Source organism: Argentina silus (assembly GCF_951799395.1).
Source record: "Argentina silus genome assembly, chromosome: 4".
Lineage (NCBI taxonomy): Eukaryota > Metazoa > Chordata > Actinopteri > Argentiniformes > Argentinidae > Argentina > Argentina silus.
The window spans coordinates 7,998,216-8,055,715 of NC_139658.1; the positions used below are offsets into that span (position 1 = coordinate 7,998,216).

A 57,500-nucleotide genomic window follows, 5' to 3' on the forward strand; every position below is an offset into this window, starting at 1 on the left:
AGAGAGAGAGAGAGAGAGAGAGAGAGAGAGAGAGAGAGAGAGAGAGAGAGAGAGAGAGAGAGAGAGAGAGAGAGAGAGAGAGAGAGAGAGTTTGATTCTCGTATTTATTGTCAAATACCAGTCAGTTTGACAACAGTGATGAGTTAATACTCGGATGGGTACAACTTTGCTTTATCAGACAGTATTCCTTCTGATGAAAAAACCTTCGATAATCTGACGTACATATGAAAGTGACATTAATCCTCAATCCCTGATATTGGAAGGAGTTCGAAATCAAATAGTCGCATGTGGATTTCAACTTTAGAGAAAGATACCGGTTACATGTCACAGGTAGGAGCTATGAATTTTCCGTACATTTCTGTTTTCAAAATTGTATTTGGTAAATGGGACACAGTATAGTAGCCTTTGTTTATTTGGCGATGTTGTAGGCTAGTCCTATAATTGTTTAGCTATGGAAAAAAAAATCTTATTCAGTTGTCTTATTCATTGCCTTTCCGACAAGAAATATATGTATTCATCTTGTACAATTTGTGTTTTCATGTTGTATCTGAACAGTTGTTAATATGATTCTTTGCATCACGCTATTAACTAGATTATGAGTTTGTCCTACTTTTACAATTACATTTACTTGTCTTCGCGAACCACCTGAATTGCCCATGGATGGGAAATGTTATACGAGGAATATGGAATACAAAAATCAGTTAATGAACTGCCTTGTATGAACCATGCATTGATACTACAGGTGTAAATAGAAAATTTGATTAGAAAGCAGGTTTTCCAGAAAACTATAACCAGCTGTAATTTCTGCGGGCAGTCGCACCATCAGCAGCCCTCAGGAAATGGATGTGATAACAACATTAGCGCTCTCGATCTCTCTCTCTCTCTCTCTCTCTCTCTCTCTCTCTCTCTCTCTCTCTCTCTCTCTCTCTCTCTCTCTCTCTCTCTCTCTCTCTCTCTCTCCCTTCCCTCTCTCTATATCTCTCTCCCTCCCCTCTCTCTGTCTCCCCCTCAATCTCTGTCTCATTCTCTCGATCAATCACCCCCCATCCCCCACACCTTCTTCCCCTCCAATTGCACTAATTGATTATTTCTTAAATGTGCTAATTGGTGCTTCTAAGCTTTTCTTAAGTCGCTATTTTCTCTTCTCAAACAATTAATTAGCAATCATCATTTCAAGACTGTAGCTCATCTGTTATAGGGAGACAGACAGCCCACCCCACTTGATAGACATTGCAATGCCCTCTGCCCGTACATTTGCCTTATCTCAGACTGACAGGAAGAATAATCACCGGGGAGGGGGACTGGAACCATAACTAGTCCGCAGTGGCCTGGAATTGAAATTCTGGTCTGTATGTGAATAAAAGGCAAGTGGTATGTTGTATACGACATGGGAAGAAAGGACACTTCTGATCGTATTATGGATAAAGGAACAAGGAATGGCTTGAATGTCGTTTTTTTTTTCTCTTCATCTTCCAGAAACTCGTTCAATCAAAAACCTATGCACTTTTACTGATCAAAAGTTTGGATAAGAAGTCAAACACAACACATTTGAAACCGGTCACACACACACACTGAGCTAGAATAACATGAGATGCACTTGGTGGCAACTTGGTATCGGATTAGATGAACACGTCTATCCTCCTGTCTTCATCCATTGGATTCTAGCTACGAGTTTGTTTTTCACCCCCTCTGGTCCAGAACTCCTCCAGCTGTGTGCGTACACACACAGGCAGGATGGATGTTTTTGGCCGTAATAGTGTGGCAGGCCTATTCCACTATTGATCTCTCTGTCTCTAATGTCCTTCGCTTCAATAAATACATAGAGATTTGTCTCCTCCGGAATATGATTAAAGATGATTACATTACGGGGGGGGGGGGGGGGGGGGGGGGGGGTGAATGAGTTAGAGATTAATGTAATGTAATTTTTGTCAAACGTCAAATGTTGAGAGGTTTAGACAGAGTCTGTGCTAGGTGCATGGAGGCAGGCGTAGATTGTGGCTGCTAAAATATTGTCATCGTCTGTGATGGGGGGGGGGGGGGGGGGGGGTTTCATCCTTAATACATGATTTTTACTGCATTATCTATTCCTTGTATGATTTATGAGGGGTCAACAGTTGGGCAGTAGCTGCAGGATTTCCCCTGGCCTTGACACACATACAGTATCCAACAACCTCTTTTATTCACTTCCAACAATAATATAGCCTTTAGTACTGTGTATAAACTACAGTATATCTTCTTGACAGAGTTAATTTCATCAGTCACAAAAACACATTCTAACATAAGATTAATTGAATATACAGTATTACTGTGTATACATGTGTACCAATATCTACTTTGGGCCATTTGACACCTTCGCAGCACTGATGAATGTTTCTGTGATTATCCCATACTTACTGTTTCACCCATTCAGTAGTAATCAGTCCCTACACTGACACCATTTTCACACTTCTGTTTTAGCTGTACAGTGTGACCTTGCTCCATGGAGTGACACTGAGGATTTCTAAGACAAACAGGCATAACCTTGTTTTATTTCCACCGGCGTTACCCACCGACCTTTTTGTTCCGTAAACCATAATTTCTCTCCTTGCTGTCAGTGATAATCCTGTACAGTAGGTCTGTTTGTGTGTCTGTCTGCTGCGTCAGTCTCACTGATTCTCTCCCACTCTGAAAAGTCTCCTGTCTCCCTAATCCTCCAGGCTCCCCTAGCTCCATCTCCCCCCAGACCTGGTGTGTGTTGGGGGATATGGTGAAGCGATGTGTGCTGGTTGGAGGACTGGATGCTGTGGGGGTGGAGGCAGAGGGAGTGGGAGAGGACCGGAGGGCTGGCTGGGGAGTAGAGGGACGTCAGGCTGGCTGCGAGGCTGGTTGTCGACCCTGGTGCTCCTGGGGGTGTGGGGAGTCCAGGCGTCCTCCCAGTGCCCAGACAGCTGCCAGTGTACCTGGGAGACGGGGACAGTACTATGCACGGACGCAGGGCTGCGGGAGATCCCAGAGGGTCTGCCTCCAGACACCATCTCCCTCCACCTGGAACGCAACTACATCCGCTTCATCCCCGAGGGCGCCTTCAGAGACCTGCTCCACCTGCGGGACCTCTATCTGTCCCACAACCGCATAGACTCCCTGTCCTCCGGAGCCTTGAGACACCTGAGCCCGGAGCTACGCCTCCTGGACCTGTCCCACAACCAGCTGAGACAGGCCAACAGGGAGGAGTTTGGCTCCACCCGCGCCAAGACACGCCTCTATTACAACCCCTGGCACTGCGACTGCGCCTTACAGGAGCTTATGGAGACGCTTAACCTGGAGCCGGAGACGGTGAACGGGATTGTGTGTGAGAGCTCGGTGCGGGGGGTCGGGGAGGGGAGCAGGTGGGAGGATCCTGGGGGGGCAGGGGAGCACGCTGGACAAGCCCTGGTCAAGCTGCTTGACTCAGGGGTCAACTTTTGCAGCCTGCAGAGGAAGACGACAGACGTAGCCATGCTGGTGACCATGTTTGTGTGGTTCTTCATGGTCATTGTTTACGTGGTCTACTACGTCAGGCAGAACCAAGCCGAGGCTCGGCGCCACATGGAGTACCTGAAGAGTTTGCCGAGCCCGCGCAAAACCCCCACGGAAACGGATACCTTAAGTACTGGTTTTTGAGCTCACAGGATAAAACCATAGAGTTAGAGGAACATGATCTTTATGGATGAAACATTGAATTGCAACAATGGGGATCTGCAGGGGATCTGTATTCAAAGTAATGAATAGATGTCAAGCTTTGTTCTTTTGTTTGTGTAGCTTTATTAGCACTCCGACCTGACTGGTATTGATTGCAATAGTTTCTTTTGTTTGGTAAGTGCTGTGATGTGTGTGTTTTTGTTGATAATTTTCCAATCTTTGAAATACTGTCACGAGAGAAAAACATCATTTTTAAAAAATATTCATCAACATGTCGGCATGCCAACAACACGAACACTGTTGATTTCTAGAGATAGAAACTGAGAAATGGCAAGCATTAATCGATTAGACCACCTCTCATGTTACCTTGCACATTCATCATTGTCAATATCTAAGTACCTTTCATCTTCCAATGTGCACTGAATACAACGCAAGACCCATTGACCCCTAACAGACTGAAGGCAGTGTCAAATAAAACCATCGCAAAAAAACGCCTCTAATCAAGACGAGTGTCTCTGTTAACCAGGTGAATGAGTGGTGTTGATTTGTGTCGTTAGGATTGTTCGTTTCTTCTCGAGTCCTGCCTGTGATGAAGGAAACAACCTCAACTCACGAGCAAAGCTCATTAAATATTTAATGCATTTGCAGCAGAAGTCAAGAGTAATTATTACTGATCAGTGGATGCTGCCCTAAGATCTCCTCCTACAAGGTCACTAAGCCAGTCCTCACCAGCCAGACTGGCTCTGAGCTATATTTAGGCTGTTCTCTCAGGGTGAGGGGTGCAACGAGTAGATAGAGGTGCAGCTTTTCATCAAGTGCAGTCAGTACAGTGGCAATCATCTTTAAATTGTCTGAGTGGAGGGTTGGACAGCATACAGCTGTCTCTGGTGTAGAGAAATTAAGACCAGATTTAGAACAGGGGGTTTAATAATTAACATGCTCTTTGTTAAAAAATGAGATGAATGTGTCTTTCCAGAATGACTGTGTGTGTGGATGTTCATTCATCTCTTTAGTACTGTCTGTTTTAAACAGTTCTTCTTCTCCGACTTCTCTGAACAAACGGTTCTCAATTCTCCTCTCACAGGCTTTCTACTGACTTTGTTAACAACGCAAATTGAATTTTAGTATCCATTAAGCAGATAGACAGACACTAGATTAATGGAAGTCATAATAATGTACATTGAGTGCCTGGAGTCGAATATTACATATGCCATATTCAACACTTACAACAAAGCTGAAAGGGGATTTGAGTGACAGCTCGCTCCCCTCCATTGATGTTATCCACATAAAAATAACATTGCCGTGGAAACATAATGACTATCATTGAATGTAATTGTGTGGTATCTGACATGAATGGAAATGGCCAGTTTTATGTAAATGAGCCAATGACAAAAAAGGCTTTTGCACTCCTGTGTTCTCTATTCGATAGGTGATGCGGAATGTTGCACTTATTACAACTTTACAACGTTCCATTTGAAGTGTGACATTGACAGTGTGAGTGAGAACACTCTCCTCTTTCTACTCTTATTCACAGTAACTAGGAACAAAATGGATGTGAATCACATTGAAACGAATCATCCTAAAATGTCTGTTAATCTGACAGTTTTTGGCCACTCTAATAGACAGTTGCACAACTCTGAATTCTTGATGTATTCATGTAGCATTAATTGTGTGGTGTCAGTCAGAATTGTCTGTTACAGTATGTGTTTGTTGTTTCATGATCAAACCGAGAATGTGTACATGTTATGTGTTACAAGTGTTTGTGAATATAGAGAGGATATCTCTGTGTACCATTTTCTTCAGAGGTAGAGAGAAGCGATTATGGCGAGCCTGAAATGACTTGTGTCTACTATGTGTGTGTGTTGTTGTTGTTGTTGTCTCAGTAATAGTACAGGTTGTGGTTCAGTATTCTGCAGGGTCCAGACAAACTGAAAATTATTTGAAATCAAGTAAAAACTATCAATATACTATAGATATTGATATTGTGAAACCGGATCAAATGGAAAACCAAATTTGTTTTGAACGCAATGAGATCAGCTGCTAAAATGAATGGGTGTGTATCCGCGTTGGGATACATTCCATTTTGATTCAATCAATTAAGGTGGTGAATTCATATTACAGGTTTAGCATTGAAAAAAGTGCCGTTAGATGAGAGTGTTTCAATTATTTGACTGGAATTTCAATTCACTTCCCTGAATTTGAAATGGAATTGAGCCCAACTCTGCTGCATATTGTCCTGTAGCAGACTATTCAACTATTTGATTATCTTGATCAAGATATTACTGTTTCTTTGAATGTGACTGTTAACTGTTGTGTGTCATGTTATGCATTTAGAGCACAAACTCAGCGAAATGTTGTGGAGATGCCAATAACTCACCTTATGGTGATTAACATTCAAACAAACAAGAAACAAGCATGCCCCCTTCTGTGTTGTTTTTATACATTTTTTTTATTTGTGATGTATTTTTTTTATTCCTGATGATTTGTTTTGTCTCCTGTTGTTTATGTCAATAATTATTCTAACAAGGATTACACATCATAGATTTGGAAACCAATACATTAAATATGAAATGAACTTTCAAAACGGATCTTGGAAAACAAAATATAAAAAATAAAAGAAACGTGGCTCTGTGTTTTGTTTATAGAAATGCTTCTACCTTTTATTGCTAAAGGTGAAAGGTCAGGAAAGAAAATGAAAATAAAAAAGTACAGGATGACATAATCAATTCACAAATGACTTGTTAATCATGGTTGGCAATGTTTCCCGTTCCTAATCTACCATGCTTTAAAACTATCTGAAATATTGAAAAACTATCTTACATAAACAAAATAGTACATGATACGAACGTTCCACCTCCTCTTCCTACTTATTTTTGTTTTATTTAGCCTACTTCTTCCAACAAATAAACTAAAATGGCCCACCATCATCCATCTCTCTGCTGTCTCTCCTTGTGTGTTCTAACTGCATCCACCCCCTTGTAAATATATTTACCCACAAACTCCAACTCACACACAAACAAAAACAGGGCACAGGAAGTTTGGGTATTAGTCTTCTTTTTCTGGGAATAGACTACTATACTATGCCAACAGAAAAAGTGAAACATTGGGGTACAGAACAAAATAACCAACTGTCCCAGATATTTCATGCACACTCTTCACCGGAGCTGGGGAAGAAAATAACAGAAAGAAATAAAACCCAAACCAAAATAAAATAAATAAAATAAAAACCGACTTCAGGCTGTTACTTGTTTTTTCTTTTATTTCCAATTTACATTAATCAAAACCGTAACAAAAACAAAATCATGATCATCATCATAATAATAATAATGCTATTATTATCAATAATAATATTATCATTAATAATAAAAAATATACACACCCTCTCAAATGAATGCACCCTCTGCCCTGGTCATTGGTGGCTTGCCTTTGTGAGGCCTTTGAGTGATGGATTGTCTAGTGACATCACTCTCTGGGTTGTGAACTCAGGGGCGAGTCAGGCAGCTCTGTCATGTCCCGGGTCACTTCCTGCCAGGGCAGCGGGTACTTCTTGTGTGAGGGGACAGATGGGGGCTTATGGGAGGATGTGGAGTGGGACAGGGTCAGGGGCCAAAGGTCACAGGGGAGGTGGCAGAGACTGACCTCTGGGAACCCACAACATGGGCCTTATCAAGATCAGCCCAAGCTGGGTTTGTAAACTCGGATTCAGGGTTTAAGGCCATACTTTGCTCTGTTGTTTCTTTTTAGTGTGAGGTAGCTTAAAATATTATAATTCAAAACAAAACTAAACAAAACAAAACAAAAAAGAAATTCGATCCAGGATTGATTCCAAATTGAACATGTCTCTGTTACAAAACTCATCACGGACATGCTTTATGTTTTGTGGGGCAGCAAAGCAGGAAGGGGCGGGGGGTGGGATGGTGGGGGACCAGGGACATTTACCACACTGAAATGAACATCCCAGAGTGAAATGTACTCTGAAAAAACTGTATATATATGTATACACACACATATACATATATATACATATATACATGTCACTATATATCAGTATCTGGTTGTTAAAAAATACAGACTTGTTTTACAACAATAGCACCATTTGATTTTATTATAATACACAGTAACTTTCTGATACACACTGTGGTGGTAAGGTAGGAACACCTGCACTTGTTACATTTACTCGATTTTTGGTTTTGACGAGAGATAGTATAGTATGTTTGGGTGGGTATGGGATAGGAGGAGAGAGAAAAGAAGGTTGGGGTGAGGGTGAGGAGGATTGGGGGAGGGGGGGGGGCTACTGATACATGTACGTATTCTGCTGTGAGTGGGGCCTTTTAACAGGGCAACACACACACACACACACAGTCCTACGGTAACACACCTGGGACCCACACCTAAACAATAAATAAATAACACCAACACTTCTCTCTCTTTTTTTTTCATTCACTGGCATGTTCCCTCGTTTTTCCTCGTCCTCTTTCCTTCTTGTTAGTGGGGAGGTACGCCCAGGGTGGGGAGAGGGGGTGGGGGGTAAGGGGGGTGAGGGGTGGGGGGAGGGTGGGTGGTTGGGAGTAGGTGGGGGCGGGTAGGGGCGCTGCGCCGGGGATCTGCAGGAGGTGATTTGACGGAGACCGGGAGGCAAAGCGTCGCTCGATGAATCACAGATGAAGATTGCTGGTGCCATTCAGTGCAGATATCCTAGGAGTACGACTTGGAAAAAAAGCACTTTTTACTTAGAAAAAAAGGTCCCATTTAAAAAAAGTGTCTTGATCTTTCTTTTCTCTCTTTCTTCCTTTTTGAAGTGTGTGTTCCTCTCTCTCATCTTTTGTCTGTTCTTTTCGCTTCTCCGTTTTGATCCCTCTTTACAAGAAGCAGACTGCGCCGACATCAACTCCGAACTCCTGGTCTGCTCCACCAATATCCATGGGGGCAATGTCCACGATGGGCAGACGGGAGGTCTTCTGTGATCTGTACTCAATGATTGTCTTGCCCCACTGGCCTGTGTGTTTCTGTGGAGAGAGCAGTGATACACATGATCAGTGGAAATCTCACAGACAAATCTCTCCAGGCCCCCCTGTGAATCACAGTAATTGTGTGAATGTGAGTGTGAAAAAGAGAGAGACACACACACAACGTTGGTTGTGTGTGTGTGTGTGTGTGTGTGTGTGTGTGTGTGTATTAGTGTGTGTGAGAACAGTGCAGTGCTACAGTGTATGTCAATCTCACCGTGCAGCCATCCTCCATTACGCTGTAGGTGAAGCGGCTGTTGCCCTCGGCTCTGATCTCAACGTCGTTAGACCCCTGCAGAAGGACAGACTTCTTCAGGTTGCCCGTGGCGGCGTCCATGTATGCCACGCTGTTGCGGCAGTGGTAGGTGAGGTTCTGAGAGGCCTCGGTGGACAGGAGTCTCAGGAAAGTCATCTGGATACTGGCGGTGTTGGGTGCCAGGCTGTCATCACCATAGCTAAACTACAGGGGGCAGAGGTGAGAGGAAAGGAGAGAGAGAGGGGGGGGGGGTTAAAAACTGTTCATGTGTGACATATGAAATCAACCACTTGACATATGAAATCAACCACTCTTTTTTTTTGGTTCTGTACGTGATAAAGTGAGGCTTTATATTCCACTATCTGCTATTTATGGTTTCTCATAGCACAGTAGAGCTCAAGTCTTTCTCCAGTCTCTACAGGTGGTCAATTTCCCACTACTGCAGAGTTTCATGATTACACTGTGACCCTAAGGGTTCAACAGACAAGAGGAATCCCTCCCACGAGACTGTGACAGAGCAATCACAGAAAGGGCTTGGGTTAGCGCAACTGAGCTTATCTGATTTCATCAACGAAGGGTAGAAGTCACTGAAGGACAAACTCACGTGGAATCCTCCGTTCATGGTCTCTCCGAACCAGATGTGTTTGCGGTCCTTGCTCTTGCTGCTCCACCAGTTCTTGCGTGGGATGCTAGCGGGTTTGGGGTAGACGCAGGACTCTCCAGACTCCATGTTACAGAACACCTTGATGGCGTCGATGGTGCAGCCCTGGTTAGGGTCGATCCAGTACTCACCTAGAAACCACAGAGGAGGAAGGAGGAGCGATACGTAATTGACTTGGTTCCATTTTATGCAGATCTTCTCCGGTTAAATATATGTGACTTCTCCGGTTAAATAAAGGATGAATACCAATATTTATTTTTTGTTGAACTTGTTCCCTTCCTCTTATACAAGTCATTGACAACCTTGAAATGATTCAGCAACCTACCGTTGAATTAAATATTTCTGTGTTTTTCAATAGATAGCACTGTTTATGGATATTTTCTTATTGTCTATACAGTACATACAATATAGACAATGAGAACATTTCATGGTTTGAGTTTGTATTGTCTGTCCAGAGTGAAGGGTTACATGGATTGATCCCACACCACACCACACCACACCACACCCACACCACACCACACCACACCACACCACACCCACACACCACACCACACCACACCACACCAAACCCACACCTCACCCACACCCAAACACCAGACCCACACACCACACCACACCACACCCACACACCACACCCACACCCACACCCACACCACCTCCACACCCACACCACACCACACCACACCCACACCCAAACACCAGACCCACACACCACACCACACCACACCACACCACACCACACCACACCCACACCACACCCACACACCACACCCACACCACATCCACACTACACCCACATCCACACCACACCACACCACACCACACCACACCACACCACACCACACCACACCACACCACACCACACCACACCACACCCACACCCACACATCCACCATAAACTATGACTGATACTGATTCTCCTGTCACTCACCGCTCTTCCAGTCGGGGTGGCAGAGTTTGAGGTCTCTGCAGGTACGGGCGGGGTTCTTCTTGGATCCCTCTGGGCTGCGGATGTTCTCGATCTGGTTGTTGAGGGACTTGAGGGTGGCGTCCACCTCAGCGTCGTGCTGGCGGAGGTTTCCGGAGGCCTGGTCGGCTCTCATGTACCTCATGGGATCGGGGGACTTCTCAGGCTGAGACAGGCCAGCGAACGCAGACATGTCAATGCCAGGGCCGGGAGGACCGGGGGGACCTGGGGGTCCGTTGTTACCAGGGGGACCCTGAGAGGAATCGCAGACACAGAGAAGGGGGTTAGATATGGCATGTTACAATCAAGGGGTGGTGAACCAGACACAGATTAAGACTACACCTGGACACAGATTAAGGCTAGTCCTAGATTAGAGAGCACTCACAATTCAATGGAGATCAATTGAACATGCTCTTTAGTCTAGGTCTAGGTTTAATTAATTAATTAAATTAAAGTGTTCATGTGGAAAATGCTAATATGACAGTTTCTCACACAGCTCTGTTGGCTAAAGGGACTCTCTGTTATGCTACTTCTGTTTGATACTGTGATGACAACGTGATCATGAGATAGTTGTTGGGTCAGATACTTACAGAAGGACCAGTCTCTCCAGAGCGACCACGGGGTCCAGGAGGTCCGATAGGACCAGGAATACCGTTGGAACCGTCCTTTCCACCTGGGCCAACCGGGCCGGGGGGTCCCTACAGACACAGACAGAGAGAGAGAGAGAGAGAGAGAGAGAGAGAGAGAGAGAGAGGGAGAGAGAGAGAGAGAGAGAGAGAGAGAGGGAGAGAGAGAGAGAGAGAGGGAGTTTAATATATTAGTGTGCTCGGCCATACTTGTAGTCATCTTACTGTACATTTCAAAACGTTGTGTCAGTGACATGTCGGATATGGATTTTTTTAGAACACCAAAAGATTGTGTACTCACTCTTGCTCCACTTGGTCCAGCAGGTCCAGATGCACCCTGGTCTCCAGCTTGACCCTATGGGGAGAGAGAGAGAGAGAGAGAGGGTGTTTATGGGAAATAAAGATAGGTGACAATTTATATTCACATACACCTTGTTACCGTATAAAAAATAACATATTCCCAACATCTGACATGGGTTTGATTCCCAGTCAGGATAGAAATTGTAACTCCCGATAGATTCAATTATTCTGGATCCACGGTCTGTGGGGGGGGGGGGGGGGGGGTGTTGGGGGACTTACGGGAGGTCCAGGCAGACCCTGCAGACCGGTGAAACCTCTGTGTCCCTTCTGTCCCCTCTCTCCACCCTCACCAGCCTCTCCCTTGTCACCGCGAGGTCCTTGGGGTCCCTGAGAGAGAGATGGCAACAACCTTAGAAACAAACACTAATGTTTCTGGACATTATTCTCCTGAGGCATCACTTCATTGGACGTGTGAACTATGACACTACAGCAGGGTGTGTGAATAGTGTGAACACATGTATAGTTGAAATGCAGTCTGCAGCAGATACATTTTTCATATGGTGTGTGTGTGTGTGTGTGTGTGTGTGTGTGTGTGTGTGTGTGTGTGTGTGTGTGTGTGGTGTTTGCGGGTTTAGTGTTATGTTTGTTCATGGTGTGTTAGTGGAGTGTATTCTGTGAGATACTTACAGCCATGCCTCTAGCTCCAGCTGGTCCTGAGGGTCCAGCAGGTCCTTGAGCACCCTACAGAACACACAGGATATACGGTGGTGAGGGGCTGATCAGGACACACACACACGCACGCACGCACACATGCACGCACGAATGCACGCACAGACGCACGCACGCACGCACACACTCTCTCTCTCTCTTTCTCTCTACACGGATAGAGCAATTATCTACCTGATACTAGATCACTCATGTCAATCCCTCACCACAGAGAAACAAAAACACAGCTCTACACAAAAACACACGCATTACATATTCTGGTCTGTGTCAACAATGCAGTACTCACAGACTCTCCTCTGTCTCCCTGTTTGCCAGTGGGGCCGACGGGGCCTGGAGCGCCATTGGCACCTGGGGCACCGGGAGCGCCAACTGGTCCAGTGTTACCACGGTCACCCTAAACGACAACACACATATCTGTCAGTCAACAGCAGTGGAGCGATAGAACTGGTTTATACTGGATTCAATGTGACAACAAGGTCTAGTGATATATCATGACTGTACGATACAGTGGAGATGCAGCTGGTTGTCCTCACCTTGATTCCAGTGGCACCATCTCTACCTGGGGGTCCATCAGATCCAGCATTGCCCTGTGAGAAAATAACACACAAAATGTCAGCACTTATACTTACAATCAGAAGACTGTTAACTGATATAAGATAATATAATGTCATCAGGAATGGTAATGATGGTGAACAATGATATAATAATAATAATAATAATAATATATGCCATTTAGCATTTACGCTTGTCTCCAAAGCGACTTACATTGCAGTGAGTGCATACATTTCAGTATATATACAGTATATATACATGAGAAGCCATAGTGATAGCTTACAGAAACATAAAGGAAGATGTCTGTCACTCACCTCTCTACCAGGCTCTCCACCAGGTCCAGTCAGCCCAGGGGGTCCTACGGGTCCGGGGGGTCCACGGTCTCCACCACCGCCGGGAGCTCCTTGCTTACCAGGCTCACCCTGCGTAGAGGGACAAGTGAGGACAGGTTAGGACAGGTGAGGACAGGTTAGGACAGGTGAGGACAGGTTAGGACAGGTTAGGACAGGTAAGGACAGACTGAGACAGGTTAGGACACGTTAGGACAGGCTAGGACACGTTCGGGCAGGTAAGGACAGGTTACAGAATGAGCAACAGAGGGCATGTGAAATATTCTACAATATTGCCTTGTTGAGAAGGGAGAATAGAATAATTTATTATCCACACAGGCAATTCTTTACCACAGATTAGTTTACATATAACAGCTAGCAAGAGGGTAATTACTCTGATATATAACACACACATTAGAGCCTTTGCTGTGTACATAAATCCACCAACAACACCCAGACATTGACATTTACTTACAGAGGGTCCAGGCAGGCCAGGGAAACCTCTCTCTCCACGCTGTCCAGGCAGACCCACAATACCACGCTGCCCAGCAAGACCCTGAGGACCTCCAGGACCATCGGGACCCTGGGAGGAGGAAGAGGAGGAGGAGGAGGAGGAGGAGGAGGAAGAAGTGTGTGTTAATATCAGTGGCGCTCACAATTATTCAATGATCATTACGCAGGTAATCAGGAACCACATTTTCATCATCTCTTAAACCGAAAATAAGTTTTTAGGTACAGTACATCTGCCAGTCTGCCAGGACTTTTTTTCCAACCTAAAACACACTTTCTTATGGGTCTGTTCTTCCCAATCGTGACAACACTGGTCAGCATCAAATACGGACACAAATAGCCTCTCTCTCTCTTTGTATCACTGTCTTAATCACTCTCTCTCTCTCTCTGCCTCTCTATCTCTCTCTTTCTCTCTCTCTCTCTCTGCCTCTCTTTCTCTCTCTGGTACTGTCCACTTGTTCTGGGACCACAGTCCATCCGTTCTGTCACTTGCCTCCCTGTGCAACAACTTCCCCATCATCCCCCTCTCTCTGTCTCCTAGGTGACCTGGACACCCTTCAATATGTGTTTACTATAAATATCTGAATCACACCTGAGACACCTGTTTGGTTCAGCCCAGAGAGGAACACTGTGTCTGTCTCTCTCTCTCTCTCTCTCTTTCTCTCTGTGCTCCATTGTCCAATTTTAGTAATACCCTACACTTGCAATACAATATTCTGTGAGTGCCACTGTACTCTGGTAGGCAGGTGTGTCTGTAAGTGCTACAGTAAAAGCCTCACGTTCCTGACTTCATGCTGTGTTGTGTATAGAGGTGAAAACTGAAAGTGCTATGTCTGTGTGTGTGTGTGTGTGTGTGTGTGTGTGTGTGTGTGTGTGTGTGTGTGTGTGTGTGTGTGTGTGTGTGTGTGTGTGTGTGTGTGCGTGCGTATAGATGGGGAGAATTGTTGGTGTGTCATGTGTCCATTACTGATAAAATTGCCCTTATTTTCTTCGGATTGGTGTTTGTGTGAGTGAGTTAAAAGCCAACTCAGGAAATACTTGTTCTCTTCTGATAAACCCATGTCCAACTTCATAGCTCTCAGGAAATGTTATGTGATGCATTTGGAAGGGTGGGGTGGAGGGGTCGTGTGCGAACGTTGCGTAAGCCAATGGGGACCTGGCTTGGAGGATGACTAGTAGTCGAAATAGAAATGTTACTTACAGGGGGACCATCCTCTCCAGCGTCACCCTTCTCTCCGGAGGTACCGGCAGGTCCACGCAGCCCAGCGTCTCCCTGTCTACCTGGGGGACCACCATCGCCTCGCACACCCTTGGGGCCATCTTTACCAGAGGGACCAGCCGGGCCAGCAGCACCAGGGTTGCCCTGAGAGAGACAGGAACACATCAATCAATCAATCAATCAACCAACCAACCAACCAACCAACCTGTCTATCTATCTATCTATCTATCTATCTATCTATCTATCTATCTATCTATCTATCTATCTATCTATCTATCTATCTATCTATCTATCATTCATCACTGTATTGTCCAAGTAGGGAAAGTGATTGTGCACACCACAAATACACATTATGTACACAACACACACTACACCCTAGCATGTGTGTTTGATACGGTACAATTCCTCATTCTATTCCATGGCTTTACACTGAGCCTGTGCAGCCTAGAGACCGGAGAATAGAGACACACTCAGATAACACCTACAGATGCACTAAATAATGGAGAGGGAAATAACAAAAACAGCAGGAGAAATAGTGGAGAGTGATATCTGTGAGTGTATACTGTATATGTATAACATATTTAAACAGGTTATCCTTCTGAATAATACAAATATAAAAAAACACACCTGCATGTCATTGAATAAACTAGTGCTGACAGAGAAGCTGACATAAAAGAATTGCTATGCTAATTAGCATTGTTAATTGTCAACACAGTTACACGCCCACACAAGAGCGATGGCTTCTCTATCCCAGTCAAATGTACCACTTCAGGTTACAATGGACAACTGCAGTAGGAGAGTTAGCAACACTGTGCCATTCAGTCCTTTACACCAATGCTCAGTTATCAGGAGTGTATAGTCAGGGTATTTGAGTTATTGTTGTTGTTGTTGTGTACAGGCTACTTTACTGATGATTGTACTTACATTGGGACCGGGAGGTCCAACTCTGCCAGCAGCACCGGGGAAACCAGTGGCACCCTGCCAGAGAGAGAGAGAGAGAGAGAAAGAGAGAGAGAGAGAGAGAGAGAGAGAGAGAGAGAGAGAGAGAGAGAGAAATAGGATGAGACACACATACAAAGATATTGTCAGCGGTAGTATCACCCTGACAAGTCAAAACAACATAGAAAAAGACTCTCAGTGTATTGTACATTAAGATTGTAATGGTGTATGTTTGAAGTTCAAGTATGACAGGAAATCCAACAGAGAGCGTGTACTTACAGGGGGTCCCTGAGCACCACGGGCTCCCTTAGGTCCAGAAACGCCAGTTGGTCCCTACAAAGAGAGGAAACATTGTTTACTGACTGAAATTGATTTCAAGTCAGTTGAAAATGTTTTAGACAGCTTCTGTTTTTTATTTGGATGTTGAAAGAGTTAGGTGGGCTGCAAAGCATTGATACATATCACAATGGTAAAACAAGACATTCTGATGAACTACAACCTATTGAAGAAGAGCACTAATACATCTTTAAATCCCTGAAAAAGACGAGTAAGTGTGAGAGAGTGAAACGTACTGAAGGTCCAGGAGCTCCGGAGGGTCCTTGGGGTCCAGGGGCACCAGCGTCTCCCTTCTGACCACCCTCTCCCTGCTCTCCCTTGAGTCCAGGCTGACCATCTGAACCCTGAGGGGAAGGACAAAAAAATGGGTCAATCATACGCTCAACGTCAGACAATCAGTTTAGGGTTGAGCATTTCAATGGATGAATTGAAATTGGCCAGTCTCTTGAAATTGCAATTTAATAGCAAAATCCATTGGAGTGGTTTCAAAGAAGCAATATGGATCCAAGAAAGACGAAGACTGTTCACAAGAATCAAATATGAGAGTTCATTATAAGTCCTCGGAAAACATAACACATGATTGTTGCTAGATAACTAAAATTGGCCATATGGGCTCATGAAAATAGAAGTTAATGATGGACATTGAAATACCAGCTAGCTGCTAAACTCTATCCAACTATATCTTTGTGATGGTAAAATGTCATAGTGTTGATTCAAAGGACTATATATTGTAGCTCAGTGAAACCACCCCTAACAGATTAAGCAATGTTTAACAGTTGCTCATCTTGACACAAATTCAATTTTCCATCACAATCTTATCGTAAGAATGAAACATTACTTTGACAAATAGTAGTGGCCTATTTTAGGAAAAGCACTGACGTGGAAGATCAAATCTTTTCCCTGACAACATCCATTTAAGATGTAGCTTATCAAAAAGGTTTATTTCATGTTTTCCCTATGCATGAACAGAATAATGGACAACATCAAGAGAGGCAGGACAACACTACTAAAAGGACTCCCATCTCTCTGCCCCTGAGTAGAATACACTGAAGCAACCAGACATGTTTTGCAGTACATTACAGAAACACAGAGGTAATGAGTTATTGTATAAGTTTGTTCTGGTAAAATAATGGGAGTGATGTCTGAAATAGTATGCTGTGTTTCTGAAAAGAAGGGTTATGTCTGACAGGAGCTGTTATCATCTTTATCATCTCTGTTCTCATCTCTGTTCATGTCTCTGTGGGAATGAGAGGATCTGCATGTGGAAGCTTTGCAAAAGATCTTTGTGTCCAAACGTATAAGCTTTTAAAAAAAGATTCTAGCCCCACGAGTTGAAAATAATATATCTTTTGTGGTCTATTTCTGGGGTGTTGCCCAAAGGATCTGTATGCTCGAATGAGCAAAACACTAACATTAAAGGCCCAGCGTTGCCAGTTTTGTTTCCTGGCATTTTTTGAAAAAACGACTCAAAGAAGGAATACATGGAGTGAAGACGTAAGAGCTATTGGGGAAAGTAACACCAGATATCGCCAGCAGCAATTCTTAATAAAATGTGTCAAAAGGTTGACTCAGTCACAGAACAGCCGGTGAAGGGGGTTCGGAGGGTTATATTTGACTCGGGGCACTAACTTTACAAACAGACTAGCCACGTCACACTTCAGATCTCTGTAGCTGTATGAAATGTCACACATACATCAACGTACACATGGGAAATCGTTTAAGGAAGTAGCTAATGAAATAGAACGAATCGCCCACATTGTGACCTACATTTTCTGACTTGAATCATTGACAATAACATTGTGCAGCACCAGAATGTCATATATCCGCGAAAGAAACATCCACATGACAAATGTATGTTACGTTATGAAACATGATGGAGAAGAGCAGATGAAGAGTTTCATTCCAAAACACTATGCTGTATATCCATTTGCAAAATGTTCGGTCATATTAATATTTATCATCAACAATCTAAATAACATAACATGGCTACCAGGGGAGGCTGGTGGAGGCAGATATCGGAGGACGGGCTCATTGTAATTCCATTCCATCCATTAAAATGAGCCTGTCAGATTTCTGCCTTCTGCCTCCACCAGCCTCCCCTGATGGCTACACAACATTGTTTCGTGTCACGACAGCAATCATTTTTTCGGAAAAAGAAAATACATTTTTGGAAATAGCGGATACAGCGTTTTGCAACAAAACACAACAAAACTCTTCAGATGTAGATGATACTTACAGGGGGGCCAGCGAAGCCAGCGGGTCCTGGGGGTCCAGTCTCACCCCTGTCACCCTGTCAAAGCAGAGGGCAGAGAGGTCATGGGTCAGACTTGGTTGGAGAGGGACGTTTTAACACAGCAAGCAACATTCAATGGAAGGGCACATAATTAGGAGGTGTGGAGTGGACAGATTATTAGTTAGTGCTCCAATATCTCTAGTACACTAAAAAGCTCTCTAGGATGGGTTGTGGGAGTGTGTGTGGAGTGCTCAGTGTGCTCAGTGTGTGAGTGCACGGGTCGTGTGTGTGTGTGTGTGTGTGTGTATGTGTGTTTGAGATACTTACGGGAGCACCACGGGCACCAGCAGCACCGGAAGGTCCTGAGGGTCCAGATTCTCCCTAAAGGAGGAGAGACAGGGGAAGAGAGAGAGTCAGAGGTCAGTCATATACACTACATAGATTTAAAATATATCAACACAGGCATAATACCAGTTAACAGAGTAATGAAGGAATGTTTACCTTCTCTCCGTTGGGACCAGCTGGGCCAGGGGGACCAATGGGACCAGTCAAACCCTACAGGAACAAGGAGGATGGAGGACAGTGTGAAGACAGGTGATTCTGAACCTCTTTCTTACCCTCCTTACTGGACATATCCATGCACTATCAAACATGTGTGAGAGGGGACATGGTATTGAATGTTCAGTTAGCTAGAATGATTGACGCAGGGCTGTGGGTCAAAATGGCGGACGGTGATCACTCACTCTTGAGCCGTCTTTGCCGGGAGCACCTTCAATTCCCTTCTCACCGTTGTCACCCTACAGGAGGACACAAAGACAGTTATCAGCCACGTACATGTCTGCTACCACGTCCTCACTGAGAACGTGTGTCTTCGTCAGCTTATTGTTCCTAGTAAAATAAAAGTCAACAAACAAATACGAGTGAACATTCAAACTCTAGCTATTGATTGTTATGCTCCTCTTGTTTGTGCATCACTCACTCTGTCTCCCTTAGGTCCGGGGATGCCGGAGGCACCTCTCTCTCCTGGCATGCCCTGCAGTCCGGGGGGGCCCTGGGCACCGGCAGAACCACCTGGTCCAATGGCTCCCTACAAGATGGCAAGATGAGACAAGGTCAGCAGCTGCAGACTTGGTAGTATGTGTGTGTGTGTGTGTGTGTGTGCGTATGTGTGTGCGTATGTGTGTGCGTATGTGTGTGTGTGTGTGTGTGTGTGTGTGTGTTTGTGTGTGTGTGTGTGTGTGTGTGTGTGTGTGTGTGTGTGTGTGTGAGTGTGTGTGTGTGTGTGTGTGTGTGTGTGTGTGTGCCTGTGTGTGCATAAGAGAAACGGGTGAATAAATATGCATTATATTGTTTTGAATACGATGAAAAGCACAGTTGTGCTTTCATCTTCTGGGTTCTCTTCCAGCATAACAACATATTCATCAACAACAATCAACAATCCCTTTATATCCCATGTCCTGTTGACAGCGCGTGGTTTGAAAGTATATCTGAGAATCCCGTTCGGCCGGCTGTTTGTGACTCACTGGAGAGTTAACACAGCATGACATGTCACATGGCGAGCACCTCGCTGGCTACAGCTGTTACCACCTTTACATTGAGTTCAGTGTCTGTTTTACCATCACTCTGACTTCATCATCACACTGTTCTACTCCCCGCCGATCCTCTAATTGTCTGCTGCCAGCTCCTCTCCCCTCTGCCAAACCCTCACGCTGACTTCTAGCTGAAGGGATAGATTTGTGTTTGTTGTCTCCTGCAAACAGTTCTGCCTCTTCAACCCCCCCCCCCCCACCCCCACCCTCCCCCTCTTATCTATTCAGCACGTTTAGTCTTCGCCTCTCTATCTGCCTGTCCTCCTTGTCTTCAGGGGTTCTGAACGGAGAAGGGGCTCCATATCAGCCAGACTCTAAATCAATGATAATGATTCCCCCCTCTGGTCTCCCCCCCCCACACACACACACAGTTTACTCCAGTCATTATTGGAAAGTTCATTGACTTATGCTGTTAATTTGGTGACAGGCTACAAAGATAGACGGTATACTTTAAACACTAACAGGTACAGAACAGGAGGGCAAAGGGTTTTGATGGGAATGGCCTCATAGATCATTAGACAACATTGTAAAGAAATGGCCTTCTCTGGGATGCCGTAGTTACTGCATTACTCATGGAACACTCCTACACGGCTACTAGTCCATAGAACTCCATATGAATCTCTCTCACTACTCTTACAGTGGAGGACATTCAGAGGGGGGAGTTCTATAGCCTTCGTCAAAAGACCTATGATGATCTTAGTGCTGCAGTACAACGTTTTCAGGAGACTCATCCCAGATCGTTTCCGGAGTTCTTGTGAAGGAGGCATTTGCTGATCCCTCAGCTCGACCTGCAGGGCTCCGGACAGTCTGTGGCGTACTAGAGTTTGGTGTAATGGTGGTCTCACCTTGGGTCCGTCAGTTCCGGGAGTTCCAGGCAGACCACGGGGTCCCTGCAGACCCTGAGGCCCAGCACCTCCTCTCTCTCCTGGGAAACCACGCTCGCCCTACACAGGAGGAGAGCCACAAGAAGCATGGTTACCATTAGCCAGATGCATAAAATGAGTTAAGATGTGTACTATAACGGTCTTATTGTTGCTTTTAGACAAGTCTGGTTTAATATAGATATATTGTACTGTACACCGTGTAACAGCATGCTAATACATTGTTACTAGAGTAATTATAAGAGTTAATACCAAGGTATATGGGCAACATCATGTAAAGTGAAACCCAATGGTATGACTGATTCAGAGCTAAGACTCCATTGGTGGGTGAATGAACCAATGAGAGGTGATATAAGAAGTGTAAACTCACTCTGGGCCCAGTAACACCATTTGCTCCACCCTCTCCGGGAACACCCTGGATGGAGAGAGAGAGAGAGAGAGAGAGAGAGAGAGAGAGAGAGAGAGAGAGAGAGAGAGAGAGAGAGAGAGAGAGAGAGAGAGAGGTGTTAGTGAGGTGTTGTCATAGTTACAGGTAAACCGTCGATACTGATCTAGCCAAACAGGCTTCATGATTAGATTTATCATCGATTTACAATATTGAAATCAGCCACGAGTGGAAAAAGATGATAATGTAACACACTGTATTTCAAATAGAGAATTGGGTGATGCACAAATCTGAATGTATGTGTCAGTAAAGGTATATGGTCTGGTCTTCTTCGACTGCAGTATGTGTCAGAGCTATTATAAGCTACATGTGTATCAGGGGAGGCTGGTGGAGGTAGAAATCAGAGGACGGGCTCATTATAATGCATGAAAATGGAATGAGGGATGGTATCACATGGTAATGTGTTTGATACCATTCCTAATTCCATTCCATGGAATTACAATGAGCCCATCCTCCGATTTCTACCTCCACCAGCCTCCCCTGGAAGACGCGTACAGTACAGTAGGTAATACTTAGTGTAATGTGTGATAGTCTATACAGTATTTGCCAGTGTAAGTTCTGATCCAGTGGGGTAACTGGCCCTGTCTGAGTCAGCAGTGACAGTTCTGTGATATCAAAGGGGTGAGGGGTCAGCAGGAGATCAGCACTCACCTGGTCACCGGGCTTGCCTCCCTCACCAGGGGGGCCTGGGGGTCCGGGCAGACCCTGTAGACAGGAAGAGAAAACAGAAACCATTTAGTCAACAACATAACATTTCATTGATGAGTCCCTGGATAAAGAAATGTATTTCCATGAAATTGGAATCAGTCAAGCCAATTAGCTAGCTGTTGTGGTCATTGCTGCTCCTTAAGTGTAGTCAATTTATGATGACACATTAAAAGGGTTGTCAATATCTGGTTGAATGCTTTGTATTTTGTATAGAAAACCAAACATAAAAAGACATTGCTGATCCAGGCTGTGAGATGAGATGGGATTGGAGCATCTCAATGAAGAAAGAGGTACACAGGTAAACAGACTCACCTGGAATCCAGATGGGCCAGGCTGTCCTTGCTCTCCTCTCTCTCCAGCGGGGCCCTGCGGGAAATGGTTAACAGAGACAGCGTGTCATGGTGGAACAGTCACATGACCATTAGACTGACCGGCTCCATCACAAACACAACACCAATACTACTATGCCTTTTACACACAGAATCACTTTCATCACTACATCAGGGGTGAGTTTCCTCTAACGCTTCACATCACCAACATCAGCTTAAGTCCAATGAACGCAACAGACAACAGATGATCTTTGTGCTAACACACAGCCTTCGGGGGAAACTCACCCCAAAATGCATTACCTTTCCAACAGGTATTCATCATTTCAACTGATTCACACCTGGAGCAAAAGGCCAAATGGCTGTCAGCTCTTATCTTGATAATTTATCTTCACAATTGTATCACACAAGCCACATTGAGACCCGAACCACAATGTCAGCTGTGTGAATGAGCAACGATAACACAGACCTTTATAGACGAGTTTATAGACACTACCAGGGGTGACGGTGTACTAATCAGGGTCTTTTCAGACAGCAAATGAGAAATATAAGATAAGATCTTATGAGAGAGCAGAGAGAGCAGGACTAGGGAGACTTAGAGACACTCACAGCGGGGCCAGGGGGTCCAGCAGCTCCAGTCTCACCATCTTTACCAGGAAGACCCTGTAGGGAGAGAGAGAGGGATGGATGGAGAGAGGGGAGGGGGGAGAGAGGATGAGGGAGAGGGAGAGGGAGAGGGATATCCACCATTAGATGCCATAGGCCATGGAATCCACTAGAAGACAGATATCAGTAATTACAACTGCCAATGCTCTGCTGGCATGATACTGTACCGTGTGTAAATAGTCTCCATCTGTATCACTGAGTGCCTGGGAAATTGAGTTATCCGGCATGTCATGGTACCATTGGAGGCTGGTGGAGGTCGACATCGGAGGACAGGCTTTTTACAATGAACCCGTCCTCTGATTTCTGCCTCCACCAGCCTCCCCTGGTTTCTATGTACAGTACAGTCCATAATAGAATGACAACTTACTCTCAGACCTGGGGCACCAAGCAGTCCCTTCTCTCCTCCCTTTCCAGGCTCACCCTGTTCAGAGGAAAACACACCACTCAGTCACTCACAATGCCGCGTCATCTGCACAATCAACCAACAAACACTTCGTAATGGTCTGTAATATCTATAGTCTATGGATGTCCAATTGAATGGAATTGTATTTCTAGTTGTATATTTGTAGTTGTACAGTATGTACCATATGTCAAGTTGTATGGAGGAAGTTCTGTGTGTTCAGCTGTATGTTAGTTATGTACAGTACTGTATGTATGTCCAGTTCTATATAGACGAACACAAGTCACCCAGTGAACAGGGTCCACAGCAGAGATATACAGTATCCAGGGACACTCACGTTGGCTCCCTTGGGTCCGGGGAAGCCCATCACGCCAGGCTGTCCACGGGCTCCCTGAGGGCCGGGGGGTCCTGGGCGACCATCCTCACCAGCAGCACCCTGGCAGAGGGGAAGAGAGGAGGGTTAGGAGACAACACACACACACACACACACACACACACACACACACACACACACACACACACACACACACACACACACACACCATCCCCATTAACCTCCATCGCTGTTGGACCAGTAATACACCATGACCCGACTCTGTCAACTCCATGGAAACATATTAGTATCTAACAATAGCGAAAGAGAAATTGCACACTTGAATGTTATTATATTTAAACCGTATTTACATTTACATACACAATACATACGTATTTACAGCTATGGATGAAGCTACCTAAATGACAACTGTGTCAGAATCAATGATAGTTGAGTAGGGCCTAGTAATTAATAGTTTCAATTTACTCAAGGCAAGAAGTGCATTGAAATTCAATTCATGAATCTAAAAATCCGCAAGGAAAACAACAGGTCATTGTCCATTTTTGAGTTTAATTTAAATATGCTTCTTGCATTTGTGTGAATTAAAATAAGACCTTGCCCAACCTGGCAACATAGCACCTGAGGGTTGTTATGCACTGCCAGAGTTCTCTGAGAATGCAAATTTACCTATTTTACAAAATGTCAGAAGGCGGTAGCCATATTATTTTGGCAGAGCAACTGCTTAACAACCACCTTTTATGCCATTTCCTAATCCCTGCCTCAGCAATTACAGTCAGAGGAGACATGAGCAGTAGAAATGTATAGCCAGGGCCTCACTCAGAATCATTCTTCAATAGGCAGAGCACCACGGAATTTCGACTTATATGCAAATGTGCTCTTTCTTTGGGATATAACAGAATTCTATCTGTCGTAATCTACAAAAGCTCAGTGCCTCTGGAAAATGCGGTCGTTTTTCCGTGAGAAATTGAGTCTAGCCTTCAGTGACTGTTGCACACAGACTATGATCAAGGGAATGATGCAGTATAACTAGTCTTAAGAGATATGCAACGGAGAGAAAAGTGAAAGAGAAGATAAGAGGAATGGAGGGAAAAGTGGAGGCAAAATAAGCCCTGGTGTTGTGACGACCACATGGGGGGACTGTGGCAAATGGAAACTGAAGTGAACTGAGATAAGACGGTTTACGACTGGAGACTCTGACATTTCAATTCAACTATAGCCAACAGCATGTAGGAGACCTTAGTATTGGGGGGGGGGGGGGGGGTCCTGATGACAACATCAAGGATCATACTGTGGCGAACGGCGGTGTACAGCAGCTTGCCCTAAGCGGGTAGCGAACTCACAATCTTCCGATTACAAACCGGCCACGCTAGCTACAACACCAAGAGAGTTAGCTCCCTTGGTGGAGCTGCTAACGGGCCTTACACAGGGTCGTTACAATACTTACAGATGGTCCAACTTTGCCTTGAGGACCAGCATCACCAGGACGACCAGTCAGACCCTACAAGAAGAGAACAGAAACACAGATTAGTGAGCTGATCAATCACACTGATTCAAATCTGGACGGTGTATGAATCAAAAGTAGTTCTAGCTTAATTGTGTAAAGCATTATTCACTGAGGTCTTAAACTACAGATCTTTCCAACTGACTCATAACATCACCCAAAGTGTACAGTACATGATTCATATCTACAGCTTGTGGCGCTACCCCTGAGTAGATCAAAGTCACCCTATCTATCTGACGTAAAACAATGGTACTGATATTACACACATTTAGTTTATGGCACTTTTATCCAAAGCGACTTACAGAAGTAAACGCATACATTTTTAATACATGGTCCTGGCAGGAATAGAACACACAACCTCGGTATTACCAACTCTACCAACTGAGCCACACAGGACCACCATGTTGTTACAGATAATAAAACCTTCTGCAGCCAGGCAGCCAGGCAGCCAGGTGTCTGGAGGGGGGACTTACTCTGGCACCGGGCAGGCCAGGCTCGCCAGGGCGACCGGGGTCGCCGCCAGCTCCCTTGGGACCAGAGATACCGCCGGGTCCACGCTCGCCAGGGGCTCCCTGGGTGAGGAAGAGACAAATGAGTGAGTCAGTCTCTCACTGGAGGAGGTCCATCTCTCTCCACATGAGCAGGAGATGGAGAAGTTAATCATCCTTATAAAAGATGGGGTCATTTTTCTTGACATGATGAAAATGAGAAAAGATACCTTCTGACATTCATGCTATCTAATGAATTGAAATAGATGTGGATAATATCTAATGAAACGCTTCCATTTCTAGACTTGAGACATCGCTGATCGCTAGGCTGCCATCTTGTGGTTGTATGGTGAAACTGCATGCAGCAATGTCAACGGCACTGAAACTAAGTACCTAACTACTACTTGGTCTATTTTAGTCATACATTTTCTTTGATGTCTACCTGTCCCCATTTAACTCTATTGGGAGAGCATATTCAACCAAATTGGATTGTAATGGCCTAAAGGATTCCAGTAACTATATAAGAGTAACTATATATATATATATATATATATATAAAAAATATGAGTCAGCAATGCCTTTCTCTCGAGTACAAAATATCATTTGCACACCAATGCTGAGCTGTGGACAAGTTACACAATCCTGCAGGCTTGGGCTTTATAACCGTGAGAGTGCTGACAAATTAATTTAATATCTTATCTCCTCACTCACTCCTGCCTGATTACCATATTGAGCTTAATCTTAATGCATCCTGTTCATTTCCTGTTACACAGCAGATTCCCCTCCCACAACAATAACACACACCCCCTCGGGGATGCACGTTGCCATGGTGACTCACCTTGGGACCAGCCAGACCATCCTGACCGGGGAAACCACGGTTACCAGGAGCACCCTAAACACAAAGAGGCAAGTGTTAGGCCAGCAGGAACAACAACAACACATCCCTTTTTGTTATAGCATTAAAGGGGCAATCTGGGATTTTTACATACATTTTTTTGAATTAATGATATATTGATCATTACATACTGTATATTGATTCTTGAAGAATATAACTCATAAATGCCTAATGAACTTAGTTCAACTGTTACACCATCAAAACTATCTCAGATTGACAATCTCTTATGAACACTGGTAAAAAAGTGTTTTCAGCGAGAGCCACATGATAAGTCTCAGTGTGGTTATAGCGGCAGAGATTTTGGCACAGATATCATAATGAAATCCTTGTTCCAAGTGTAATGAAAAGCCTTATTATGTGTTGTTGTTCTGTGGGTTATGTTGACTACTTTCTAATCTGCTTCTTCTACTATCTCTATACTACTAAGAGATGTTCATCCTGCTTAGTTCAGATCAGAGACACTGAAATTAAAGATAGGACTAATGGTGCATTCAATTGCTCCTCAGAAACTCAGAGATTTCCACCAAGATTGAACATAGGATTTTGCGTAGGGCTCCCTATTGGCTAATTCTGTGATAGCTCCTAGTGGGTAAATTAGTTGCAGAGTCGGAAATGTCCTCGTTTCCTAGTTCCGAGGAGCAAATGAATGCAGCATTAGTACAATCTACCACTGGGAGGACAGGGAAGATCTGAAGATCTGAAGATCTGAAACCCAACATATCTGAGGATGTTTAAAGGTTTTCATGGTTGATTGTGTCCGCCCTGGGCCGGGTCTTAACCAGCATGGCGGTGCAGTACTCACTCTCTCTCCGGGAGGTCCGAGGGGTCCAGCAGCGCCGGGCTCTCCACGAGGTCCTCTCTTTCCCTCCTCTCCTGCTGGTCCTAGGACTCCTTGGGGCCCAGCGGGTCCCTGTCAAACACACACATGGACAGGCTAGGTCAGGACAATCAGGGATGCAGTGGTAAAAAAAACAGGTGGATAAACCCTTAACACCATGTTTTGAATAGGTGGGTAAACCCTATTTACCAAGATTAAAAATGTGGGTCGACTGAGTTTACTTGGGTAAACTCTCTACTACATCACTGACAGAGATCACTAACAAAGGCTATGAGATAGTCAAGGATATGCTTCCATCCGTAATGCATAGCTGGGAAAACAATCAATGGAGAAATAGTGTTACCATGAAGACATGTGTGTAGATTTCTAAAACTGCTTCTAGAAGACATTGATACGTTTAAAAGTCAAATAGTGATTATAAATTCAAATGATAATCATATCATATTCTGTATATTCTAATAAGCAATGCTTTTCTGTGCTCATTCGCTGACTTGTTGAATGATGCAGTATATAAACAGTGTCCCCTGGTGGTTATAAGCAAACATTACATCATCTGAGAAATGACCTTCAGATAAATCTATGGACACATCTACCATTATATTGAGACTTAGAAACATCAATAGATGGGCTCATTCATAAATGGTAGATGCTAAGTGGGATCCTTGGAATGACCCTAACCTAAACCTTAACTTTAACTGTTTAAAATATCAACTTTAGTAGGGTGACATCAGAGTTGGGTCGTCCCAAGCATCCCACTTAAGATTTATCCTTCATAAAGTCAGAATGTCAAAGGATGGAATGGATGGATGGAAGCAACCTGTTCATCTAGGAATGTTGAAATCCACTGTTCTAATCTGGTCTCGTTTTGCTAACATTCTGTATCTGCATTATTAATTGATTACACTATGTCTGCATCATGACAAAGAAATGAAGAAAACTGTCATGAAGTAGACAACCTTTTTTAAAGGGTGTACAAAGTGCTCTATGTGTGATAATCGTGTACGCTGATTCTATAACTTTCCCTACATCATTTCACAAGCAGGGGTTTCATCTTTGGACTAATTGAGGCAGCACAGCTAAGTGGGAGGATGTGTTTTATGAGGATGTTTATACTTCTGGCCCAGCCAGTGGTACAGTTAAAACAAAACGCTTTTTACAGAAGGATGAAATTCAACTCACAATCTCTCCTTTGGGTCCAGCCTCTCCCTTGAAGCCTGGGATACCGGGGTCACCCTGGAGACAGAGACAGAGACAGAGGAGGGTGGTCACGACAGAGCTACAGCATCAGCAGTCTGATGATGAAGGTACCCCACAACAACCCAACATCACCAAACCTCAGAGAATAACAGATAGATAGATAGATAGATAGATAGATAGATAGATAGATAGATAGATAAATGGATAGGTAGGCAGAGAGATAGACAGACAGACAGACAGACAGCCAGCCAGCCAGCCATAAAGACAGACAGACAGACAGACAGACAGACAGACAGACAGACAGACAGACAGACAGACAGACAGACAGTGGACGTACAGATGTTCCCTTTGGTCCGAGAGGTCCAGTAGCTCCCTGAGGCCCGGGAGGCCCGCGTGGGCCGGGGAAACCAGGAGCGCCAGCAATGCCAGGAGCACCCTGCACAGGAGGGAAGAGAGAGGAACCATCCATCAATCATCTGATCAATCAACACACTGAACAATAACAACCCACATAGATTGCTGACACTGATTGTATCAAGAAATAGAGAAAAATAGAGTAATGGATGATTAGTACTGGATCCAGCCTGTTCCTGTGACGAATCAGGCACAACTAATGCAAAGTGGCAGCCATCAACCGTATCTAACTGGCTCTGACTTAAGAGGGTTGACATGAACTTTTGGATTTAATGGTTTGCAAAATAGTAGGGGAAATGAGGCTTCAATCACATGTTGTTGTCCAGACTAGGCCACATAAGAACAGAGATATGTATGACATGGATGGTGTGCAATGTATGTATTGTTTATATGGGGAGTGTGTAGTGTACAGTTTGTTGGGTATACAGCAGTACTGTGTGTCTGAGACACTTTCCCCCTCGGGGCCATTCCAGGTGATCCTATTCTGACACTCGTTTAGAAGAGAACACACTATCTTGCTCAATAGCCATATCCTGTCAGATGTATTTATGATTTTCAGGGCCTGTCTGGGGACTCCGGGGCATAGAACAGTAGTTGGGATATTAACTCCATATTTCCTCTAGCGTTATCAGGCTATTACAAATGATTCAACGATAATAAAAACACTCTTGAGCTATGGGGCAGAAGGCTAGAACACATTATTGCTGACAACCTTCGGTACCATCAGTGGAGGCTGGTGGAGGCTGAAATCGAAGCAGCACTTAGTTTGGAAGGGAACTATCTTCAGTCATGTTGGTATGACTGAACCCCGGGGTGGTAACAGAGTACGGGACTGAGGTACAGAGACAGGAGAGAAGGCTTGTATACTCACAGCAGATCCTTTGGAGCCAGGGATACCATCAGTACCAGGGTTTCCCTATAACGAAGGACAAACAAAGTATAAACTTGTTAGAAGAAGAGATTTCCTTTCACATGGCTGTATCTCACACGTATTTCATTTGACATGATACCTACAGTTGTACTATCCAACTGTGACGGATACGAAACGTACGTGCTTTTCGAAACAGCTCCTGCTAGTTACAGTATCCAACACTTTAATATGATTAGCAATTAGCATACAGAGCTTTCCTGCTGGGTACAATACATGGGTCTTTTCCAAGCAAGACCTCCTATGTCGGACCACTCGGAGCAACGAGACAACGTTTTAACAGGGTGACTCACAGATGCGCCAGCGGGTCCAGGAGATCCAGGGGTACCAGACTCTCCGCGGGGTCCCTGTGCACCCTCAGGTCCACGAGCACCAGTGGGGCCAGCTTCTCCCTAGTAGGCAACAAAAGAGCGGACCGCTTAGATTCAACATACATAAACAAAGTCACGGTCCATTACCAGGTCTCTCTCGAAACATTTTTATCTCAATGACATTAACCTGGATAAATAACGGTTGAATAAAATAAATGTGAAAAAAATCCTAAAAGAGTGGGAATTACCGCTCCTTTGTCGTATTTTAATGAATTAAGATATTGAAGAAAAGAGGGAGATGTGGGACGGAAGAGCAGTGGGATGCAATAGTGAGTTCAGCTGGATGATACAAGTTTAATGATGTCGGGATCTCATCTCTGATTTATGGTCTGGTGCAATGGGATGAGACAACAGAGTATACCGCTGTATGTGTGTTGTGTCTCTTGTGTATCGTATGACTTTATGTATGCTTTATGCTTTATGTATCTTGGCCAGGGCTACTACTGTATGCTTTGCCATATTAAGAAGTAATGAGAACAGACGTGTATGATATGGGTAAGGTACAATATGTATTGTTTATATGGGGAGTGTGTAGTGTACAGTTTGTTGTGTATACAGCAGTACTGTGTGTCTTAGACACTTTTCCACTCAGCGCCATTAAAGTTGATCCTATTCTAACACTCGTTAGAAGAGAACACACTTAATTGCGTCTTGTGCCTTTGACCGCAGCACAGCTGTGCTAAAACTACCATATATATCTGCATAATCTGCATAATGGTTCTTTATTCTTCTACTCTAATGAACTACTTTAATAAAGATGTACTATAAGAAAAACAAGGCTTTAAAACAAACAATTATGGAAATGCTTTCTAATGGGACTAAACGCTGTTTTAATTGCTATAAAACTCTTCCATAAAGTGATTCAATCTTGTCAAATTGAGTTAAAAGTATTTACTCTAAATTGGTTTGTTGTCCAAGTCCTTTGCATGAAAAACAACTATTAACAAAAAAAACTTTCATGGCGGACAAATTAAATTAGAGAAGAATGTTTACAACAATATTGTTGCATTTGTAAAAAAAAAAACACAATTAACTGGGCTTGCAATAAAGTTCTTTCATTAGGGATTTGTATTGAAAGTGTACTAGCCAGAGCCAAGCCTATAAAGGCTTCCAGGCCTCCTCGTCCAATAATAGAGGAGGATATTCACAGTCACTCAAGTAAATATTGTGAGGCATAGCTCTACCATTTACGGACAGCCAATGATAGCACTGAATAGTGAGGTCACAGCCTTTGAGGAAGCCGGTGAATGGAATTCTTCTCCCATTGCTAAGCATTTTATACAACCCAACATGACTCAATAGACTGACATAATGCAGTGTGTATGTGTTTTAAAGGGGCGGTACACTGGGGGGAATTCTTGTTGGGGTTTTTTCACATGGGTATGCCCAGTACGTCTCTTTTCCTAGTACCCAAGTGTAGGCCTACAAAGGAAGCATACTGGGACACAGGGAAAAATAAGGCCTCTAATCCTTGACACTTTGTGAGATTATTTCTACACTTCTTTGAACTTGACCCATTTAAATGAACAATTATAAACGGGAGGCGCAGACTGGTGGATTCAAGCTATAATAGATAAGGGAGGGAGGTAGATGCAAGCTGGAAAAACAATACTGACTTCTAGAAGCATACCAGGAATGAACAGGAAGACTTTAGGCAAGCAGCCTGTCTGGAAGTATAGCACATAGTATTCACAGTATCATATGCACACACACACACTAACACACACATGCACGCACGCATGCACGCACGCACGCACGCACGCACACTCCCTCGCCACACACACACACACACACACACACACACACACACACACACACATATTGGCATCTTCTTCAGCTTTGCAGCAATTACTTTAAGGCATTCTCAGAATGGCTGGATTATGTAAACACGCCCAAGACCCCGGAGTTTAGTTCTTAAATGATTTTCCTGACTGTGAGGAGGGATGGAGGAAGGGAGGGAGGGAGGGAAGGAGGGAGGGAGGGAGGAAACTAGAACCAGCAGCCGGGCTGCAGAGGGCCTTCAGGCATGGAGTCTGGGCTGTCTGTCTGCTCACCATTCTGGGAGGATAAATCAGTCTCAAGCAAGCGGAGAGAAGAAAACCCTCCACAACCCCCTCCCTCTAATTTTCCACACAGATGGAGGCTCAGAGCACTTTTCAAGTCAGCCGTCTCTGGTTTCTCTCTCTCCTTCGCTCCTCCACCAGAAACTCTCCCCACCATTTTCGACACTTTTAGAAACGTTTTCTAAACTTTAGTTTATACTTTGATAGCGGCACATCAGACAGTGTATCTATAATGTATACTAGCTCTAACTATATACATCAAGTGCACAGCTTTGTTCCCAACCCTTTATGATGTTGATGGGTTAGGAATCTTTTGTGCAAAATAACCCATTGTTTGAAGTCCCCCTGGATTTCTAGAGCTAGGTTTCTGAAGCTAAGATAGGGTACTTTTTGACGTTCAGGTCCCCGCCACTGAAGAGGAGGAGAGGAGAACAAAGAAGAGGGGGAGTGAGAGAAGTGGAGACATACCTTAGAACCTGGAGAGCCGGGGAAGCCTGGAGCACCAGAAGGACCGACGGGGCCCTACAGAGAGAGGAGAGAAAAGGGTGTGTGTGTGTGTGTGTGTGTGTGTGTGGGGGGGGGGGGGGTAGTGGGGAGGATGTGTGTGTGTGTGTGAGGGGGGGGGGGGAGAAAGTAAAACATCAGACCACTGCTGCCACCTCAAGGGCCTCTACTACTGCAACATTACAATTGATACAGTGAAATAGCATGACGATGAAATGTAAATTCTGTTTAGAATACTTACAGGTGGGCCAGCAGGGCCGGGCAAACCGTCATTTCCACGAGCACCCTGGGCAAGAGAAACAACAAGATACCGTCAGCACACAACACAGAATCACATAGATATCTACATATACTGATCAGTGTACTGAAATTACAGTACTGTAGGTTTGAGTGTGTGGACTGGTAACTTATGGCCTGCTAACCTGTGGCCTGTTAAGTTATAGCCTACTAACCTGTGGCCTGCTAACCTGGGGCCTGTTAAGGTATGGCCTGCTAATCTGTGGCATGCTAACCTGTGGCCTGTTAAGGTATGGCCTGCTAAACTGTAGCCTGTTAACCTGTGGCCTGTTAACCTGTGGCCTGCTAACCTGTGGCCTGTTAACCTGTGGCCTGTTAATCTGTGGCCTGCTAACCTGTGGCCTGCTAACCTGTGGCCTGTTAACCTGTGGCCTGTTAACCTGTGGCCTCTTAATCTGTGGCCTGTTAACCTGTGGCCTGTTAACCTGTGGCATGCTAACCTGTGGCCTGTTAATCTGTGGCCTGCTAACCTGTGGCCTAATCAAAGAGTCAATGTGGCATGTGGAGGTCTTTTTGTTTGCATTTTGACATGACAAGATTTTGGTCTTTCACAAAACCTATTTTGGGGTGACGTGTTTGATACTCACAGCATTTCCAGACGCTCCAGGACGACCTCTCTCACCGGGCAGGCCACGTGGTCCCTGTAGAGGGGGAAGAGAAAGAGAGAGAAAAAGAGAGAGAGAGAGAGGAAGGTAACATCACTATTAGTATAACCTAACATAGAGGACTGACCCACAGTACTATAGGGCTTACATATGGATATTCCAGTGTGTGTGTATTCAGAACGGGGATTCAGATCAATTGGGCAGCATTATTTCTCAGTCTGAGACCATACGTATTATAACGACAGAGTCATAACTTTGTCTGACTGTCAGCTCTTTACTCACCATAGGTCCGGGGGCGCCGTTCTCACCAGTAGACCCAGACTCACCCTTCACAGAGATAACACACACACAGACAGTCAGAGAAGCAGACAGAGAGGGAAGTGGGACATTTGTAAAAATGATCAAGGCAAAGGGTTTGGCGGGGGATTGACAGTGGCAGGGTTAGACAGAGGAGACAGGAGTAGCAGGGTTTTACTCTCTGACAGACCGATATGAAAGCAGTCTAGGATGGTCATGATGATCCAAGATGATTGACTGATTTCAGACTCGGGTGGGTGTGGAGTCCTACCTTAGCTCCAGCAGCTCCACCCTCTCCCTTCAGCCCATCCAGACCTGGATAACCCTGTGCGGAGAGAAGGATGGATGATGAGTACCAAGCCTGACTTAAAAACCCTCACTATAAACTCATCTATAGGGCACACAGATCAAGGTTGACAGGTGGAAAAGAAGAAATCTTGTATTCTGTCCGAGATAATGAACTGTCTCAGACAAATTGACCTCCGGGGGAAATAAAGTTGATCTTACCTTATCTTATTCTTTTCATAGGGTATGGTGCATGTCTGTTTCTATACTACAGGCCTATATATATATATATATTATTCCTCTATATGAGACAGTATATTTTATTCAAGGATTCTTGGAAGACTATTCCCATGGTGGAATAAAACTAAACCCAATGAACAGAAACTCAAGCGCTGTCTGAAGATGATGCGGTCACTCACTCTGTGTCCCTTGATTCCAGGCAGACCTGGAGTTCCTGGGAATCCACGAGCTCCCTGGTGGAGAGAAGATAAGAAGAGAGGAGAGAGAGAGAGGAGGAGAGGAAAGGAGATAAAAGAGGATAGAATTGTTATTCATTTTATCCAGCTCTCATGCTGTTCTTCTTCTGGTGAGCTGCCAGTAGAACATACGACATCAGAGAGAGATTTCCTTCAGCAGTGCTCTTTTCTTCTGTGTGTGTGTGTGTGTGTGTGTGTGTGTGTATGTGTCCGTGCGTACGTGCATGCATGTGTGTGCCTGTGTGTGTGTGTGTGTGTGTGTGTGTGTGTGTGTGTGTGTGTGTGTGTGTGTATGTGTGTGTGTGTGTGTGTGTGTGTGTGTGTGTGTGTTGACTCATTCTGGCTGGAGCAGGACCCAGCTGGTCTGTATTTGGCTTCAGATGGTGCCCTTCTGCATAAACTTCTCGGGAGTTTGTTGAATAAGGACAGTAGTACTGCACTGCACAGAATGTGGCTGCAAAATGTGTCTGTTAAAGGAATGAGTAGAGTTGATCAATAAACAGAGTTGGTCAAACTCACCTGTGGCCCAGCGGGTCCACGCTCACCACCTTTGCCAGGTTTGCCAGCCTCACCCTATAACAACCAGGAAGGGAGGGAGGGAGGGAGGAAGGGAGGGAGGGAGGGAGGGAGGGAGGAAGGGAGGAAGGGAGGGAGGGAGGGAGGGAGGGAGGGAGGGAGGGAGGGTGGAAGAAAAGGAGGGGGGAGAGAGGAAAAAGGTGGACCAGTAAGTGATCTGAGATGTTATATAGATGCATACAAACTTTATAAAAGCTTAAAGAGTGATTGACAATGTTGATAACAATTAGATAATGATGTCAGATTGTTTCATTCAGTTGTGATTGACATTGAAATAGCAAGCAGCGCACCTGGTGGGCACACTCTTGAATTGGCGCTAGCCCAATGAGTTGCCACCCAGTGGTGGGACAGAGGTATTGCATTTTCACCATTTATTTTTCTTCCGTCAATGACTATTGAAAACTGAATTTAAAGTCACACGGTCATTTGGGAGATGATGGAGATGAGACACTGTGGAGGAACATGGGATCTACCACTGGGAGGCGCTATGTTTGATTACAACAATAATAATACAGCCATTTATGATATCATGATTAAGATGAATAATCATGGAACACGCGAGGATAACATTTGTATTCTGAACATTCTGTGGACAGCAAAGGAGAGCTAAGTGATAAATGTTGGTCACAAATATGGAGATGTGAATATATAGACTAGGATGTTTGGATTGCTCTTATTGGCTCACACGTGGACTTTGAAAGAGTTGTGATTGGCCAGATATACTGTAGTGAACAGATCAATGGGACAGCTGACACAAGTGAATATGATTCATCGTTTATATATGTGGGGGGGGGGGGTAATTATCCTCTATATGTGGGGAACAGGGGAGGCTGGTGGAGGTAGAAATTGGAGGATGGGCTCATTGTAATGTGTGTGTTTGATACCATTACTCATACCGTTCCATGCATTACAGTGTGCCCGTCCTCTGATTTCTACCTCCACCAGCCTCCCCTGGTGGGGGACACAGATAGACAGACAGTAGGTCTGGCCATCATATGACACAGTACGTGCACATTTAGGACAGTGTGTATCGACAGTGACAATGCTTTACGGTGACTGGGACTTCATTGGACATGACATAGATGGTCAGAGTGGCGGGTTTCGAACCCAGGTCTCCCATGTGGAAGACACGTGTCTACCATTAGTCTAAGAGGACATCCTCAAGGTCAGAGGGTGACACTTGAGTTTACATCTTCCTCATCATCTCCCTCATCATCATCAGGTTCATCATGGATACAGTGGGTGTGTTTTTAGGGGCTGTGTTTGACTGTGCTGTCAGTGACAGAGATACTTACATCATCTCCAGGTTTGCCAGATGGTCCAGGAGGGCCACGGGGACCCATGGGGCCCTGTCAGGAGAGAGGAAGGTAGAGAGGTGAGGGACAGTTACCTGTCAACCCCACTAGGAGGCAATATTACACAGAGAATAGCAGACTTGTGGTCAGAAAGGTATTTTTCTTCTCTTCTTCTTTACAAGCACCTCTGGCTGAGAATGTTTTAAAAGCAATGCCAAATGAGATAAATATAAAAAACGCTCAGCCACAGATGATGTCAATTATCATTTGGAGTTTATAAGTAGTTGTAATACTCATGGATACAAGCTGACAGAAATAATTAATTTCCTCCAACACTAATCTGGATCATGAATAGTGTCTGTAGTGGCTCACATTCAAGATTGTCTTATCTTGCTAAATTGTGCATGGGACAACACAGGGAAGGGAACTGACAACTGTGTGAAAAACCCCCCAGCAGGCAGCAAGTTCGATAACAACCAAAGAACACACTATAACTTACTATTCACGTAACTGCTGTACCTTGTTTCATCTATGCTGGCTTTGTGTTATTAAGTATATTAGAGACCTTTCCCACACTCTTTAGGCAAGTGCTGTGGCTGTCCTCAATGAGAAGTCTACTGAGTCAATGGGATTTACAGGTAGATTAGGTTTGGGGGGTGGGGGGTGGGGGGTGGGGGGGTGGATACATATTCCAATATCCTCCCAGTGTGTTGGCCATCTGTTAAGCCTCTTTTTCTGGGACGACAAGTGTGTGTGTGTGTGTGTCTGAGGAAGATTCTTCTGCTGCCAGTAACACAGGAGGGTTTGATGTTTGATTCTAATTGCAGGTAATGATGTATTCAGTGTGGGTTTGAAGGGTGAAGGTCACAGGGGAGGGGCACCTCTGTGGACCCCTGTCTGTCCTGGCGTCAGTCTGCATATCTCAACTCCACAGGAGCAGATTAGCACAGCGGTGCTGTCTCACTCACTCATACTGGGGCTGGGGGGCTGGGGGCTGGGGGGAATGGGGGGGGGGGGGCATGGTGTGATACTATTATTGGATACTTACAGATGATCCAGGCTCTCCAGCCTCTCCGGGGTTGCCCTGGAAACCTTGTGGGCCCTGGGATGCAGAAGAAGAGAAGAAGAGAAATTGTAGAACCTTGTAGCAGTCAGAGACAGTGTGTGTTGGTCAGTGAGGTTGGAAGGCCTCTGACCGAGATGACAACTAAAGTACATGACTTTAGCTGAAAGATCATAGGGAATGTGTAAGATCTATGAACTTCATCATCATGTCCAACGGTATAAATATCAACACTTTCCTCTCATGCATAGTTCTAAAGCGAATCATTGATCGCAGGAGAACTAAGACGGCTATTGGATAGAGAGATATCATAGATAATGTGATCACGTGAGACATTCCAATTGATTTATTGGCGGTATTCGTTTTCGCGATATATGAATGTATTGATTGCAACAACGAGCACTCAAAGTGTCGTCTCAGCGGGACGTCGAATAGAGATAGCATTTCCTCACCGTTTACCCAACTACTTCACATATACCCTGATATATCAAATCACTCTATTTTTCCATGGCGGTTTCATATTCCACCTTTGGACCACCAGAGTAGGGTGCCTATATCTCCCAAATCTGCTCTTTGTGATTAAACCATCTTGTTGAAACGAGTCGGCTGGCAATGCAGACCAGTATCAATTTAATAGTTTTTTTTTAAAGGTGGGAGAGCTTGGAGGGCCGTACTGTCGGTGCAGGGCTGAGTGTGTGAGGGGGGTGGAGGGGTGGAGGGGCGGAGGAGAGGAGGGGAGGGGGAGAGGTGGGGTGGAAGAAGGGCCCAGTGAGCCCTATGAAAGGTAAATTGTCAGGTGTTGCGTGTCTGTGCTGCTGCTCGGGCGCTGGGGAAAAAGCCCTCCAGCCTGCAGCTGGGAGATGAAAGAATTCAATGCCACCTTCATCCGGAACGCAGCGCAGATGTGACTAATAATCCTCCCGCCGACGTGTGTGAATATATATCTCCTCTATGTTCTCTCTTTGCTATCAGGTGGTATGCTCTGTCGTTTATTCATCTATTCTTTGATTCACGTTTTTTAATAATTATTTATGATTTATTATGCAAAACACGCAAGAGAACAAAACTAGGGCCATAGGGACGCAACAATATCGTTGTTTTTTACAGCTTTTTGAGAGACCATTGGCTACTGTCAATCAACCAATGATGGGAGCATCGCCAGTGTTATGACTAGCAGGACAAGACGTCCTCTGTGTAGTGTGTGTGTAGTGTGTGTGTAGTGTGTGTGCGTGTGTTCAGGAGGAGCTAGAGGTACTCACAGGTGCTCCGCTGGGGCCAGGTGGTCCTCTTGGACCCATAGGGCCCTAAGGGAAGAAGGGAAGAAGGGAAGAAGGGAAGGAAGAAGATAAAAAAAGAAGACAAGATTAGGTTTCGATAATCCCATAATGGTGTACCTGCAGTACCGTTACAGTACCTGCCTACACAACAAACACAACCTATTCAAAAAGGATGTTTGTTATAATTGTCATAATTATGTTTTATATATTGTAACACATAATTGCATAGAGAGGAAAAGAACGAGGGAGCACACTTTAACTTGAACTCTTCTTTCTCTCGCTCTATAAAACACATTGGTTGTTTTGCCCCAAAGCTATGAAAACCCAGCAATCAGCCTGCCTGCCTGCCTGCCTGCCTGCCTGCCTGCCTGCCTGCCTGTCAGAACCATAAATCGTTAGGAATTCAAAAGCGGAATTCATTCAGACTCTCTCTCTCTCTCTCTCTCTCTCTCTCTCTCTCTCTCTCTCTCTCTCTGTTCCTGAGTTCAGAGGTCAGGTCACTGAAGTGGGGGTCTTTTGACTTTTGTCTAATTGTTAGGACACTTTCACATGAATGTATAAACAGCATAATGTGCCCTTTTTGGCGTGAGCAAAACATCGAAAATCTGCTGAAAACATAAGATCCCTCAAGTCTAGTTGTTACATATCAATGAACCTTTTTATATGATACAAATACAATTGAATTCTAATCTGAGTAATTCTTACTGTCTGAACATAATCTCCTCAGTGAAGTCTTTTGATTGGAATCACATGTCAAATTGATTATTTGCTCAACTCAACCCATCATTTACTCAGCGAGACAGTTCACATTCTATGGAGGTGATGAGGCAAATCTCACACACACACACACACACACACACACACACACACACACACACACACACACACACACACACCCCCCCCCCCCACACACACACACACACACACACACACACACACACACACACCCACCCACCCACCCACCCACCCACCCACCCACCCACACACACACACACACACACACACACACACACAGACAGACACACACATAGAAAATCATTACATGTGCAGGAGACAGTGAGCTAACTTAGTGAACAGCTTAGTGAAAGATTCTTAAAACCTAATGAATCTCTAAGAGGATTTGGTATCATTAAAATGTCTCATGATATCCGCTTCAGTCATGAAAGCCATTTGACTCTGACAACCTACTGTGTAGAAATGTATTCCTCTTTATGGAAGCTATAATACCAGGCAGACTGTTCTGATTATACTTCACAAATCCAGGGCTGCAGCCAAAGACAACGTCCCCATGGAGGCACAGACCACTGCACTGGGGGGAATGAAAGTCCTCTTTTCAGTGGATGTGGGAGACCAATGCTGCTATGGGCTAGACCTCATCAATGGGGTTCTATGTCTCCGGGCTAAGAGTGTGTGTGTGTGTGTGTGTGTGTGTGTGTGTGTGTGTGTGTGTGTGTGTGTGTGTGTGTGGTGTATGTGTGTGTGTTTGTTTGAGTGAGTGTGTGTGTGTTTGGGTAATGTGTGAGTGTATGTGTGTGTGTGTGTGTGTGTGTGTGTGTGTGTGTGTGTATGTTTGGGTAATGTATATTTGGGGTGGTGTGTGTTTAGGCCTTGTGGCCTGCCTCATAGTGAGAGCGTTGTGTGAAGGTGTCGGGGTAGGGGTCAGTTAGGTACAGTCTGCAGGGGGTTGACTGTGCTTAAGACATCAGTGCAGCCAGTCTTATTTGGTCCTTTCCACCCCCAGCCCTCCCCAGCCTCTGCCAAGCTAAACCCAGGCTCAGGGACCTACTCTTGTGTGGAGAAAACGAGATTAGGCAAGCTCCTCTCTGGGTCTCACACCGAAGCCACAGAAATACGGAGGCACGTTGCTCGGCACGTTGCTCGGCACCGAGGGGCCCTAATAGGCACCAACCCCCCGCCCCCGCCCCCCGCCCCCCAAGCGTCTCAGACTTCGGCTCGACCAGCCAACTCTGTGGATTTCCAAACCAAAATAGCACCCGGCGTGCGCTTCTTTTCTGTGACTCAGGCTACAGGTCTGGCCGGTGCCAGCTCACTCCCACTGGCGTTCTCAGCGGGCTTGAAAAACGATGAAGACCAAGACCGTTTCCCAAAAAATAAAACCACTGGCCTCCACCTCCTCTCTGCTCCATGGGAGGTGTTTCGTTTTTTCCATCTTGCAGTTTCTCCTCTTGACCACAGGGGGAGCTCTGTCTCTCCGAGGCTCATAGGTATTGACTTGCTACAGAAGAAGCCTGGAGGGTTGGTACGATGGTGAGGCCAGTGGAGCCCGTGTCCTCGACCTCTCTCAGATTCACCCAACAGCACAGTCATCGGATATAGCGGCAGGTGTCATCGTCTCTCACCATTGGTCCTTGCATCACTCCCATCTGTGCTCCGCCAGCCTTCTCGTCGAAGCCTCCCGCCATCTGAGCAGCAAAGTTCTGTAGCAGACAGACAGACAGACAGACAGACAGACAGACAGACAGACAGACAGACAGACAAGACAACCATTAGCCACTGTTGTTGGAACTCATTTATTACGATACAGTACACTTTCACAGTAGGATCAGCAAAGACACTATGAGTTCATTGTAACATTTGCTACTATCACCAGTTATGTTAAAACCAATGAAAGAATACTAGATACAAAGATATCTAGCCTTATAATCTCCAATAAGGTAATATGACAAAATGATAGGTGTATATTTATCTCATAAGGAAAGGTCTTTGTAACGGCAGACTTTATGATGTCTGTTTTTCATTAGTCAGGATACGTCAGTATCAGGTTGTCTCTATGTTTGACGACAAACATAATATACTTTTGGTAGTGAGTTTACCACAGTAAAGACGGGGGGGTGGGGGGCAGGGGCATGAGAACTGTCTTCAGCTCTCTCTCCCTCACAATGGCTCTCCTTGTCTTTCTTCAAAGTCCCTCCCCTCCCCAATTCTATCATGCTACCTCCTCCTCTCTGTCCACCTCCCTCCCTCCCCCGTTTTCTTCTTTTCTCTCTCTCACCAAGAATGAAAAGAATTCTAATTGTCTCTCTCTCTCTCAGAGAGTGTTGAAATCCCTCCACGGTTGTCTCTTTAACTCTAAACTCCACACTCCCAGCAGCCTCCCAACTCTTTTGTGCACTTATATTTCTTAGATATTTTACACTACTTAGCTCTCTTATTTTCTCTCTCTCCCAGTCAAATTGACCCACTTTCAGCCTATACTGTGTGCCAAACTTTACAGCATGATTTAGTTAATATTCTCCCCCCTCTTGTTCTGAGGTACAGTACAGTACTTACTCCGCCAAGGCCAGGGGGTCCGTTAGGTCCTGGAGGTCCGGGGGGTCCGGGGTTGCCGGGGGTACCAGGCTCGCCATCTCTGCCACGGGGTCCGGGGCTTCCCTGAGAGAGGACAGGTAGAGGAGTTAGATCAATGAGGCCTGATGTACACACTTCTTATGAAGCTGAAGTATGGGAGGCTATTTGATCGAATATCTAATGTATTCTGATGAAAATGTTCAAAGCTAAAAAAAAAAAAAAAGCTCAAAGCTCAGAGCTGTTTCAGTCTTAAAGGTGAACATTGTAAAAGGCACATTCTCATTGTAAAAGGCTCAAGGATAATGTCCCCTTGGCAGCTCTCTACTGTACTGGATGTGCCATTTTGTATGTCAAATTGATTTTGTTCCATGAAGCAGATCAACTACACTATAAAGGATCTTCGCAGTCCATCGACTTTAAAATACCGTGAAGAGAACATACAATACCCTAATAATCCAACATATCTCTTCCAAAATTCAAATTTAATAAGCTAAGTGCCATAGGACAGGTAGTCATTTCCAATGGGCGTACAAAGTAATTTCAAGGGTCATCAAGGACACCTACATGTGCAGTAATAAATTCATCCCCAAAATATCTGACTTGACTTCCTATTCTCATTCACATCCAAAAATGTTAAGCACACTTTAAAAAAAAATAATACCGAAATCTTTGTCTGTCTATTTCAATAGCCTGAACTGGTAATACCTGGACAAATCATCACAACTCAACGAGGCGGATCATGTGTCAGCAACTTAATACCCAACTGAATCCTGTCCAATCCTGTCTCCTACCATCCTACACGATGGCTTGGCAAACATACACCTCTGCTGATGACAACCAAGACCCAGGCTCCATGCCTTGTTGATATTAGTCTTTGTGTCAAACAGAACATTACTGTTCGTGTTCTCTGCACACAGCTGCATGCCAATAATCCCATTAGAAACAGCCCAAGTGGAATTAATTGGAAACACCAAAGAATGGCTGATATGCAGTCACAAGGAAGTGGATCTTAGGAAATACTTAAACTGTTCCGGTACTCGGTAACCAACATACCACAGCGCATGTTGTGACAAATGACCATGCTAGGGAACATCACCAGAGAATGTGTTCACTACATTATATCTTTTCATTGAAAGCAGACGATGACCAATGGAGAATAAAGAGGACAACTGGGCAAGAAAAGATTGTGGATATGTATACAATGAATGTAACTGGTAAAAGTAATCATCTTTAAATGAATAAAGCCCTCAATCTCAATCAATAAAAAGCCAAGCATAGAGTCTCTATTGACCTGGGGACAGTCTACTACTCAAATCCCAACACGTGACCTCACTTGAGGTAAAGACCGGTGGGAAACCATGACAACACAGACCTGGGTCTCCTGTCGAAAGACTTCATGGAACTGCTGCCAAAGTACAGTATGGCCTTGCTCTCAGTAAAGAACCTCAACACCGTCCATGTCAGTAACACACTCACAACAAACAACCTTCAAAAGAACTACAGGTACCATCGTCCTTTCTTCATGACGAATTCAAAATTCCATTTTCAAAGCATAACCTGCGCAGAAAACGGATTCACCGTTCCCACTGTAATATTATGCACAAACACAAGACTACACAGCACAACCAGACGCCTCGCCTGCAGCCATGTTTATGTCCTTATGGTGTTACATTAATGCAGGGATCAAAGCCTAACCCACGCTGCTACACAGATTTCCCACACTGATTTCCTGAGTGAGGGCGTTGTGACACCCAGAGAGGTTTACGTTATGGGGCTCCCAACATCTGTTAAACAACCCGGCCTTATATAACGCATACAGACCACACAGTCTAATGGAGACTACACATGGGACTGAGCCACTGAGCCGCTGGAAGCTGAGCTAACCCTCAACCCCAATGAAAGGGTACACTTCTCAAACTACCAATGAGTGAGTGGCTATAGCTCCTATAGAGCCTTCTCTATCATCATCAGACTGCTAGGAATTACGTTTAAAGACAGAGAGAGTCGAGACAGAATGTGTGACACATTGTTTTCACAGTCAGAGAGCAACCAGAGAGAATGGAATGGGAAAATATTCTCTGGTAAACTCACCTTCTCGCCTTTGTCTCCTCTCGCTCCACGGTTTCCCTGCTCTCCTGGGGGGCCCTGTGAGGGAAGAGGAGGGGTGGGGGGGGCACTAGTGAGTCCTCAGGTACACCTGAATACATGCGATGAATAGAGGAACCCAGTGAAAACAGGACAAGGCGTGAATGCAGCATGGTTCTGTACATACCATGGGGCCGGATGGTCCTTTTGGTCCTACGACCTTGGCAAGGGGAAAAAAGGGAAACAAGTATCAATATTTGATCGTTGTTTATCATAAGTACAATTCTACCACTACATAAGTGTTCAGATTCTCCATTATTGCTGTTAAAGGTACGGGGATTGTGGAGACGATAAAGATGAAGAGCACTGCTTTGCTTCAATAAAAATGAAAACAGTTAGGATAGCTCCCAATTAAAAGCTCCCTCCAAACAGTATCCAAGTACTGTACCCATTATCAAAACGAATGCTCTTCTCCAAACAATGCCCTGTTATTTTCTGGAATAGACCCCTATTCACAGAGAGGAGGAGGGTAAAGTCAAGTATTTCCATGTGCGTGGCTGTGATGAGGAGCCCCCCCCCCCTTCTCTTTTAGCTCCACAGGGACCTGATGCTGGGAGGAGAGGAGGAGAGGAGAGAAGTAGAGGAGGAGAGGAGGAGAGGAGAGGAGGAGTGGAGGAGTAGAGGAGTAGAGGAGGAGAGGAGTGGAGGAGGAGAGGAGTAGAGGAGTGGAGGAGTAGAGGAGTAGAGGAGGAGAGGAGTGGAGGAGGAGAGGAGTGGAGGAGGAGAGGAGGAGAGGAGTGGAGGAGTGGAGGAGTAGAGGAGGAGTAGAGGAGGAGAGGAGTAGAGGAGTACAGGAGTAGAGGAGTAGAGGAGTAGAGGAGGAGAGGAGTAGAGGAGGAGAGGAGTGGAGGAGGAGAGGAGTAGAGGAGTGGAGGAGTAGAGGAGTAGAGGAGTAGAGGAGGAGTAGAGGAGTAGAGGAGGAGAGGAGTGGAGGAGGAGAGGAGTGGAGGAGGAGAGGAGGAGAGGAGGAGAGGAGTGGAGGAGGAGAGGAGTGGAGGAGGAGTGGAGGAGGAGAGGAGGAGAGGAGTAGAGGAGGAGAGGAGTGGAGGAGGAGAGGAGTGGAGGAGTACAGGAGTAGAGGAGTAGAGGAGGAGTAGAGGAGTAGAGGAGTAGAGGAGTGGAGGAGGAGAGGAGTAGAGGAGTGGAGGAGTAGAGGAGGAGAGGAGTAGAGGAGTAGAGGAGTAGAGGAGTGGAGGAGTAGAGGAGGAGAAGAGTAGAGGAGTAGAGGAGTAGAGAAAGGCCTAGTCAAAGCCTTGTTATGTTTGGCGGTCTGCCTCCTGTGTGGGCTGGCTAGGCTAACAGGGCTAATGGACTGAAAAGCCCTCCTGGACTCCAAGTCCATACTAATTACCAGAACTAAACTCCACACGTCCACGCAGCATGGGGAATTGGGCAACACTCACCACTAATACTGCAGACTCATTATTGTGCCTCTTGTAGAGGTACAAAAGGCTGAGTGTTTCAAATAATGACGTTTTAAGCTATTAGCCAGCAATGTAGGTTTTTATATCAGCTTCAATGTTGGGAGTCGACTTACATCTGTAATGTCTCCTGGTTCACCCTTCTGACCCTGTTTGGAAAAATTAGAAATAAAATTAGGATTAGACATTGTGAATAATAATTAGAAGATTAGAATGGTTTCTTTCATTCATATATAGTCATATTCCATGCACTCGACTCTTTACACATATACACTTCTAGAATTGGCTCCCCTATATTCCTAGAAATGAGTGATACGAACTACAGGCAAGTTATTTACTGTATGAGAAAGGACCAAGAACAAAAGAGTGAGGAACAATGTGACACAAGGTTGCCTACTCATGAGTAAAGCTTCTGTGTATGAAGCTGGACATGGTTATTAACTGTCTGTCTGACCGCTGTTCACATCAAAGTCTCACCTAACATAATCCACAATGCACAGCTGTACCTTACAGCATTAATACCTGTCCAGGTTCAGAGTTAATCCTAGTGTGTGTGTGTGTGTGTGTGTGTGTGTGTGTGTGTGTGTGCGTGCGTGTGTGCGTGCGCGCGTGTGTGTGTTTCAATTGTAACCAATGGACCAATAAAGACCAACTTTACTCATTCTCAGTGAGCAAGTCTGCTCCTCACACACAGAAACACATCAAACCCAGCGGTGTCTCACCTTAGCTCCAGGTAATCCTGTTGTTTACATAGGAGGAAAGGAGGAGAAGAAGAGGGGGTGTTAGCTAATGCTGATGTGGCACACACATAACCCATTAGGCTGTAGTCCTCACAGCTGCATGGCAGAGTCCGCAGGGAACTAAATCTGTTTCCTAAACAAGATCAACAACACTAAAGCACCGTAAGAGCAGACCACCACCAAATCATAGGAGAGATACCCAAAGACCCCATCAGGCTCTGTGAAGTGTTGGTTGAAGCACCATCTCAAGAGGTCAAAGTAGCAACCCTGGGTCAAATACATGTCAAATACAGTTGTTTCCCATACTTGAGCTATGCTTGATTTACTCTAGTTTGCCTGGTACTGTACAATGGAACTAGTGGAATAGTCCCCCAAAAGTGCAAACTCCAAGATAAATCAAGCACACCTCAAATACTCTTGAGTATGTGGCATACGTATGTGACCCCGGTCTACAAAGCGCTGCAGTAAGACAGAAGCAAAGCGTAGCGTTGGGAAGGAGGGAGGGAGGGAGGGAGGGGGGCAAGGGATGATAGAGGACAGGAGAATCATAAACTGAGGTTACATAAAGTTATATGAGCACACATGGGCTGGTATACAAGCCAGAAATGTGTGAATCTGAGATATGTCAGTCATAAAGCATTGTTGGAGAGGTAAAGGCAGAAAGGTATTTAACTTATTGAGCTTTTTAGATTGTTGATAACTGAGATTAATGTAGGGTTTGACTTTAAAGCACTTTGCCTTGTATACTGTAATAGATAATTCATAAAGCATATTTCATAAAGCATGTCTATCAAATTGCATATTCTTTTTGGTAAATGACACTTCTGTTTTCAGCCATGCTCCTCGAATGTATTTGATAATTTGACTAAATAGTTATTTACTGGTCACAAGAGCGGATACAACTATGGTAATATCATAATTGTGAGTCACTCAATGCCTCATATTGTCAGGAGCCAGTACTCTATTTGCCAGTACTCTATCTTGACTCAGCAGCAGTAAGATCAAATCGTTTTGACGAGGGGGAATATCTGCTTTAAATGCCTCTCCCTTTGATAGACACTCACTATTCGCTTCAAAATTCACTGAATTCCGTTGAGGGAGAGAGAGAGAGAGAGAGAGAGAGAGAGAGAGAGAGAGAGAGAGAGAGAGAGAGAGAGAGAGAGAGAGAGAGAGAGAGAGAGAGAGAGACGGCTGCTGTAGAAATGCTAGGCCATGTCTGTTAAAGTGAGGTATGTTCATAATGACTCCCACATGTGTGCAGATGCTAGGGGCAGGGAGATATTCAAACAAGATGAGGCCAAGGTGAACCAACTATGGAAAATGAACGTTGAGGCAGCATTTCATTGAAATATATCCAGAAGTGTCATTATTATATTGTTATTCTTTTTTCTTTTTCTTTTTTTTTCTTCATTTGTTTTTTTAGGAGAAAAACAGCATCCAAATCAAAGGATGACATATTGGGCCCGGTAAAGCAGAAGGCACTAAGGTAGCATAACGGCCATTCTTTGATCAATATTCCCAATGCTGTTTTTCACCCAAAAGAAACAATATGACATCCATAGTAATTTATTTATGTAGAGTGTGAAATAAATAAATTACGACCACTGGGAGGAGCTTGGTCAGCGGCGCAGATGGGGCAACACTCTCCGAATGGGATCTCAGGTTTGGGGCAGTCTTTTAGCTCATCGCAGATAATTTCGTCGCACAGGACAGTTCCCGTGTCGCACACGCAAATGCGACATGGCTCTGGTTTCCACACGTCCTTGTCGCTATAGCTCTGTCCGTCTTGTACACAGCTACCTGCATCCACTGTGCGCGACCAAGAGAGGTGCACAGCAGAGGCCAGCGCAGGTAGTCGGTGAGAGGAGAGAGAGACAATGCATCGTCAGGTCTGTAAAGTTAAGTTAAGTCACTCACATCTTAAACACTGCACATCATGTTCATCGAAAAACAATTCATTGATAACATGTTAGCATGAGAAGGTCTGGGTTCAAAAGTTCCAAAAAGACATTAAAAACATTTTAGAACAAGCCTAAATAAAAAAAAATAAAAAAAAATAGATTGCACCTTTTGTTGTTCATAAATACTCTCAAGGTAAACGTCACCTCTAAAAAAACCCAAAACAATTCCAAATAGAGGCACAGACCAACACACACAGTTGCAATTTTTGAATTAACCACACGGTGGCAGCACACCTCCACAAAACACCTTGAGCGCCGCTCACAGGTCGTGCGAAAATTCAAGAAAATTCTGCGAGTGGCGCGTCTCGATGGGGCATGGGTCCCAACTCTTCTCTAATTGGCCAAGCGTTTAAGGTAAATACACCGAACAGTACAGTCTGAAACGCCCTCATTTACTTACTCCACATGAAACACACACATTGCATTCATTTGGCCTAGTCGTTTTTGGAACGGTTTTTATCTGCCCACTTGTTCCGCCAAATACATTAGGCCTATTCATAACCTACATTTGAACTCAAATAAAGAATCAACACATTGGCCATTAAATGGTCAATTACTCATAACAATTTATCTCGGAAAGTGGAAACTTATAGATATATTAAACAGCTACAGTAGGCCTCACAAAAAAAACGCTCTGATTGGACCCATTGAACCTTTCAGTGAAGGAAGTCAACGTGGACAGCGCCAGGGGGAAGGTCCTAGTGAGTGGAGAGGGGAATGTTGAAGAAGTAAGTACTGTAGATATATTTACCATTGAGGCATGGTCTGGTCTAGGTAACCTAACGGACCTCAGTAGCTATGAATGAGGCCTTTCTAAAAGGGGACAGAGTGGGCAATTCACAAGCTACTGCTTTATACAAACATAGGGCACTTTTAACCCCATCTGGACCCCAGAGCGCTGTCAGATGCCAATCCAAACAAGTCACAGTGTGAAGAATGGAAATCTTTCATACACATACCTTTGGGCCTGCTCCATATTGGTTTGCATAAGGTATCATACAATTGACATAAGCATATCTCCTCACAGGGCTCATAGGCCTCAATGTAAGATCTAAGACCTCTTGAAACGTAATATTTTGCCAGATTGATACGACATGTTGCCGTTATAAGGAGATCATCATTGATTGCAGTCTAAGAGATCATTTGTAATGCAGTCCTCCAGGTATCTTGGCTGCCATGCTATTTGCTCCAGGAAAGAAAATGGAGGATGTTGAATAGTAAAGTGAACACAGGTGTGGGGGAACTGGGGATATTGGAGAATATCCTTTGGTTTCCAACTGAATCTGCCACACAGGAGGAGTGGGTCTGTTGAATACCCTCTTACTCAGCCCCCCCTCTACAAATGCTACAGTGGCATGGGAATTGAGAGGTAAACATTTGCCCCCCTCCTCTCCCAGTCCTAGCAGTGACTTGGTGCCAGTGGCTGTATGCTGCCCTTTGAGCCTGCTAGTCTGAGGTCACAGCCAGCCTTGCTGGCCTCTTTAGAGCTTCTTAGCACGTCTCAGAAATATTTCCTCTAGTAGCTCTCGGGAAAGAAGGAACTGCATTATATCCAGGGGCCTAGGGCTCCAAAAGGGTAACCTGAGACTCCAATTGCAAGTTATTGTTTTTTTGCAGGCAGGTTTTTCTTTTCTGTTTTTTTAAACCACCACCCTACCCCTGCTTCTCGCTTTTAATTTGAAGCCTTGGTATTTCTCTGAGCTTTTTTGCATAGCTTAGAAGAATGTGCCTTGTGCATTACAATAATAAACCCTTCTTTTATAATATTTTTTTCCAGTAGTCTCCTCCCCAGACAATCTTTCTCTCTCTCCCTTGACTGTCACAGCCTTAGGGTGATCTAGAAAACAGATGGAAACACTAAACTGATATGGAACATTATTTCTGGCGAAGGTCCACCTGTATTCTATCTCCCTTTTAACTGTCCCTCTGAATACAATATTTAAGATTAGCCTATATTCAAATTAATTGACTGCTGCCAATCACTTCTTAAATGTGAACAATGCGTGATGTTGTGATTCCGGCGACATAGAATCATGATATCAGCGGACACAGGACCATCCTGTGTATCCTTTATGATGAGGATATTTAAATTATTCCCAGGTTTGGACATCTTCGTTATAAGTCCATCATTCCGCTTCAACAAGCCTGGATTCGCCTCGATGCCCTCTGACAGCAATGGAATGTTAACGCTTTTTCACCGAAGGGCCTTGAGCCTGACCCCCTTTGGCTGTTGGGTCCTTTCAAACGAAGTTGATCTGAAGTTAAAAAAGGAGTCTGCCGAAGCGCTCTCGGAATGTCTCCAAAGTACCCGCAGGTGTCCGGAGGGGGTGGGGGGAGCTCGAAGAGCTGAATCCACGGGATAGTCAGCGATCAATATAGGCCTATGTGGCATATGATTTCAACTAAACTACTGTACCACTTTTCCCTTTTACAAACTTCCAAATTGAGAGCGGACTATCAACTAAAATCTCAAATAGCCCAAAACCTCCATTTGTCATTGTCTATACAAAAACACCTTATTGCACTTTGTATCAACAACATCTATTCCAGCAGTTTTACGCACATCATTGAACTCCATTGATCTCTTACAAATAAAAAGAAAACATTGCAATCAATAACATACACACTTGAACAGTTAACATCATAGGCAATTATTCAGACACTACTCTTCCTGACAGCGATTGAATTACAATAAAAGCGCATATCCTGTGCGTAATGGTGAATTAACATAACAAGGCTACATCATCCAAACATTAACAAAATTAACGATCATTTAAAATACAATACTATAGACCTATATCTGGAACGGCCAAGTAAATATGACAGGTAAATTACTGCCAGTAAGTTGCAAAGGTGCACTTTCCTGCTGAGGCTAGTCATACAAGTTGCAGTTGAACTTCTGTTGAATTAATTTAGCATTTCAATTTAGCATTTCAAATGTTTTAGAAAAAAAAAACTGCCACTTACGGTCGTCCGTCTGACATTTGACAACGGTTAATAGAACGACTTGGGTTGCTACAAGCAGCAGTACAGTCCTCGAATCCACAAAGCTGAACATGTCTAAATATTAGACATGCAGTGCCTTTGGGGTGAAGAAAAAGTGGGACGAAGGGAGCGGAGACTTCTCTCTGTATTTAGTGTGTGTGTTCCCAGTTACAGAGTCGAACCATACATTCAACCTTCCAAAAACGATGGGGAATCCAGAGCCCAGACCCCTGCAGAAACTAGGTACCGAGCGCTCCAGGCCAGCCACTGCAGTTTTATGTCCCCGTTGCCTTCAATGAATCTTCGTATATTCCCAAATATCAGTCCAACCCCTACCCCCTGTCAAGCTGAAATCTGAGCCCTGCTTCCCTCCCATTCTGTCTCCCAAGTTCCATTCTCCCAGACCCCTCCTTCCCGCATGTGCTACTGAAAAGGGGTACCCAAAAAGTGAAACTTTTTCTCTCTCAAACTTCGCTCCCCTCCCCCTCTCACCGCTCGCTCGCTCGCTCGCTCAGTCCGCTGTTCATGGAGAGCATTCATAGAGCTACTTTCAGAATTCTCTGATTTTACCCGCTAATAATAACAAGTTTCATATAGATATGTATACTTTTCTCATTGTTTTTTCATCCTATCTTATTTCTATAGAGACGTTATTTTCTATGATGGTTAGTGCGCCCAACACAGTGCGCCAAGGAGCAAGTGCATTCCACGGAATGATTTCAGGACCATGAACACATTCATTTTATGGTAGAGATTACTTCTTAAAACGGAATATTATACCTCTGAATGATGCGTTAATGAAGCGCTTATCATATATTTGTTGTGTAGTTAAATGCTGATGGTGGATAAATATAAAAGCAAGCCTAAATTGGATAGACCTCAGATGTCACTTCAAATAGCTCTTTACATAATCAGTATTTTGTCAATGAAAGGAATATATGTCACTGGCTGCATTTTTGTGCTTGGTCTTAATGGATTTGGATTTGGATGACATGATACATGTTCTCTCTTCAGTTTACCTGAGTCATTTGTCTTTGTAAGATGTCAAAACATCACAGAGCAAACTTCCTCTCATCACAGGAAGTATCCACATCCAACATAACATCCTTTCATGAATGTCGATTTGACATAACTATTAAATGTTTGCAAAAATGTTTGTCTTTTTATTATTTATATTATTTATTTTATTACAACTGTACAATTATAATATCCATCTATCCATATAAAATATCCATAATTAAACTATTTATCTGATATTAGGTGGTGGAGGCAGGGATGAGATAGTAATGAGCTAACTTGATTGGCTGAAGCCATGAGGAAGGACAGGGAGGGTGGTGAGGAAAGGGGAGGGGGCCAGGGGCCAGGTTAGCTCACCTGGTTTGCCTGCCTGCCTGTCATTCTGCAGAGGGAGATAAGCAGCACTGGGGCTTGTGTCTATAAAGCCTGGCCCTGAACTAGAGGGTAGGTAGGCTGGGAATGTGATCTGGTGGTGGGAAGGAAGGAAGGAAGGAAGGAAGGAAGGAAGGAAGGAAGGAAGGAAGGAAGGACTGACTTGTGAAGAGGATGGGAATTGGGAAAGGACCCAGCTGGACGCTGAGGGGAGGGAGGGAGGCCATCACAGACAGCCTCAAGAATCTCAAGAGATTTACCTGCCAGGTGGAGAGAGGAGATGTGATGAGGTGGACAGAGGAGAGTTGAAGAGATGGATAGAATAGAGGTGAAGAGATGGACAGAGGAGAGGAGGATGACATGGGCAGAGGAGAGGTGAAGAGATGGACAGAGGAGAGGTGAAGAGATGAGGAACTGCCATGATGGGGACATCCATCCACACAAAACACCTTTTGATGCCCAGGAGTGGGAACATCCCTTCATATACATTTGGAATCAGAAAGGGGATTTTCAAGGACACGAATTCCTCCTGACACATTAGCCTACTGTGTGTGTTGTGTCTGGGTCATGTGGTCTGGCCTCCCTCTCCTTCTCCTCTGGAATAGAATGAGTGCATTAGAATTGTGATGATCACAAGAAAAGATGACATCTCTCACCCACAAAAGGACTCTAAACCTTATACATACTAGGCTTGAGTGGGTTTGGCTGAGCTACGGTTGCAACAGGTTCTTGGCCCATCAAACCTCTATGGTTTCTCCAGTGCCGAGCTCTACTCTACCTATTTATGGATCAGGGGAGGCTGGTGGAGGTAGAAATCGGAGGACGGGCTCATTTTAATGCATGGAATGGAATGAGCACTGGTATCAAACAAGCGTGTTTGATACCATTCCTCATTCTGTTCTTTCTACTTCAATTGTGTTGTACATACAGAAACAACGTAACTGTCTGTCTGTCTGTCTGTCTGTCTTTCTCTCTCTCTCTCTCTCTCTCACACACACACACACACACACACTTCTTTTTGTATTATAATTGTATTTTTGTGTACCACAACAAACACAAAACAGTCACCAGTCACAACTTGGTTGGACACACAAGCAGACAAAACGAAGACAAAAACAGGTTATACAGATACAAAGACGATGACAGATATAGCAAACCAAAACTATATACTGTGTTCTGTGTATATTCTGTGTTCTGTTTTATAGTTCTTACAAACTGTCACGCTCTCTAATTGTACAGTCTCGCTGGTTGACAATGGGAGGCAGAAGAGTCGAATGTAAGAATTCTGGTAAAAACAGAAGCTCATAAAACTAAGCAAATCTTGGATTAAGAACAGTCAGAAAGTTAACTGTTGGTTGTTCTTGAATCTACTGTTTGTTGTTCTTGAATCTACTCTCTATGGTGAAGGGGAGATGAACAGTTGGTACAGTATGACCCTGTCCCCTTCATCTAAGACCTATTTCATAGATATGCTATTGATACACTGGTTGATCCATCTCCCTGACCCTCGTCAGATTCAAATAAAGATAACTGCCTTTAAATACCCCACGCTCTCTAATGTTTTCCGACTCCCACACACAGAACCACACCTCTCACTCACACAGAGCAGTGTAACAACTGGCTTCTCTACACAGCCGTAATCACACACACTCAACCCAGAATAGAGCCCATAGTTAGTGCTAAGGGGGCCAATCCAGAACCACAACTAGTTGTGGTCTACACGCCGGCATGTCAGATGTGGCCTAGGCCCAGGCTCAGGTCTTTTCTAGAACCTGTAGCTAGCCTAACCTAGACTAGCCTAGCGTGAATCAGATAACTTGTACCTTATAGTTACAACGTTGTCTATATATAGGAGGGACAGTTTGGTCGCATCCTACTGCATGAGGTCCTAACCCCACTGTGCAGGCTGCGACCTCTGAACTCTGATCTATGACCCCTCACACTTTATTGGTAACAGGAGCAGCTGCTGCTTACTGAACGTGCAGCAAACATCTATTCTCTGCAATGTATTGGAGTTGGCCTTCAGATAAGAGCATGTATGTTGGACAAATGTACATTATTAGTGATTTTGTTTTACATTTACAACTGTAGTGTTCAGTTCAGTCTTATCTCTGGGCCAAGGTGCTATCAGATCACATGGGCTGCCAACACCTGCTAAGGCAGGCCTGAACAGGCGATTCAGTTGTTAGGGGTATTTAGGATTTTATTTTGGCTGTGAATTACACATTTCTCTGGGATATATTCAACACAGTGTTTGAGAGAAGTTAAACAAACTATTACTAGAACATATAATTAGATTTTGTCCAAAAAGATGATTGCAATTTAGTTTGTTTACTTTTTTGTCAAACAACATACAGTATAATAGTTGTTTTCTACCCTCAAAGATCATAAAAAAATGTCAGTTCTTTGAAATTGAGCTTTCTAGTTTCTTATCCTCTGCCAACCCATGTTTTAGCATTGAAGCAACAGTAAATTGTTGACTATCTTAAGCACAGTTCACAGTAAGACTTGCAGTAGGATGTAATTACTTGTCTTTGTGACTTCTCTGAGCTTGTTCTTAAATCCTGTACAATTCTGGAATCCAAAAGTGCTGGTATACAAACCTATCAATTATCTATTCCAATGCAGAATGATGACTTGAACTCAACCGTAGTTTCTCATTAGGTGTTGGCAGGCAGTGTGTATACTGTAGTATTTTAAGCAAATAGGCGACGTCTTTAGACTGGTCTTTTGACTGATCAAAACCTACAATATTAACAAAAATGTGTTGCCAACTGTCAAGTGTGCGTGTGCATATGCGCGCGCGCGCATGTGTGTGTGTGTGCGCACGCACATGCGCCTTTATGTGTGTGTCCATGTGTGTGTGTGTGTACCCTCTGTGTAGAACCCGGAAATTCTTTGAAGAATTCCTTGAAGCCCACTTTCTTGGAAATGGCACCGATCTGCGAGTTGAGGTCTATGAGATGTGTTCAGATTTCGTACTCCTCATCTGAACTTCAATGGGAAAGGGAACTGACTGTGTGTAAGTATCTGGAAGGCCCATGGGGGGAGCTGGAACAAGAAGTCCCTTTGTTGTCGAAAGCATGGGAGCCTTCCCATAGCTGGAAATGAGGTGGTCGGTGTCGATCCTCTGGCCGGATTTATATTAGAGCTCCAGGATTTAGCTGCACGAAGCAGACAGGCTTGTCCCCTCCAACAGGGTGAGGGGTGAAGGGTGAGAGAGTCCCCGATGCTTTCTTATGGAAGTGAAAATAAACACTCTCACTTTAAGTGTCAGATAGGTGTCATTTGAGTACGCGTACCTCCCGAATTCTGTCAGAATTCTTCTAGTGAGTGTAGAATAGCCTTATTGTTAAACTGTTGCTTTGCACATGTATGGAACTTTAGGATTCGTTCACATTTTTTATTATGAAAGGAAATAGTTTTTTTTTTTTTTTTGCAATGTAGTTGTTTGAATTCTCCATAAGTATATACCTCCACCTTAGATGGGGAGAGTGAGAAAGCATATTGTTTTCTATGGACCTAGAGATAATAAGGTAATATAAAAATGTATGTAATTTCTGCAAGCTTTAATTTAGACCTCTGTCTGAGAGAGGAGGGAGAGAGATCAAGGGAAGTGAAGGGTGAATACAGTTTTAGTTGTTTTGGAATGGAGTCTGTCTGGAATGGTAATCAGAGGTTCTGGGAGCGAAAGAGAGAGAGAGAGAGAGAGAGAGAGGGAGAGACAGAGAGAGGGATAGATTTGAATTCTATAGATTTGAATTCTAAAAAAACCCTTTATTGGCACCAACCAATCACAGAATCACACTCGTACAATAAATAGACAAACCTTACAATAAATCAAGAGAGAGAGAGAGGAGAGGTTGGAGAGAGAGAGGGAGACAGTAATAGAGGGATAGAAAGAGGGGAGAGAGGTTGAGAGAGAGAGAGAGAGAGAGGTGAGGTGGGTGGGAACAGATCATACGTGAGGAAGGAATGCGGGAGAGAGGGAGGGAGAACTGAAAGTGGGTGAGTGAGAGGGTGGGACGCTAAAAAGTGGGGAGGGGAGAGAAAGGATGAGAGAGAGAGAGAGAGAGAGAGAGAGAGAGAGAGAGAGAGAAAACGGGCACAGGAGGAAAAGCCTTAACTCAGGCCATATGAAATTGCCACTGAAAAAACAAAAGCCATGACATCACCCGCTGGGCTGAGCACAGAGAAGGAGCTAGTGACAGGGTCCAGGCATGTGAGATGGGACACCCGTGATATCATTACTCCCTAACACACCTACAATGCTACGCTTGTGTGTCACGCACTTCAAACGATTATGTTATGACCTGAAGTTAATGAACCAGGAACTATTAACCACTGATAATGAGGTAACAGCTTTGTACCGATACTTTGTTCTTTATTGACCACGGCTTAAAGAGGGGCCAAGAACTCATTAGGGATTTGGCTCCAACCTGGAAAAATAAACTGCCCATTAACCTGACCAGTTTATTGACTGCAATTTTCCCAATTCACAACCCTGAGCTTCG

The 57,500-nt window shown here is 44.5% G+C and overlaps 2 protein-coding genes across 3 annotated transcripts; one reads left to right on the forward strand and one right to left on the reverse strand.

Annotated features, from left to right (window-relative positions):
• Positions 1-2,754: 2,754 nt before the first annotated feature.
• On the forward strand, positions 2,755-3,639 carry LOC310803028 (leucine-rich repeat-containing protein 3-like; the record flags this gene model as incomplete). Its single annotated transcript, XM_083667666.1, has 1 exon — positions 2,755-3,639. The coding sequence occupies one exon, from the start codon at positions 2,755-2,757 to the stop codon at positions 3,637-3,639; it is 885 nt and encodes a 294-aa protein (XP_083523792.1).
• Positions 3,640-6,284: 2,645 nt separating this feature from the next.
• col2a1b (collagen, type II, alpha 1b) lies at positions 6,285-51,869 on the reverse strand. 2 transcript variants are annotated; one of them, XM_083668258.1, is made up of 54 exons: positions 51,580-51,869; positions 48,254-48,460; positions 46,634-46,650; positions 46,028-46,060; positions 44,618-44,650; positions 44,437-44,490; positions 42,328-42,429; positions 41,397-41,474; positions 39,019-39,063; positions 37,745-37,798; positions 36,697-36,750; positions 35,345-35,398; positions 34,769-34,822; positions 34,336-34,389; positions 34,050-34,094; positions 33,750-33,803; positions 33,107-33,151; positions 32,830-32,883; positions 30,221-30,319; positions 29,871-29,915; positions 28,923-29,021; positions 28,568-28,621; positions 27,353-27,460; positions 26,494-26,547; positions 25,641-25,739; positions 25,111-25,164; positions 23,670-23,768; positions 23,300-23,353; positions 22,876-22,929; positions 22,253-22,306; positions 21,884-21,937; positions 21,158-21,202; positions 20,752-20,850; positions 19,297-19,404; positions 19,061-19,114; positions 18,819-18,872; positions 18,645-18,698; positions 18,321-18,374; positions 16,321-16,428; positions 16,028-16,081; positions 15,734-15,787; positions 14,792-14,953; positions 13,556-13,663; positions 13,066-13,173; positions 12,733-12,786; positions 12,486-12,593; positions 12,161-12,214; positions 11,753-11,860; positions 11,475-11,528; positions 11,138-11,245; positions 10,512-10,800; positions 9,524-9,711; positions 8,881-9,123; positions 6,285-8,663 (listed from the first exon to the last, which is right to left on the reverse strand). In XM_083668258.1, the coding sequence occupies exons 1-54, from the start codon at positions 51,668-51,670 to the stop codon at positions 8,517-8,519; spliced, it is 4,470 nt and encodes a 1,489-aa protein (XP_083524384.1). In that variant the 5' UTR covers positions 51,671-51,869; the 3' UTR covers positions 6,285-8,516. The 2 variants fall into 2 exon arrangements, with proteins under 2 accessions (XP_083524384.1, XP_083524385.1); XM_083668259.1 differs by lacking the exon at positions 48,254-48,460.
• Positions 51,870-57,500: the final 5,631 nt, after the last annotated feature.

Bases quoted from the DNA above. Each gene is read 5' to 3' on its own strand.
- col2a1b (XM_083668258.1), bottom strand. From the start codon at position 51,670: ATGTTCAGCTTTGTGGATTCGAGGACTGTACTGCTGCTTGTAGCAACC. The intron at 23,769-25,110 runs GTAAGTATTGTA...CCCCTCTGCCAG, and splicing joins AAGGCAAAGTTGGACCATCT to GGTGCTGCTGGTGAGGATGG. The intron at 13,174-13,555 runs GTAAGTAAATGT...CCCTCTACGCAG, and splicing joins CTGGCCTGCCTGGACCCTCT to GGTGAGCCTGGTAAGCAAGG.